Source organism: Ranitomeya variabilis, chromosome 1, assembly GCF_051348905.1.
Source record: "Ranitomeya variabilis isolate aRanVar5 chromosome 1, aRanVar5.hap1, whole genome shotgun sequence".
NCBI lineage: Eukaryota > Metazoa > Chordata > Amphibia > Anura > Dendrobatidae > Ranitomeya > Ranitomeya variabilis.
The window spans coordinates 575,966,041-576,038,129 of record NC_135232.1 but is presented as its reverse complement, the minus strand read 5'-3'; the positions used below and the strand labels follow the sequence as shown (position 1 = coordinate 576,038,129).

Sequence of the window (72,089 nt, the reverse complement as noted above, 5' to 3'; positions counted from 1 at the left end):
CAAGATTGTGTCGCTGTGAGCATTTTCTGTCACATCTGTAAATGTTTTACAAGAAATGCAGCTAAGTGATTGTCTGAATGCATTCGGTATACAGTATTTTAATCTGGATTCCAAATCGCCATTTGTATATTAGCCATTTGTACATTTTAGGCAGCCAAAGTTATGGCTCTCAAGGAGAGAAACTAATACAGTGGACAAAAAAATATTTGTAATGAACTGCTGAGCCAAACTAACAGCTTTGCTTTATCAAATTTATATGAAGTGTATTGTGTCCAATGTGAGCAACCAGACAACACAAAAAGGAGCTTTTCAAGCAAGCTCTTTAAGGTACACAAATGTTATGAAGTCGTTGCCAACAAGGATGTGATTTCACCAATGGGGGGTACTTTTTAAAAAAATATATTATTGCCATCCCAGCCCCTCTTGCCCAAAGTTGTGTGGCCTTTAAAAGTACAGAAAACATTCACTCAGGTCATGTCGTCAGAGATAAGGAAGATACATTGCAGGAAACAGAGTTAAGAAGTAGGCCCAATGTAGGGGTGTGGGTCTCTGAGACTTGTAATGAAGGGAATGAGCTGACAAATAATTCCCCAATATGGGGTCTTTTTTTTTACTAAATAATTTAGTGCCATCACAGCCCCCTTGCCCAAAATTCACCACATAGAGCACATTCACCCTGATGATCTAGTGGCAGTTAAAGGACACATTGCAGGAGACAGAGTTAAGAAGTAGGCCCAATGTAATTTAATGCCCAATTCCCAAATGTGGTGTCCTTTGTTTACTAAATAAAATAGTGACATCACAGCCCCCTTGCCCAAAATTCACCAGAGCACGTTCAGCCTGATCATCTAGTGACAGTTCAAGGACACATTGCAGGAGACAGAGTTAAGAACTTGCAGGCCCAATGTAATGTAATGTAATGCCCAATTCCCCAATATGGGGTCCTTTTTCATTAAATAAAATAGTGCCATCACAGCCTCCTTGCCCAAAATTCACCAAACAGAGCACATTCACCCTGGTGATCTAGTGACAGTTAAAGGACAAATTGAAGGAGACAGAGTTAAGAAGTAGGCCCAATGTAATGTAATGCCCAATTGCCCAATGTTGGGTCCTTTTTTTACTAAATAAAATAGGGCTATCACAGCCTCATTGCCCAAAATTCACTGGCTTATATCAGTACAGAGCACGTTCACCCTGCGCATTTAGTGGCAGGTAAAGAAGAGACATTGCATGAGACAGAGTTAAGTAGTAGGCCCAATGTAGGGGGTGTGTGTTGTGAACTATACTTCTTGGCTCCCTCTTGTGGTCACTAGTGGTTTGGCACTTGGATTGTCTTTTCCCAGGTTGGTACTCACCTGGTTCGTTAGGCCTGGGGTGTTGCTATTTAAACTTCCTGGATTCTCAGTCCAGTGCCTGGCATCGTTGTAATCAGTTCATTTCTGTTTGCTCCTGTCTTCAGGTCCTGGTTCTTTCCAAGATAAGCTAAGTCCTGCTTTCTTATTTTTGTTTATTTGCATTGTTCATATTTTTGTCCAGCTTGTACAAAATGTGATTCCTGATTTCGCTGGAAGCTCTAGGGGGCTGATATTCTCCCCCCTCACCGTTAGTCGGTTCGGGGGTTCTTGGATATTCAGCGTGGATATTTTGCAGGGTTTTTTGCTGACCATATAAGTCATCTTACTATCTTCTGCTATTAGTCAGTGGGCCTCTCTTTGCTAAAATCTAGTTCATTCTTACGTTTGTCTTTTCTTCTTACCTCACCGTTATTATTTGTTGGGGGCTTGTATTATAACTTTGGGGTCTTTTCTCTGGAGGCAAGAGAGGTCTTATTTTCCCTGACAGGGTTAGTTAGTTCTCCGGCTGGCGCGAGACGTCTAGAATCAACGTAGGCACGTTCCCCGGCTACTGTTAGTTGTTTGTGCTAGGATCAGGTATATGGTCAGCCTAGTTACCACTTCCCTATGAGCTGGTATTTATGTTTGCAGACTTTGCTGTAATCTCTGAGATCCTCTGCCATTGGGATCATAACAGTATGCCAGGCCAAGTGAATAGTTAATGCATTGCAGAAGCGGGATTAAAAGAAAAGAAGTTCTGAGTTTTTTTTTTGGTTTTTTTTTCTTCTCTTTCTTCCTTCCCCTTTTTCTCTGAGTGGCTTGAAGCTGTGCTGCAGACATGAATGTTCAGACCTTGATTACTAGTGTGGATCAGCTTGCTGCATGGGTGCAGGGCATTCAGGATTTTGTTGTTAGCAGTCCTATGTCAGAGCCTAAGATACCTATTCCTGAGCGGTTCTCTGGAGATCGATTTAAATTTAGGAATGTTAGGAATAATTGTAAATTGTTTCTATCTTTGAAACCTCGTTCATCTGGAGATTCAGCTCAGCAAGTTAAAATTGTTATCTCCTTCTTGCGTGGTGACCCTCAGGATTGGGCTTTCTCGTTGGCGCCAGGAGATCCGGCATTGGCGGATGTTGATGCGTTTTTTCTGGCGCTCGGATTGCTTTATGAGGAGCCTAATCTTGAAATTCAGGCAGAAAAAGCCCTACTGGCTATCTCTCAGGGCCAGGATGAAGCTGAAGTGTATTGCCAAGAATTTCGGAAATGGTCCGTGCTTACTCAATGGAATGAATGTGCTCTGGCCGCAAATTTCAGAAATGGCCTTTCTGAAGCCATTAAGAATGTGATGGTGGGTTTCACAATTCCAACAAGTCTGAATGATTCTATGGCGCTGGCTATTCAGATTGATCGGTGTTTGCGGGAGCGCAAATCCGCTAATCCTCTGGCGGTGTTGTCTGAACGGACACCTGTCTCAATGCAATGTGATAGAATCCTGACTAGAACCGAACGACAAAATCATAGACGTCAGAATGGGCTGTGTTTTTACTGTGGTGATTCTACACATGTTATATCAGCATGCTCTAAACGCCTAACCAAGGTTGTCAGTCCTGTCACCATTGGTAATTTGCAGCCTAAATTTATTTTGTCTGTGACTTTAATTTGCTCATTGTCTTCCTACCCTGTTATGGCGTTTGTGGATTCAGGTGCTGCCCTGAGTCTTATGGACTTGTCGTTTGCCAAGCGCTGTGGTTTTGTCCTGGAGCCTTTAAAAGTTCCTATTCCTCTCAGAGGAATTGATGCTACGCCACTGGCGGAAAATAAACCGCAGTATTGGACACAAGTGACCATGTGCATGACTCCTGAACATCGGGAGGTGATTCGTTTTCTTGTTCTGCATAAAATGAATGATTTGGTCATTTTAGGTCTGCCATGGTTACAGACCCATAATCCAGTTTTGGATTGGAAGGCTATGTCTGTGTCGAGTTGGGGTTGTCAGGGAATTCATTGCGATTCTCCGCCGGTGTCTATTGCTTCTTCTACTCCTTCAGAAGTTCCTGAGTATTTGTGTGACTATCAGGATGTATTCAGTGAGTCCAGGTCCAGTGCTCTTCCTCCTCATAGGGACTGTGACTGCGCTATAGATTTGATTCCTGGCAGTAAATTTCCTAAGGGACGATTATTTAATTTGTCTGTACCTGAGCATGCCGCGATGCGTTCTTATGTCAAGGAGTCTTTGGAGAAGGGGCATATTCGTCCATCCTCTTCCCCTCTTGGTGTGGGATTCTTTTTTGTGGCCAAGAAAGACGGGTCTTTGAGACCTTGTATAGACTATAGGATTCTGAATAAAATCACTGTTAAGTTTCAGTATCCTTTGCCACTATTGTCAGACTTGTTTGCTCGGATTAAGGGTGCCAAGTGGTTCACCAAGATAGATCTTCGTGGTGCGTACAACCTTGTGCGCATTAGGCAGGGAGATGAATGGAAAACTGCATTTAATACGCCCGAAGGTCATTTTGAGTACTTGGTGATGCCCTTTGGGCTCTCTAATGCTCCTTCAGTGTTTCAGTCCTTTATGCATGATATCTTCCGGAAGTATCTAGATAAATTTATGATTGTTTATCTGGATGATATTCTGGTTTTTTCTGATGATTGGGATTCTCATGTAAAGCAGGTCAGGATGGTGTTTCAGGTTTTGCGTGATAATGCTTTGTTTGTGAAGGGCTCAAAGTGTCTCTTTGGAGTGCAGAAGGTTTCCTTTTTGGGTTTTATTTTCTCCCCTTCTGCTGTGGAGATGGACCCAGTCAAGGTCCGAGCTATTCATGATTGGACTCAACCCACGTCTGTTAGGCTACGTTCACACTAGCGTTGTGCGCCGCTGCGTCGGCGACGCAACGCACAACGCACGCAAAAACGCGGCAAAACGCACGCAAAAACGCTGCGTTTTGCGACGCATGCGTCGGTTTTTGCCGAAAATCGGACGCAAGAAAAATGCAACTTGTTGCGTTTTCTTGGTCCGACGCTTGCGGCAAAAAAGACGCATGTGTGGCACAACGCAACAAAAAAAACGCATGCGTCCCCCATGTTAAGTATAGGGGGCGCATGACGCATGCGTCGCCGACGCAAACCCGACGCACATTAGCCAAACGCTAATGTGAACGTAGCCTTAAGAGTCTTCAGAAGTTCTTGGGGTTTGCTAATTTCTACCGTCGTTTTATCGCTAACTTTTCTAGCGTTGTTAAACCTTTGACGGATGTGACCAAGAAAGGTTCTGATGTGGCTAATTGGGCTCCTGCAGCCGTGGAGGCCTTCCAGGAGCTGAAGCGCCGGTTTACTTCGGCGCCTGTTTTGTGCCAGCCTGATGTCGCACTTCCCTTTCAGGTTGAAGTGGATGCTTCTGAGATCGGTGCTGGGGCTGTTTTGTCGCAGAGAGGCTCTGGTTGCTCTGTGATGAGACCATGTGCTTTTTTCTCTAGGAAGTTTTCGCCTGCTGAGCGGAACTATGATGTTGGTAATCGGGAGTTGTTGGCCATGAAGTGGGCATTTGAGGAGTGGCGCCATTGGCTCGAGGGTGCTAAGCATCGTGTGGTGGTCTTGACTGATCACAAAAATCTGATGTATCTCGAGTCTGCTAAGCGCCTGAATCCTAGACAGGCTCGTTGGTCATTGTTTTTCTCTCGTTTTGACTTTGTGGTCTCATACCTGCCTGGTTCGAAGAATGTTAAGGCTGATGCTCTTTCTAGGAGCTTTGTGCCTGACTCTCCTGGAGTCTCGGAGCCAGCTGTTATTCTTAAAGAGGGAGTAATCGTGTCGGCCATATCTCCTGATTTGCGACGTGTGTTGCAGAGATTTCAGGCTGGTAGACCTGACTCTTGTCCACCCGACAGACTGTTTGTTCCTGATAAGTGGACCAGCAGAGTTATTTCCGAGGTTCATTCCTCGGTGTTGGCAGGGCATCCGGGAATTTTTGGTACCCGAGATTTGGTGGCTAGGTCCTTTTGGTGGCCTTCCTTGTCACGGGATGTGCGGTCATTTGTGCAGTCCTGTGGGACTTGTGCTCGGGCTAAGCCTTGTTGTTCTCGTGCTAGCGGGTTGCTTTTGCCCTTGCCCGTCCCGAAGAGGCCTTGGACACACATTTCCATGGATTTCATTTCTGATCTTCCGGTGTCTCAAGGAATGTCTGTCATCTGGGTGGTGTGTGATCGTTTTTCCAAGATGGTCCATTTGGTGCCCTTGCCTAAGTTGCCTTCCTCTTCCGATCTGGTTCCTTTGTTTTTTCAGAATGTGGTTTGTTTACACGGCATTCCTGAGAATATCGTGTCCGACAGAGGATCCCAGTTTGTGTCCAGATTCTGGCGATTTTTTTGTGCTAAAATGGGCATTGATTTGTCGTTTTCATCTGCCTTTCATCCTCAGACTAATGGCCAAACGGAGCGAACTAATCAGACACTGGAGGCTTATTTGAGATGTTTTGTTTCCGCGGACCAGGATGATTGGGTGACCTTCTTGCCATTGGCTGAGTTTGCCCATAATAATCGGGCTAGTTCCGCTACTTTGGTTTTGCCATTCTTCTGCAACTCTGGTTTTCATCCTCGTTTCTCCTCGGGTCATGTTGAGTCTTCTGACTGTCCTGGGGTGGATTCCGTGGTGGATAGGTTGCAGCGGATTTGGAATTATGTGGTGGACAACTTGAAGTTGTCACAGGAGAAGGCTCAGCGTTTTGCCAACCGCCGCCGTGGTGTGGGTCCCCAACTTCGTGTTGGGGAATTGGTTTGGTTGTCTTCTCGGTATGTCCCTCTGAAGGTTTCCTCTCCTAAGTTTAAGCCTCGCTTTATTGGTCCTTATAAAATTTTGGAAGTTCTTAACCCGGTTTCTTTTCGTTTGGATCTTCCGGTGTCGTTTGCCATTCACAACGTGTTCCATAGGTCTTTGTTGCGGTGGTACGTTGTGCCTGTGGTTCCTGCTGTTGAGCCTCCTGCTCCGGTGTTGGTTGAGGGCGAGTTGGAGTACGTGGTGGAGAAGATCTTGGATTCTCGTCTCTCTAGACGGAGGCTTCAGTATTTGGTCAAATGGAAGGGCTATGGTCAGGAGGATAATTCCTGGGTGGTCGCCTCTGATGTTCATGCGGCCGATTTGGTTCGTGCCTTCCACGCTGCTCATCCTGATCGCCCTGGTGGTCTTGGTGAGGGTTCGGTGACCCCTCCTTAAAGGGGGGGTACTGTTGTGAACTATACTTCTTGGCTCCCTCTTGTGGTCACTAGTGGTTTGGCACTTGGATTGTCTTTTCCCAGGTTGGTACTCACCTGGTTCGTTAGGCCTGGGGTGTTGCTATTTAAACTTCCTGGATTCTTAGTCCAGTGCCTGGCATTGTTGTAATCAGTTCATTTCTGTTTGCTCCTGTCTTCAGGTCCTGGTTCTTTGCAAGATAAGCTAAGTCCTGCTTTCTTATTTTTGTTTATTTGCATTGTTCATATTTTTGTCCAGCTTGTACAAAATGTGATTCCTGATTTCGCTGGAAGCTCTAGGGGGCTGATATTCTCCCCCCTCACCGTTAGCCGGTTCGGGGGTTCTTGGATATTCAGCGTGGATATTTTGCAGGGTTTTTTGCTGACCATATAAGTCATCTTACTATCTTCTGCTATTAGTCAGTGGGCCTCTCTTTGCTAAAATCTAGTTCATTCTTACGTTTGTCTTTTCTTCTTACCTCACCGTTATTATTTGTTGGGGGCTTGTATTATAACTTTGGGGTCTTTTCTCTGGAGGCAAGAGAGGTCTTATTTTCCCTGACAGGGTTAGTTAGTTCTCCGGCTGGCGCGAGACGTCTAGAATCAACGTAGGCACGTTCCCCGGCTACTGTTAGTTGTTTGTGCTAGGATCAGGTATATGGTCAGCCTAGTTACCACTTCCCTATGAGCTGGTATTTATGTTTGCAGACTTTGCTGTAATCTCTGAGATCCTCTGCCATTGGGATCATAACAGGTGTGGGTCTCTGAGACTTGTAATGGAGTGCCTGGCCTGACAAGCATTTGCTTATGGGGGGTAAAAAATATTTCATGTGGATCATAGACAACCTTTCCAAAAAATGGACTGTCTGTAGCAGCACAGAACACATGAACCCTGGTGATCTAGTGGTGGAGAATGAGGAGATATTGCTGAATGCCCCATTAAAACCTAGGCCCAATGTAAAGGATTGTGTCTCCTACACTTGTAATGCCCATGCAGTAAGTGTATAGGCTGACAAGCATTTCCCCAAGGGGGATACATGTATTAATAACATAGTATGGCCATCCTAGACACCAAAAAATTGACTGTCTGTAGCAGCTCGGAACACATTAACCCTGGTGATCTAGTGGTGGAAAATGGTGAGAGGTGGAGGAAGGCATCATTAAAAAGTAGGCCCAATGTCAATGAGCGGATCTCCTTGACTTGTAATGCCCATACACTAAGTGCATGGGCTGTCAAACATTTCCCATGGGGGGGTTATTTAAAAGAAAAAAAATTACGGGCATCATAAACACCTTGCAAAACTGTAAAGTGGTTTCCTACACAGTTGCTGCTGGGAAGGTGCATTTTTTAGTTTTAAAAAGTGGTGGATGAATAGTTGGATGAAGTGATCAGGAAAAGGGACATGGTGATGACAGGAATGGGAACGTACATGATTAATAACAGCGGTGGCTATGTGAGGTATGAGATCCAGGATACAGCCTACAATGATTATTCATTTATACACGACCAATTACCAGAATGTGCTTCATGCCCATCAGAAGATCGATGTAACAGATGCGCGTGTTTGACTCGGCCTAAAAAATACCACTGCTTCTTCTGATGTTGTACGTGCAAGCCAATCCACTGTCCATGGTGCATTTTAACATGCCTCATGCCCTGCATCTGCAGTTGCACACAAACTGAAATAGCCCCATCAACAAGCATGTCCATGTTCTTGTCCCAGTGCAGCCAGGCTCCAGGAAGAGGATCGGGGCAATTCCCCTAGCTTCCTAAGGGAACAGAAGAATAATCAGACAACAGAAGAAGATTACCGTATTACCCTCTTTATAATTTTTTTTTGCACTTTCTGCAAAGTGATTATGAGTTTAGGAGTACATCAACTACTCTTTCAAAATAGTTTTGTTCAAAATTTTTTGGGGGATTCAATTAGTGATCCTTACAGTTTAAATGTTCCCGCCTTTTAACAGCACGTGTCCAGGAACATCACAGTGTTCTTACCAACGCACTTACTGGGATTGTCCACTTAACGACAGACACATGGACAAGTGCTTGTGGCTAGGCATGCTACATTTCCCTGACATCAAACTAGGTGAACATGGTAGAGGCTGTGGCTGAGTCCCCTCCCTGGCACAGCACATGTGCTACTGACTCTGGCGATTGCAGGCACCACTTCTATAAGGGTTTCCCGACTTCCTACACCAGTTCCAGCACCCCCTCCTTCTCCTCCTCATGCTTTATCTCCAATTTGCTGCATCAAAGCACATCAACCACATCATTTGGAGCTCTGCAGCACTGCCTTAGTAAAGAGCCAACAGGCTCTGCTGAAGCTATTTTGTCTAGGATACATTGCGGCAGAGTTATTGAAAGGAATAACAAACCAGACAGATTTGTGGCTCTTGCCACCGATTTTCCAACCAGGCATGGTCATGTGTGATAATGGCCATAATCTGGTGGAGGCTGTGAAACTTGGCAAGCTCACTACATACCATGCTTGGCCCATGTGCTCAACTTTGTGGTTTATTTTTTTTTTACTTCCTGCTTCCATTGGTCTTCCTCATGCTGTTCTCCTTTCAGTTAGCACTTTTTCTGTCCATTTCAACATTTTCACTGCCCCCGCAGACCTCCTTGTAAGGTCTGCCAGAAAAATGCTTTGATTTCTCATTGACTCCCATTTTATCCATCACTCAAAATGAGCATTAGGAATTGCTAAATTTGAGTAATGAGCACCCGAGCATTTTAGTGCTTGCTCATCTGTACTGTAATGTTTTCATTTTTCTGACAGTGGAGCCAGGGTCGAACTTGGTGAAAGCAACTTATCACCAATCTACAGGATCTACAAGATAAGTGATAACTTATTGATCAGGGTAGGCCGTGCATTGAAAACAGCAACAATTGGAAGAATGGGAAACTCTTATCCCTGTTTTGAAATAGGGAGGCTGCTCAGATGCCTTACCACCACATCATTTATCCTCTTTGTGGCTGCCAGAAAAAGCCAAGTGCAGCTCTTGGCAGCCATTTAGGGAATGAATAGATCAATGGTTGAGTCATCTATGCTGCTCCATTCTAATGGGGATTAAAGCTCCACATTCAGCAGTCGGACGACTACTGATCAATCTTTATATATAATCGGCTAAGAGGCACTTCCGTCTGTCTGTCTGTCTGTCTGTCACGGAAATCCAGCGTCGCTGATTGGCCGCGACCAATCAGCGATTGGCACAGTCAAATTCGAACCTTCCTACTCTCTGTCAGTGCCCCCTCCAGTCAGCGCTCACACAGGGTTAATGGCTGCATTACACCGCGTTATGCCGCGGTGTAATGCAGTCCGATAACGCTGCTATTAACCCTGTGTGACCAACTTTTTACTATTGATGCTGCCTATGCAGCATCAAGAGTAAAAAGATCTAATGTTAAAAATAATAAACAAAATAAAAAATCATTATATTCTCACTTTCCCTCGCCTTTCCCGCTGCTCCTCGCGACATTCCAGTCCATGCATTGTGGTCTCGCAAGATGATGATGTAGCGGTCTCGCGAGTCTGCTACGTCATCATCTCGCTAGACTGCAATGCATTCTTGGGACCGGAGCATTGTGAGGAGCATCGGTAAACGCCTGGGCTGGATCCGAAGGAAGGTGAGTATATGACTGTTTTTTATTTTAATTCTTTTTTTTAACGGGGATATGGTGCACACATTGCTATATACTACGTGGGCTGTGTTAGGCACTGCATGGGCTATGTTATATAATAGGTCTCTGTGCTACATACTACATGGCTGTGGTATATATTACGTGGCTGGGCAATATACTTAATCGCTATGCTCTATACTACGTGGCCTGTGCTATATACTGCATGAGCTGTGTTTATATACTACATAGAATTGGACCACCATCTAGTAAGTTATAAGTGATTCTTTGTTTCCACCAGAGAACCCAGTCAGTGCATCGTGTGTTATTTAATTATTTAATCTTTAAAGGAAATAAAAAAATGTCTCATTATTGATATCAGAAAGAACAATTGACTCCATACATAACATAATCCAATATACCAGGACCAATAATACAACATACAATGGGGAAATACTGCCACACCATGACTGGAATACGTATTACCACTACATGGTGACCTAATAATACCACAAACAAGGAACAAATGCCTCCTCAACATTACCAGATAACATATTTTCCCCACGTAGTGACAAAATAATAATACATACAAGTGACAAATACTGCCAAACCATGAATAGCCCACATATCATCACCACATAATGACATAATAATACCACATACAAGAGATAAACATGAGAGAGTGAATATTTCCATATTTGATTCGGATTACAATTGCCGAATTAGCAATATTTGCCAATTTACTCATCAAATATTAACCGAACGTAGCCGAATGCCATTCAAAGCAATGGGAGGCAAAAACAAACGCATGCACAACACCTTATATCGGTACCAAACGCTGCCAAAACACATCAAATTATGGGGACACACCAGTAAAGTGGCCTCAATTCACCCAGAGCACAAATTGTAGCATGGCACTGCAGTAATCAGCCATGCATCAGGTATCAAGGTCTGGGCCAGCATTTACAGCTTTCAATTAAACATCACAGTAAGACGAGGTGGGTGAGGGAACAATGTAGGCCTTCTGTGCTGGGAGCCCTGAAACCACATGCAACAGCTCAACCTGTTTTCATGCTCAGCCACACTCAGGTGGCACAAATATCATATACATTTCGTAGACTACTATTGTCAGAAAAATCTAAGGATAATAACACGGATAGTTGACACCAAGGATGTGGAGACCTGTCGGAGGCCTACTGCTACAGAGAACCTGCATGAAGGAGACCCAACCAGGAGTCTACATATTTACAAAAATTAGTGGCAGACACCACCAAAATGGCATCAATTTCACCACAGTAGAAATAGTATAATAGGGACCGTCAGGTCTTCCACTACACCCAATCCAACAAATGGACACCCAAACAGGAGTGTTCACAGTTCCAAAAATTATTGGCAGACACCTCCGAAGTGGCATCAATTTCTCCACAGTAAAAATAGCATAATAGGGACTAACAGTTCTTCCACTACACCCAACCTAGCAGATGGACACCCAACCAGGAGTGTTCACAGTTAAACAAATGAGGGCCTGACACCACCGAAGTGGCATTAATTTCACCACAGTAGAAATAGTACAATAGGGACCAACAGATCTTCCACTACGCCCAATCCAGCAGATATACACCCAACCAGGAGTGTTAACATTTCTAAAAAATTATTGGCAGACACCACCAAAGTGGCATCAATTTTATAAAAGTAGAAATAGTATAATAGGGATCAACATGTCTTCCTCTACAGCCAACCCATCACATGGACACCCAACCAGGAGTGTTCACATTTCCTAAAATTAAGGCACTGAAGTGGCATCAATTTCACAAGAGTAGAAATAGTATCATAGGGACTTTGTAACATCTCTGCAAACAGCTGAATTTCAACGGCAGTAAATTAAAAGGATGAAACATGACGTGCTGAATCGCATTAGTCACAGAAAAAAGACTTGTTTGAGTGTGGATGAGGCCTGTATGACAAAGAAGATATGCTGCAAACAATTTGAAAGTGAGATGTTCCCAACTGTACGACGTTAGTAACAGAATAATTTTTTTGTGGCCTCTGGATCAGGCCTCTATAACAGACTAGATACTACAATCAATTTGAAATTGAGATGTCCCCTACTGTATGACATTAGAAACAAAATAATTTTTTGGTGGCCTCTGGATCAGACCTCTATAACACACTGGATGCTACAAGCAATTTGAAAGAAATATGTTCCCTTCTGTATGACATTAGTAACAGAAGAATTTTTCTGTGGCCTGTGGATTAAGCCTCTATAACACATTATGTGCTACAAACAAAAAAAAGTAAAAAAAAAAAAAAAAAAGTAACAGAATATTTTTAAATAGCTGTAAAAATATTTTTTACAAAAATAATAATAACAAAATCAAAAGATAATTGAATCCATTCCATAAAACAAATTGTATGAAAAAAATATAAACAATAAAAAAACAAATATTTGGCATTGAAGCATCCGGGATGATCTGACCTATAAAACTGTCCCACTAACTGCCATACAGCTACATCAGTGAAAAAATAAAAAAAAGTTAAAGAATAAAGTGATGCAGAAATAATTATTTTTTCTATAAAATAGTTTTTATTGTGTAAAAGCACCAAAACATAAAAAAAAATATATAAATGAAATATCACTATAATCGTACTGACCTGAAGAATAAAACTGCTTTTTCAATTTTAAAACATGCGGAATGGCATAAACCCCTTCCCCAAAAATTCCTGAATTGCTGGTTTTTGTTCATTCTGCCTCCCCAAAATAGGAATAGAAAGCAGTCAAAAATGTCATGTATCTGAAAGTGGTACCTATAAAAATGTCAACTCGTCCTGCAAAAAAAAAAAAAAAAAAAAAAGACTTCACATGACTCTGTGGGCCAAAATACAAAAAAATAACAGCTCTCAAACTGTGGTGATGCAAAAACTATTTTTGCAATAAAAATTGTCTTTTATTATGTGACAGCAGCCAAACATAAAGACCCAATATAAATCTGATATCTTTGTAATTGTACCGACCTGAAGAATAAAGTCATCTTATCACTTAAACCGCACGAGGAATGGCTTAAAAGATAAGTAAAATCTGTTCTTCATCTGCTGTTTTGTTCATTCTGCCTCACAAAGATTGTAGTAAGGCTGTTAGGGGTCGAGTTCCCGCCTCTGCACAGGGGGAATCTCGAGCCATTTCCGCTTCGGTCTCCCATTCTTCTCCAGCTGCAGTAGAGCCTGCTCAGTGGAGACATCGGTCCCAGCATCTGGCTCAGCCTAATATGGTGCGGATGATTACTGCTGCCTTTCCAGGTTCAGCCATTGTAACCAGTACTGGTCAGCGGCGAGCAGACGTCTCTGGGACTAAGTCCTGCTTTTCCCCTTCTGAGCATGCCCAGGGTAAGACCTCTCATTGGAGGTTGGGGGTCACATGCTCAGGTACTGCAGCAGCTCCCATTGGTCCTCTAGGAAGGTCCTGAAGTTGATGCAGCTATAAAAGGTTCGCATGGCCGCACGACCATGCGCTAGTATCAACTAACTTATGTGTTCTGCGCCAGTGTTGTCATATGCATGTGGTTTCAGGGTTTTGCTGAAATAAGCCCCTAGAATACCGACACCTCCGGTGAGGAGTTTTGTGTGAGTGGATTCAGGGCTCGGCTGAAATAAGCCCCTAGAATACCGGCACCTCTGGTGAGGAGGTTTGCGTGTGCTATTCTGACTGCATGACCACTGTTCGCTCTATTTGGTAGCTGTGTTCCTCTGTGAAGTTAACAGGGCACAGAGTTCTCTTGTCTTTAGTGGCACTGTGCAGTAACAGAGTTCACTTATACCGCCATATAGTACCGCCTGTTAGTAGCAGCGGGTTTTACTCCTGCACGGTGGACCCCGGATTACGAACGCACCGATTACTCCATAAATATATATTTGGTGCGTTCCACCAAACCCTAACAAAGGCTCAGCGCACATTTATTATGAGTTCTGTATTGAGCTCTTGCACCGGACTTTCTGAGTAAATCTCTGAAATACGTTATTCAGATGGAACATCTGTCAGAAGATTCCCTATAATGAGGCAGATGGAGGCACTGTGGACGCTGTCTGACCTGTGCTCCGATGGTTTCCATCTTTTTAGGATTGCATGAAAGTGCTATCAGCCACAGTATTGTGCACTTCTGAAAAGAAGCACACCACGGAACAGAGGCCAGATGGAGTCCAGAGTAACTCTGCTGCCTCATTATAGTGAATGGACCCATCGGGGGTTTCATCTGAATCACGTCACTTATGAAGCGATGAGAGCCTGCCTAACTTACGGGGTGCATGTCTCCAGAAGCACTGGCTGTGCATAATGTACTGGTGAATATGACATACTGGTCACTACAACAGCAGTTTGTAATTTTCCCTCAACAACATTCATTGCTGCTTGTTTCTGGAAAATACCCATGGAGTCAAAATTGTCATTACACCTGTAGATAAATTCCAAAACAAAAGGGGTATAATTTCCAAAATGGGGTCACTTGAGGGGGAATTCTGCTCTTCTAGCGATTAGGGGCTCTGTATATCGAATCCACAAACTGTTTTAGGAAAATCTGAGGTGCAGGAGGCACACAGCGCTCCGTTCCTCCCGTCTCTCCGTATGGCCTAATAGTACTGTACAGCCACATACAGTATGGGGTATTGACACATTCAGTAGAAATTGTGGGGCACATTTTGGTGCCAATTTTACCCACTTATTTATGAAAATATAAAATCTGGGGTCAAAACAAAATTGTGGTGGTAAAAAATGTAGTTATTTTGTCTTCACTGCCCAATGTTATAAGATTTTGTGACATACCTGTGGTACCAATATGATCACTGCACCCCTAGATGAATTTTAGAGGTGAAGTTCATAAAATGGGATCACTTACGGGGGGACTGCTGTTCTGGCATCTCTTCCAGTGGGTCATGGCACCTGCAATCAATGAAAGTAAAATTTGGCGCTCCTTGCCTTCTGAGCTTTGCACTGTGCCTGAAAAATATTTCCCAATTACATGTAGGGTATTGGCACACTCAGGAAAAAATGGGCCTCAGTTTGTTGTAAAACAATTTCCTATTCGCCCTTAGAAAAATTAAAAACTTGGGAAAAAAACAACATTTTAATGGTAAAAATGTAATTTATTCTTTCTTCATCGCTCAATGGTATAAAATTATGTGATGCACATGTGGTGTCAATATAATCACTGCACCACTAGATGAATTCATTTGGGAGTTAAGTCTGTAAAATGAGTTCACATACAGTCATGGCCAAAAGTACTCACACCCCTGCAATTCTGTCAGATAATAGTCAGTATCTTCCTGAAAATGATTGCAAAGACAAATTCTTTGGTATTATTATCTTCATTTAATTTGTCTGAAATGAAAAAAACACAAAAAGAATTGTTCTAAAGCCAAATTGGATATAATTCCACACCAAACATAAAAAAAGGGGTGGACAAAAGTATTGGCACTGTTCGAAAAATCATGTGATGCTTCTCTAATTTGTGTAATTAACAGCACCTGTAACTCACCTGTGGCACCTAACAGGTGTTGGCAATAACTAAATTACACTTGCAGCCAGTTAACATGGATTAAAGTTGACTCTGTCCTGTGTCCTTGTGTGTACCACATTGAGCATGGAGAAAAGAAAGAAGACCAAAGAACTGTCTGATGACTTGAGAAACCAAATTGTGAGGAAGCATGAGCAATCTCAAGGCTACAAGTCCATCTCCAAAGACCTGAATGTTCCTGTGTCTACCGTGCGCAGTGTCATCAAGAAGTTTAAAGTCCATGGCACTGTGGCTAACCTCCCTAGATGTGGACGGAAAAGAAAAATTGACAAGAGATTTCAACGCAAGATTGTGCGGATGTTGGATAAAGAACCTTGACTAACATCCAAACAAGTTCAAGCTGCCCTGCAGTCCGAGGGTACAGCAGTGTCAACCTGTACTATCCGTTGGCATCTGAATGAAAATGGACTGTATGGTAGGAGACCCAGGAAGACCCCACTTCTTACCCCGAGACATAAAAAAGCCAGGCTGGAGTTTGCCAAAACTTACCTGAAAAAGCCTAAAACGTTTTGGAAGAATGTTCTCTGGTCAGATGAGACAAAAGTAGAGCTTTTTGGGCAAAGGCATCAACATAGAGTTTACAGGAGAAAAAAAGAGGCATTCAAAGAAAAGAACACGGTCCCTACAGTCAAACATGGCGGAGGTTCCTTGATGTTATGGGGTTGCTTTGCTGCCTCTGACACTGGACTGCTTGACCGTGTGCATGGCATTATGAAGTCTGAAGACTACCAACAAATTTTGCAGCATAATGTAGGGCCCAGTGTGAGAAAGCTGGGTCTCCCTCAGAGGTCATGGGTCTTCCAGCAGGACAATGACCCAAAACACACTTCAAAAAGCACTAGAAAATGGTTTGAGAGAAAGCACTGGAGACTTCTAAGGTAGCCAGCAATGAATCCAGGCCTGAATCCCATAGAACACCTGTGGAGAGATCTAAAAATGGCAGTTTGCAGAAGGCACCCTTCAAATATCAGGGACCTGGAGCAGTTTGCCAAAGAAGAATGGTCTAAAATTCCAGCAGAGCATTGTAAGAAACTCATTGATGGTTACCGGAAGTGGTTGGTCGCAGTTATTTTGGCTAAAGGTTGTGCAACCAAGTATTAGGCTGAGGGTGCCAATACTTTTGTCTGGCCCATTTTCGAGTTTTGTGTGAAATGATCAATGTTTTGCTTTTTGCTTCATTCTCTTTTGTGGTTTTTCATTTAAGACAAATTAAATGAAGATAATAATACCAAAGAATTTGTGTTTGCAATCATTTTCAGGAAGAAACTGAGTATTATCTGACAGAATTGCAGGGGTGTGAATACTTTTGGCCATGACTGTATAGGAGGTTTCAGTTTTCTGACACCACGAAAGCTCCTCCAATGTGACATAGCACCCTCAAACCATTCCAGCAAAATCTAAACTTCAATATGGTGACTCTTCCCTTCTAAGCTTTGCACTGTACCTCAAAAGTAGTTTTCCCCCACATATCGGGTATCAGCGTACTCACTGACAAGGGCCAACAGCCCAAAACACCGTGTCTGCGAACTGAGATTCTGATTTGCCTTTTACCCTAAGTCATATTGCAAGACTCATTAAAGGGTTGATTGTGACTTGTAGGATCGCTACTTCCAACAGGTGGAGCTGCGGAGCTCAAGTCCTCTTTTTCTGTGAAGATGCAATTTGCATATTAAATTTCCCATAGGAGCATTGCATGGCGATTAATCCTCCTTACCTTGACAAGCCAGAGCCGGTATGTCACTCTGCACAAGAAGAAACCTTACCTTTTAGACCTCAGTCCAGAGCCTCTCACCTAGCCAAATCAGTTCTCTTGCTTCGCACTGACGAGGGCCAACAGCCCGAAACACCGTGTCTGCGAATTGACATACCGATTTGGCTCTTATCTTTAGGCCGGCGTCACACATGCGAGTTTTACGGACGTAAGAGCGCAGAAACTACATCCGTAAAACTCGCATAACATACGGCACAATTATTCTCAATGGGGCTGCTCCTATTAGCCGTATATTACGGTTCAGTATTATACGGCTTTCTACGGCCGTACAAAATCGCAGCATGCTGCGTTTGTCAGCGTATTGCGCAAAAAAATCGCCAATGAAAGTCTATGGGTGCGAGAAAAATACGGATTCCACACGGACCAGCAGTGTGACTTGCGAGAAATACGCAGCGGTGTTAGTGAAAAGTCGGTAATTCAATTGCCGGCTTTTCATTTCTCCTGCACAAACCCGACAGGATATGAGACATGGTTTACATACAGTAAACCATCTCATATCCCCCTTTTTTTTTGCATATTCCACACTACTAATGTTAGTAGTGTGTATGTGCAAAATTTCAGCACTGTAGCTGCTGAAATAAAGGGTTAAATGGCGGAAAAAATTGGCGTGGGCTCCCGCGCAATTTTCTCCGCCAGAATGGTAAAGCCAGTGACTGAGGGCAGATATTAATAGCCAGGAGAGGGTCCATGGTTATTGATACATACATACATATACATACCTTCTGATGTCAGATCACTTCCCACGATGTAATCCATCTGAAGGGGTTAATTATTTTACAGGCACGAGCCCTGCTAATGCACTCGCTCGTGCCTGTAATTCCCCGGCGAATGAATGAAATGTAGGTCATTGACCTACATTTCCTTCAGTCGCGGTGATGCGCCCCCTGGTGGATGTACTCATATGACCTGGAGCGTGGGAAAAAGTTCCCAGGCTGCAGTTCATGAGAACATCCACCAGAGGGCGCCTCACCGCGACTCAATGTAAGTACAGATCCTGCTTTCCTTTCAGCACCCGGGGATTACAGGTACGAGCGAGTGGTTTATCGCAGCTCATGCCTGTAATATTAGTTAATCCCTTCAGATGGATTACCTCGTGGGATGTGACGTTTCAGCTGAGGGTATGTATCTTGTGCGTTTATTATTTTGCCAAGCGAGGGCCTGGAAATGGATTGAGAGAGCAATAAATTATTACAACAAACGCTGTGTTTATTTCATTAAAATACTTTTAAATCATGTGTGTGTGTGTTTTAACCCTTTCAAACAATTGGATTAATAATGGATAGGTGTCATAATTGACGCCTCTCCATTATTAATCTGGCTTAATGTCACCTTACAATAGCAAGGTGGAATTAACCCTTCATTACCCCATATCCCACCGCTACAGGGAGTGGGAAGAGAGTGGCCAAGTGCCAGAATAGGCGCATCTTCCAGATGTGCCTTTTTTGGGGTGGCTGGGGGCAGATGTTTTTAGCCACGGGGGGGCCAATAACCATGGACCCTCTCCTGGCTATTAATATCTGCCCTCAGTCACTGGCTTTACCATTCTGGCGGAGAAAATTGCGCGGGAGCCCACGCCAATTTTTTCCGCCATTTATCCCTTTATTTTAGCAGCTACAGCGCTGAAATTTTGCACATACACACTACTAACATTAGTAGTGTGGAATATGCAAAAAAAAAATGGGATATGAGATGGTTTACTATATGTAAACCATGTCTCATATCCTGTCGGGTTTGTGCAGGAGAAATGAAAAGCCGGCAATTGAATTACCGGCTGTTCACAGATATCGCGCTGTAGTAAATATAAATACAGAATATATATATATGTGTCTCAATGACATATATATATATATACATACTGTATATATGTTTTCCCGAACATTTGAGCACATAAATCCATTAGATGTCGGTTTTGCAAGCCTGCGCGAAAATCTCGCAGTACGGATGCCATACGGATTACATACGGAGGATGCCATGCGCAAAATACGCTGAAACACCCTGACTACGGATCAATATTTTGGGAACATTTCTCCGTATTACGGCCGTAGTACGAACGTATAATAAGTGGCGTATTGTCTTACACCAAATGTGACTCCAGCCTAATTCATATTGCAAGACTCGTTAAAGGGTTGATTGTGACTTGTAGCTCCTCCCAATAGGTGGCGCTGTGGAGTTCAAGTCCTCTTTTTCTCTGAAGAGGCAATTTGCTCATTTTTTTTCCACATTCCAAAAATTCCTGTGAAGAACCTGAAGGGTTAATAAACTTTTTGAATGTGGTTTTGAGCACCTTGAGGGGTGTAGTTTTTAGTATGGTGTAACTTTTTGGTATTTTCTATCATATCACCTTTCTATCCCTCAAAGTGACTTCAAATGCCATGTAGTCCCTAAAAAAGATGGTTTTGCTAATTTTTGGGGAAAAATTGCTGGTCAACTTTGAACACTCATAACCTCCTAACTAGGGTTGAGCGAAACGGGTCAGCAATTTTCAGAAGTCGCCGACTTTTGGCAAAGTCGGGTTTCATGAAACCCGACCCGACCCCTGTGTGGGGTCGGCCATGAAGTCGGCGATCTTCTGAATCTGGAATCGGAATTCCGATACCGATTCCCGATATGTTTAAGATATCGGGAATTGGTATCGGAATTCAGATTTAAGTGTAAAATAAAGAATTAAAATAAAAAATATCGCTATACTTACCCTCTGATGTGCCCTGGTACTAAGCGGGAACCTTCCGTCCTTAGAATCAGCCTTCCAGGACCTTGCGGTGACGTTGCGGTGACGTTGCGGCTTGTGATTGGTCGTGCGGCCGCCCATGTGACCGCTCGCGCGACCAATCACAAGCCGCGACGTCACCATGACGTCACCGAAGGTCCTGGAAGGGCTGATTCTTAGGAAGGAAGGCTGCCGGAAAGAAGCAGGGCATGTCCGAGGGTGAGTATATACCTAATAGGAATATACTCACCCTCGGCTTCTTTCCGGCAGCCTTCCTTCCTAAGAATCAGCCCTTCCAGGACCTTCGGTGACGTCACGGTGACGTCGCGGCTTGTGATTGGTCGCGCGAGCGGTCACATGGGCGGCCGCGCGACCAATCACAAGCCGCGACGTCACCGCGACGTCACCGCAAGGTCCTGGAAGGCTGATTCTAAGGAAGGAAGGTTCCCGCTTAGTACCAGGGCGCATCAGAGCGTAAGTATAGCGATATTTTTTATTTTAATTCTTTATTTTACACTTAAATATGGATCCCAGGGCCTGAAGGAGAGTTTCCGCTCCTTCAGACCCTGGGAACCATTGGAAACCCAGTGCACTGCATTGGGTTTCGAGTTTCGGCCGACTCCGACCCCGACTTTTTTTATAGGATCGGCCGATTTCACTCGACCCGACTTTTGAAAAAGTCGGGTTTCGTGAAACCCGACCCGATCCTATAAAAGTAAAGGTCGCTCAACCCTACTCCTAACAAAAAAAACAAAACATTTTGGTTCCAAAATTCTGCTGATGTAAAGTAGACATGTGGGAAATGTTATTTACTATTTTGTGTGACATATCCTTGTGTTTTGAGGACATGAAAATTCAAAGTTTTAAAATTGTGAAATTTTCAAAATTTTTGCCAAATTTCCGTATTTTTCTCAAATAAATGCAAGTCATATCGAAGAAATGTTACCACTAGCATGACGTACAATAAAACACAAAAAAAAATCTCAGAATCACCAGGATCTGTTGAAGAATTCCAGAGTTATTACCTCATAAAGTGACTGTGGTCAAAATTGTAAAAATTGCAAACCACCTTCAAGGGTAAAAGGGTCAAAATATGTCTTTTATTGAGCAAAAATGAAAAACACATACAATAACTTCAGAACTGGATCTTCTTTTCTTGATTAGCACAATGACCATTTCACGTTACCTTTGACTAGAATGTATAAATTGAAATGGATTTGGGTTCTTTTAGAATTTTACAAACATATGCATTCAACAAAATGCACTTCTTTTGTAACTTGTCTTAATGGGCCATCAAAACTTAAAATTGAAAAAAATATCCTTACACTCACCTCTCCGACCGCAAAAGATGTGAGCACCAGACAAGTGCGGTGAGAATCGGAAGGGCCGGAGAGATGTGCAAAGGGTGAGTATACATACTTTACTTTTGCCCATATTGCTTTTATTAGGCTCTGGGGCCTGGAAAGAACCTGGAGCGTAATAATGGACATTACATTTGTTGAGAATAATTTATCTGCGAATCGAATTTCCTGGGAAAATCAGCACTAACAGTTATTTTCAATATTTGCTGGATCCGCCCATCTCTTCCTCTGACGCATCATCTGGTGAACCAGCAATGTGCAAGGAGCCAAAACTTTTACCTTCACCATAAAATCCTGATCTACACCTGTCCATAATCTTACAGTAAACTGAAAAACAGATCCTAATGTAAAATGTTTGAGATATATATGCAAACGATTGATGTTTCATATAATTGCATATTAAACCTTTTTTCAACCAAGGTTTAATGGTTGCTGGGGCTTGTTGGCATCCACAGATACAATATAAGTTGGTTGGTACTTGATACTGAAGATCATGAGATATCATAAAGTTCTACTGGGATCTTTGGCGATTTAGCTGATTTAGCTAATAGTTAATTGTTTTAGTACTTGACCTTCAAAAAACAGTTTCTTAAAAGCTTTTTTCACATCCTTATTTCTCAAAGCGTATATAATAGTGTTTAATGCTGGCGTGATGACAGTGAAGAGTACTGCAGTCAGTCTGTCTTGCTCCAAGGAATCCTTAGTCACTGGTCTCAAATATGTGCAGAAAGCAGTTCCATAATACAAAAGCACCACAGTTAGATGGGAAGTGCAGGTAGACAGGGCTTTACTTCTACCATGCTCTGACCGCATATTCTGGATGTGGGTTGCAATAAAGCTGTAGGAAATGATAATTAGAATGAATGTGCCTACAGCTACAGAACCTGTCACTATGTTGACCAAGCTCTCGTTAATGTGTGTGTCGGTACATGCCAACTTCAAAAGTGGTTTGATATCACAGTAGAAATGGGTTATTTTGTTAAAGTGGCAGAATGGAAGCCTGGAAGTCACAATTGTATGGGTCAAGGAATAGAAAAAACCAACAAGCCAGGATGTGAAGGCGAGTTGTAAACACACAGCCTTTGCCATAAGGACATGATATCTCAGTGGGTTACAAATGGCGACGTAGCGGTCATAAGACATTGACATAAGAAGCATGGCTTCCGTGCTTCCCAGGAAATGAAAGATGTGGAGCTGGACTATGCAAGCTTCGAAAGTTATTTTCTTATCTTCCACAAGTAAACCAGACAACATTTTAGGGACTGTTGTGGCTGCATAGAAGAAATCCAAAAAAGAAAGGTTGCCCAGTAAAAAGTACATTGGAGTGTGAAGACCATGATCAGCAATAATCACTACCACAATGCTTAAATTGCCAATAAAGCTTAGGAGGTAGAACATAAGAAAAGAAACGAAGAGTACAACTTGTAACTGGGGGAGATCAGTGATCCCTAGAAGTATGAATTCTGTTACATGGGTCTCATTCAACGTTTCCATTAAAATCTGTAAGTGAAGTACACAAAGGTTCATTAAAACATTTTTCCTCCTAAAAAACACAATTTCACAATCATTTTTTTTTTCAGATTCCATTATGGGTTAAAGGGGTTGGTTTCTTAGAATGCTTCATGTATTCAGATTTTGCCTGGAAGCATCTACTTTACAGAATCTGAAGGAGTGAATGCGTATGCAAGGATTCCAATTTTGGGGGTGGGTGGACCAGGTCTACTTAAATTTAATCTGTCACCAGGATTTTGCCATGTAATCTGACTGCAGCATGATGGAGGGTCTGAGACCCTGATTCCAACATTTGTTGGTCTGTCCTGTGTAGTTTTGAAACAACAACACACAGCCTAGTAAGTGACACATCACTGGAATCAGGGTCTCTGTCGCTATGGTATGTTGCTCTCATTACATAGCAAAGACAGGCTGGCAGATGCCCTTTAAGAAGATCAGAACTGTATAGAGTTTTATTGACAATGCTGTATGAGATTTAAAGTTACACAAATCAGCTCATACCAGTTGAAATAAAGTATTTTGCAAATGTCACCTATTGTAATTAGCTTCTTATATATCAATGTTGAATGGGTGTTTGGCTTGGATAATATTCTCAGTTAATTCCTTCACCCTCGGCCCATTTTCCATTTTTCATTTTCGTTTTCTATCCCATTGTTTTCAAAGCCATAACTTTTAACTTTTCTGTAAATATGGCCATGTGAGGGCTTGTTTTTTGCAGGATGAGTTGTACTTTTGAAAGACACCATTGATTTTACCATATAATGTACTGGAAAATGGTGAACTTGCAAAAAATGTGCAATTCCACAATTGTTTTTTCTTTTACCATATTCACTAAATGCTAAAACTGACCTGTCATTATGATTCTCCAGGTCATCACAAGTTTGCTCATACCAAATATATATAGGTTTATTTTAATTTAAGTGGTGAAAGGAAATCCAAAGCTTGTTGAAAAAAAAGGTGCCATTTTCTGCGACCCATAGAGTTTTTTGCACTGGATATGGGGCTGGTTGAGGGCTTATTTTTTGTGTGCTTAGGTGATGTTTTTATCGATACTAAATTGGGATAGATATGATGTTTTGATGACCTTTTATTGCAATGTTGCGGCAACCAAAAAAACCCAATTGTGGCAATTATAATTTTACTGGCGCGATCATAGTAAATGCCACTGTCTGAGATTGATTCCATCCACAGATGTTATGTGTTGGAAAAGAAGCAGCCTCATTGCCGGAGTCTGCATTAAAGTGGAAGATACGACATATGACGTATATATGAGTCATATGTCGTGAAGGGGTCAAGGCTCCTTGAAAGATCAGATATTGACTTACTTCCAGTTAGTGACATTTGCAAAGTAGTTTCTTTCTTCTCGTGAGATCAGTTTTGCAAAAAGGAATGTTAAGAGTCTTAAGAGAAGTAATAATTAGGTTGCAATCTTCAACCCCATTAATGTTAAAGGCTGTATATTAGAGCAGCTTGCACTTTAAGGGAATCTGTCTCTGAAAGTGACATATAGTAATGATAAGTTTGCTGATCTCAACAAGTAACCACAGCTGGCTCTATTTAAAAATTAATTAAAAGGGAATCTGCCATGTTCTCAAACCAGTTTGCCTGAAGAGGGCAGCTACCTGGAGAAAAGAACTTTGCTCCCCCTGGAAGCTGCTGGCTTTCAGCCATATATGTTTGCCTGGAGTGGCTACAGTCATTGCTTACCTGTATGGAAGTAAGGCGGGTTTTTTTTTTTGTACTGCTGGTGAAATCCCACAAATGGACTAGGGAGATAGAGATGAAAAAAAAAACGGTTTTTTTAGGTTATTTCAAAGTTATTTAACTTCTTCCTCAGGATACAGCCACAGTCAAGGAAGACTTGGTTTAATCCTTGGTATATGCCTAGAAATTGCGACACCATCAGATGATCAAGAACCCCTCTTACATATTAATAATATCATTGGATAAAACCCTATTTGCACTTCTTAACTCCCCAGACTCCTGTCATTGCTCAGTATACAGTGAGCAGCAGCTGTAATCACCACTCCACACTTTGACAGCTTATTCTGCACAGATATCAACCAAAGTGCTGGGGTGGCCTTACTGCTACCCTGCAAATTAACCTTACACCTGCTGATTAATAGTGTTTGGGGTCTGACTCATGACTAGTGTTGAGCGATACCGTCCGATACTTGAAAGTATCGGTATCGGAAAGTATCGGCCGATACCGGCAAAGTATCGGATCCAATCCGATACCGATACCCGATACCAATACAAGTCAATGGGACTCATGTATCGGACGGTATTCCTGATGGTTCCCAGGGTCTGAAGGAGAGGAAACTCTCCTTCAGGCCCTGGAATCCATATAAATGTGTAAAATAAAGAATTAAAATAAAAAATATTGCTATACTCACCTCTCCGACGCAGCCTGCACCTTACCGAGGGAAGCGGCAGCGTTTTTTGTTTAAAATTCGCGCTTTTCTTTCCTTTACTGAAGTCCCGGCTTGTGATTGGTCGCGTCTCCCATGTGACTGCGACGCAACCAATCACAACGCCGGAACGTAATTTTAAAATCCTGAAGGACCTGAAATTACGTCACGGCTTGCTGTGATTGGTTGCGTCCCGGCCACATGGTCGGCACGCGACCAATCACAAGCCGGGACTTCAGTAAAGGAAAGAAAAGCGCGAATTTTAAACAAAGAACGCTGCCGCTTCCCTCGGTAAGGTGCAGGCTGCGTCGGAGAGGTGAGTATAGCAATATTTTTTATTTTAATTCTTTCTTTTACACATTTTTACATTAATGTTGTTTCGATACCGATACCCGATACCACAAAAATATCGGATCTCGGTATCGGAATTCCGATACAGCAAGTATCGGCCGATACCCGATACTTGCAGTATCGGAATGCTCAACACTACTCATGACCGTAAATTTTTATTTTTTTTTAAGTAGTCAACTGTGGTCAAAGAAGCAAAGCAAAAACATAAAATAGCAAAAGAAAAAAAAACATAACTAGGAAACAAATTACACTCCTTTCAGGCAGTTCATTCTTTCTTTAACCCCTTTCCGGCGGTGAGCCCACCTTAAAGCCGCGACATGTCAGCTGTTTTGTACAGCTGACATGTGCGCGCAATGAGCGCGAGTGGAATCGCGATCCGCCCGCGCCCATTAACTAGTTAAATGCCGCCGTCAAGCGCTGACAGCGGCATTTAACTGGCGCTCCCGGTCGCGCGGCCGGAAGTGCTCGCACCGCTGACCCCCTTCACATGATCGGGGGTCAGCGGTGCATTGCCATAACAACCAGAGGTCTCCTTGAGACCTCTATGGTTGTTGATGGCCAAATGCTTTGAGCGCCACCCTGTGGTCGGCGTTCAAAGTACACCTGCATTTCTGCTACATAGAGGTGATCTGTACTTCACCTCTATGTAGCAGAGGCGATCGTGTTGTGCATGCTTCTAGCCTCCTATAGAGGCTATTGAAGCATGCCAAAATTAAAAAGCAGTGTTTAAAAATATAAAAAAAATAAAAAATATATAAAAGTTTAAATCACCCCCCTTTTGCCCCAATCAAAATAAAAGAATTAAAAAAAATCAAACTATACACATATTTGGTATCGCCGCGTTCAGAATCGCCCGATCTATCAATAAAAACAAAGGATTAACCTGACCGCTAAATGGTGTAGTGATAAAAAAATCAAAACGCCAAAATTACGTTTTTTTGGTCGCTGCGACATTGCATTAAAATGCAATAACGGGCGATAAAAACAACGTATCTACACCAAAATGGTATCATTAAAAACGTCAGCTCGGCACGCAAAAAATAAGCCCTCACCTGACTCCAGATCATGAAATATGGAGACGCTACGGGTATCGGAAAATCGTGCAATTTTTTTTTTGCAAACTTTGGAATTTTTTTCCACCACTTAGATAAAAAATAACCTAGACATGTTAGATGTCTATGAACTCGTAATAACCTGGAGGATCATAATGGCAGGTTAGTTTTAGCATTTGGTGAACCTAGCAAAAAAGCCAAACAAAAAACAAGTGTGAGATTGCACTTTTTTTGCAATTTCATCACACTTGGAATTTTTTTCCCGTTTTCTGTTACACGGCATGGTAAATCCAATGGTATCGTTCAAAATTACATCTCGTCCCACAAAAAAATAAGCCCTCACATGGCCATATTGACGGAAAAATAAAAAAGTTATGGTTCTGGGAAGGAGGGGAGCGAAAAACGAAAACGAAAAAACTGAGAAAGCTCTGGGGGTGAAGGGGTTAAGCATTCTGTAAAATAATAGATACACTGTGCACAATGTTGGAGGTGAGATATCCTAAACTCACTATGCAAATTAATAAAAACAAAATAAAAAATCACTGATAGGGACTTGTATAATTGCAGGTTTTATTGTAATGGCAGAAATCCAGTTAAAGTTGGGCCAAATCTGAAGTTCATCAAAATAGTTAAAAGGTTAAAAAACACAAGTAATTACATAACTACTGTCCTATTGTAAAAAATTAAACCAGTTCAAATAGTGCAGAGTCCCACGTACTATAGTACTTTTAACAAAATCAAATGGATTTAATAAATGTGTACTCCCATGTAAGTGACCAATTGGGTATTTATGTGTTAGCGGAAAGGAAGCAAATTCAACGTAGATATTGCTGGAGTGTAGTTTCTTTTTAAGCCCATTAGTCCCTATGTAAATTGAAAAAAATTACAAACTTTAACCTGTCCTACATAAAAAGGACACCCAGAATTTTTATTTTTTGTTATAATATTCCTATCACTAAAATAATAACAACTCTGCGTTCATTGCGGCATGCTAAGTACTTGTCAAGTTGTGTGGTATTACTTCTAATACCTACTCTTTTCCAACTGTATAATGACAAAACAAACAAGGAAAACCCAATCTATCCCACAAAATAATATAAAAATATAAAAAATGTTAAAATAAACATTCCTATTCCCCAGCCTCTCCCCTATGCCAAGCCCTTCACTGGCTTCCTATTGCCCAGAGACTCCAGTTCAAAACCCTCACAATGACCTACAAAGCCATCCACAACCTATCTCCTCCATACATCTGTGACATGATCAACCGGTACCTACCAACACGCAACCTCCGATCCTCTCGAGATCTCCTTCTCTACTCCCCTCTCATCTCTTCTTCCCACAACCGCATCCAAGACTTCTCCCATGCTTCCCCCATACTCTGGAACTCTCTACCCCAGCACATCAGACTCTCGCCTACCATAGAAACTTTCAAAAAGAACCTGAAGACTCACCTCTTCCGACAAGCCTACAGCCTGCAGTGATCCTGAACCTACTGAACCGCCGCACAACCAGCTCTACCCTCTCCTAGTGTATCATCACCCGTCCCCTGCAGACTGTGAGCCCTCGCGGGCAGGGTCCTCCCTCCTTATGTACCCGTGTGCCTTGTTTTTTGCTCATGTTTAATGTATTTGTCTATATTTGCCCCGTATTTCACATGTAAAGCGCCATGGAATAAATGGCGCTATAAAAATGAATAATAATAATAATAATAATAATAAAATAAAAAGGAAGAACACTGTACAATACAATACAATAACAATAATCAAGCTAAACACTTGTGACTGACCAACAATTAAGCTTAATATTAAGCATTAGCTAATGATCAGTACACCGTGAAGAAATCTAAGCTGTAGTGTCTGTCAAAGAAACTAAAGGACAAGAAAAAGATGAAAAAAAAATTAAAATACCTGCACTTACCCCCAAAAAATCAAAAGTGAGATAAAACAAAATTTTTCTACAGATCTCGGGAAAAACTGTATTTTGGCCTTCACATTAGCACAAAAGTCTAGCCCTCTTTGCATTCGCCAATTTATGCTACTTTCATAAACCCTAAAGGACCAACATGTCCCGCTGCAATTAACAATTTGTGGATTCTCTAGAGAATTTGTATACATGTTTTTCTAAAATTAAAATTATTGATAACTTCTACAATAACTATTGCATAGCTATTGAATTTTATGCAAGCAGCATTAGAAATAAAACTAATTAGAGGTAGATGCCAGTAAAGTTTGTAGTGGAACATTTTAAAATTCGATATGTAAATGCAAAATTCTTGTTTTTTTTAAAGGGATTATCCAACATATTTAAACAAGTTTGCTGAAGTGCTGCAAATAGTATAAAATAAAAATTAGCCATTGCTCACCCATTTATTGTCACACTGTTTTTGCTTCACTGCTCTGGGGGGCTGCACTGATATCAGCCATGAATCATAATGTCGCAGATGTCCTATACATGATCAAATGATTGTTGAGGCCTGTGATTGTCTACAGCATACATATAACTTATTTTTGTGACTTTATTTCTACTGTACTGGTGACATAGTTCCATTTATTTTCTTCTTAAACTACACGCCCTACATGTTTTTCTTTTTTACTCTGTATTTTTTTATACACATCGTACTTACTTCCATGTAGTTCAATCATCTATTTTCTTCTCATCTTCCATCCATCTATCCACCTATGTGCTGCTATCAATCCCATGATATAACACAACAGCATCACATGAACCTGTATCTACTCTGTCTGCTGAGATAACACTATGACTAATTTTTGTTCTATATTATCGAAAATATGTTAAAATATTAAATGTCAAGGAGGTTTAACTGTGGTTTTCCTCATTATAACTTTGTAATAAGAGCTGTGCAGTCATCATCATTATAGTTGATATGAGCTTCAGTCCCCCTTCGACAGCCTTCTCTATTAAGTACATAACCTCCTCATATAATAGAAAAACGGTTGTACACTACAGTGTACACAAGGTCTAAGAAGGAGATTCCATTCAATTTCATCATATTTCAAGTTCTGATCAATGAGATGGTGAGGTCCTTCATCAAACAGAATGCTATGTAATTCCCAAGGGATACATAATATAAGGCTGGATGCACCCTTCTGTCTGAAACCTGCATGAGTTGCACCTGTGCACTGCTGACTGCATACTGCGATCTTGGGCACCATGGGGATATACCGCCATTTCCAGGGAGGCTGTAAGTGGAGTGTGGCGCTGGAGTCAACGTCTGCGCATAACGCGATCTCCGGCCCCATTTTATTGAAGCCAACTTTGCACACAGTGTCTTAAAAAAGTTATTCAAATATTTAACATTGACAATGCATTGCAGGGGAAATGGGCAGTGGTGAGTAGGAGTGTTTTTTTATATGTATGGAACAACAGCAGCTCAGGAATGATGCAAGCATATAATAGGATGGGGGACCAGAATGGGGAAGTATATACCAGGATAGTGGAGCATATATCAGGAAGTGGGAGAAAATACCAGAATGGGGGAGCACATACCAGAATGTGGGACCAGGATTTGGGAGCATATACCAGAATGGGGGACCAAGATGGGGTAGCATATAATAGGATGGGGACCAGGATGGGAGAGCATATAATAGGATGGGGGATGAGGATGGGGGAACACATAATAGGATGGGGGACCAGGAAGCAGGAGCATATAGCACACTGGGGGAGAGTATACCAGGATAGGGGAGCATATACCAGGCTGCTACAATTTTGTGCTTTGTTAAAGGGAACCTGTCATCAGAAATAACGCTGTTAAGCTGCAGATATGTGGTTCATCTGCAGGTTAACTGTTATTTTTGCTGCCCAGTGCCTGATAGCAGCCAAATGCCGGGGGGAGAACATGAACTTTATTCTTCCTTGCAGCATCCAGTTTCAGTCATGGGATCAGAGTCGGCATCTGTTCAGTCACTTCTCTGAGAATAAAGAGCATACTCTGTCACCACAACTCTGACCCTGACTGACAGACAGCCTTAATGTAGAGCCAGTGTCAGTCAGTACCGGGGGCTTAGTTACAGCCGCCGCTCTGTATACTCAGGGTGGTGACTGAACTTAAAAAAAATGTATATGTGGTCAGTTTTTACATTTTAAAAATTACAAAGAGGAAAAATGCCAATGTAAAATTTTGGGTACCTTAGGACGTTTGTGAGTTCATTTAACTTTGACCAAGGTTTCAGACCTTAATTAGTATGTTACCTTTATGGCTCATTCACTCTTCTTGTTAGGAAATGCCAGGTGATGCAAATTTCCCAGCTTTATAAAAACACAGCCTCCTTTAACCTTGTGCCAATAAAACAACAGCCAAGGATTCTTCTAAGCAGCTGCCTAGCACTCTGAAAATGAAATTGGTGGAGGACCACAAAGCAGGAGAAAGCTATAAAAAGACAGCAAAGTGTTTTCAAATTGCCCTTTCCTCAATTCGAAATATAATAAAGAAATGGCAGTTAACAGAAACAGGAGAGGTAAACATAAGGTCTTGAAGATTAAGCACAATTTCAGTGAGAGCTGCTCATATAATTGCTATAGAGGCAAATCAGAATCTCCGCTTGATTACAAAAGACCTTTGGAAGTATTTATCAGACTCTGAAGTTGTGGTGCATTGCTCTACTGCTCAGAAACACCAGCTCTAATATGTTCTTCGTTAAATAGTCATCAGAAGAAAACCTCTCCTGCATCCTCACCATAAAATTCAGCTTCAGAAGTATGCAAAAGGACATCAAAACAAGCCTGATACATTTTGTAAAAACAAGTCCTGAGGACTGCTGAGGTTACATTAGAACTCTTTGGCCACAATGATTAATGGTATATGTGGAGAAAAAAGGCACAGAATTTCAGGAAAACAACATCTCGCCAACCATTAAGCATGGGGGTGGATAAATCATGCTTTGGAGTTGTGCTGCAGCCAATACCACAGGGAACATTTGATGACAAGAGGGAAGAATGGATTAAATGAAATTTCAACAAATTGTTGATGCAAACAAAACACCATCTGTAAAAAAACTGAAGTTGAAAAGAGGATAGCTTCAACAAATGGATAATGATCCTAAACACACATCAATCCACAATAGACAACCTCAATAGAAGCAAGCTGAAAATTTTACAATGACCCCCACAGTCTCCTGGTCTGATCATCATTGAAAATCTGTGGCTAGACCTTAAAATATCAGTGCATGCAAGATGTCTCAGGAATCTCACAGAACTGGAAGAATTCTCCAAGGGAGAATGGATGAAAAAAAATCCCTCGAACAAGAATTGAAAGACTTTCATCTGGCTACAAAAAAGTGTTTACAAGCTATGATACTTGCGAAAGGGGGTACTAATAGGTACTAAAATGCATTGTGGCCAAACTTTTGCATCAGCCCATTTTCTTTTTTATAATTTTAAAAATGTTAAAAATGACAAATATATTATTTTTTTGCTTAAAATACAAAGGAAATGAGTCATCTTTGTCTTTAGCCTTTTTTATAGATCATTTCATCTGAAACTTGCTTTGCTTAACTGTTCACAATAACAATAATTTTGACCACAAATGGGCAAACATTTACATGACACTGTAAGTAAAGTGTGTGACCTCCTGAAACATGAGTAGTTGCCAAAAAGAAATATAAGTGATTAGCGGGTGAGGTTCTAGTGAGTAAAGAGCCATATAATTACTGAGCCAGGTTAGTACATTGGATCTTCTGAGTGTAAGGTACTAGGTCTGAGACACAGGCTGTACATCCTTTCAGATGCCAAGCTGAAATGAGGGGCAAAGAGTGAGAGACCTCCCTCAAGGTTTCACTGAAAAGAGAGAGTGTGATAGAAGGAGACATTCGCAAATGTATGAGAGAGGGTTAACGGGCAGGAAAGCGAAAAGTGTTGTTGAGAAGTGCCTACCTCCATGAGCGAGAGACAAGAGAACACTTGGTGTGAGTGGAAATCATCTGCACATGTCAATCTTTTTCCTCTAACATGAACTGTAACTAAATCCTGGTCATCTAAAAGTGGTGTTTCACACCCTTGTTTAGCTTTTTCACAATTGTGCCATGCAAACATTCCATCTTTGAGAATATTTTTAGTGCAAGGGATTCAGCATCACAAAATACACAACTCCCAAAAGTTCAAAAATATTCTTTTACCAAACTCACATCCAAAATATTCACTAGAAAATATCCTCCCTAGAACCAGAAAATTGGATCTTTGGTGTTAGTATATTTATAGAGGATAAGTGACTGAAGACATAGAAAAAAAGAAGACCATCTGGCTACGCTATGAGGACTGTTATGATCCTAGTGGCAAGGATCGCAAGTTTGACTAGCTAAGTAACTAAACCGACGACCAGCTCTGGGGAAATGGTATCTGGATTGACCGCAACCTGATCCTATCCGCAAACAACTATAGGCAGCCGTGGAACGTTACCTGAAAATCCTAGACGTCTCTTCACGGCCTGAGAAACTACCTATTCCTAGAGGGAAAGTAAAGTCCTTACTTGCCTCAGAGAAATGCCCCCAAAGATATAGAAAAGCCCCCCACAAATATTAACGGTGAGTTAAGGGGAAAGCACAAACGCAGAGATGAAATAGATTTAGCAAATGAGGCCCGCTAACACTAGATAGCAGAAAATAGGAAGGGAGCTGTGCGGTCAATAGAAAACCCTAAGAAAAATATCCACGCAGAGATTGCTCGAGCCCCCGCACCAACTAACGGTGCAGGGGAAGCAACTCCGTACCCCAGAGCTTACCAGCAGCAAGAACTACATATTAGCAAGCTGGACTAAACTCATCATACACTGAAATCATATTGCAGACTGATGAGCAAAAAATAATCAAACAGAAACTTAGCTTCTCCAGAAGAGACCGAAAACGAAGATAATCAGGGAAGATCAGAATAGCACTGAATACATCGACAGCTGGCAACAAGTGGAGGTGAAGCAGAGCTAAATAGGAAACTCCCTAGAGCATAACGAGGCAGCTGATTAGCCACAGATCCGCAGGATAACAAACAAAGCCACCAGGGGGAGCCCAAAAACAAAACTCACACAATACCACGTGTGACCACAAGAGGGAGCCCAAAAACAGAGTTCACAACAGTACCCCCCCCCCCTTGAGGAGGGGTCACCGAACCCTCATCAAAAACCCCCAGGGCGATCAGGGTGAGCCACATGGAAGGCACGAACCAAATCAGCCGCATGAACATCAGAGGCGACAACCCAGGAATTATCCTCCTGACCATAGCCCTTCCACTTAACCAAATACTGAAGCCTCCGTCTAGAAATACGAGAATCCAAGATCTTCTCCACCACGTATTCCAATTCTCCCTCAACCAGCACAGGGGCAGGAGGCTCACCCGAAGGAACCACAGGCACCACATACCTCCGCAACAACGACCGATGGAACACATTATGAATAGCAAACGATGCTGGGAGGTCTGTCATGATTCCCAATGGCAGGGACTTAGGCAAAAAACGGACTAGCTCTAGGAAGATGGTAACTCAGATGACCGCAATGCTGAACCTAACACACAAATAACAGTAGCCGGGGGCGTGCCTACGTTTTTTATCCCTAGACGTCTCGCGCCAGCCGGAGATCTAGCTACCCCTAGTAGAGGAATACACAGACCTGACTTGCCTCCAGGGAAACCCCAAAAGTGATAGTAGCCCCCCACATATAATAACGGTTAGGTAAGAGGAAAACACGTACGCAGTATGAATATAGGTTCAGCAAAGAGAGGCCCTCTGACTAGATAGCAGAAAATACAAAAGAGGACTTCGCGGTCACCTCAAAACCCTAATCAGCCATCCTGAAATTACTTTAACTCCGATATCAACTCATGACACCGGAGTAGTAATTCCAGATCACTAGAGCTTCCAGCAGCAAGAGTGTATAAATGCGTGCTGGACAAAACAAACACAAAAATACAAAAGATCCAACTTAGCTGAATTGCAGACTTGGAGCAGGTAGCAAGCGACAGAGGTGCTCTGATAACATTGATTGCCGGCACTAGAATGACTGAGAAGCCAAACTAAATAGGAAACTCCCAAACCCTGATGGGAACAGGTGCACTGGAAATAAAAGACAAAAGTAAGCCAGTACCACCAGTAGCCACCAGAGGGAGCCAAAAACAGAATTCACAACAGTACCCCCTCCTTTAGGAGGGGGCACCGAACCCTCATGAGAACCACCAGGGCGATCTGGATGCTCCCTATGAAAGGCGCGGACCAAATCAGAGGCATGAACATCAGAGGCAGTCACCCAAGAATTATCTTCCTGCCCGTATCCCTTCCATTTAACTAAATATTGAAGTCTCCGTCTGGAAACGCGAGAGTCCAAAATCTTTTCCACAACATACTCCAATTCACCCTCCACCAGCACAGGAGCAGGAGGTTCAACAGAAGGAACAACCGGTACCTCGTACCTCCGCAACAACGACCGATGGAAGACATTATGAATGGCGAAAGATGCTGGTAGGTCCAAACGAAAAGATACAGGATTAAGAATCTCCAAAATCTTATAAGGACCTATGAACCGAGGTTTAAACTTAGGAGAAGAGACCTTCATAGGGACAAAACGAGAAGATAACCACACCAAGTCCCCAACACGAAGACGATGACCCACACGACGATGACGATTAGCAAACTGCTGAGTCTTCTCCTGAGACAACTCCAAATTGTCCACCACATGACTCCAAATCCGGTGCAGTCTATCCACCACAGTGTCCACTCCAGGGCAATCCGAAGATTCCACCTGACCAGATGAAAAATGAGGGTGAAACCCTGAATTGCAAAAGAAAGGAGAAACCAGAGTGGCAGAACTGGCCCGATTATTAAGGGCAAACTCTGCCAACGGCAAAAAGGCGACCCAATCATCCTGATCAGCAGACACAAAACACCTCAAATAAGTCTCCAAGGTCTGATTAGTTCGCTCCGTCTGGCCATTAGTCTGAGGATGGAAAGCAGACGAGAAAGATAAATCAATGCCCATCCTGGCACAGAACGCTCGCCAGAACCTAGACACAAATTGAGATCCCCTGTCAGAAACGATGTTTTCCGGGATACCATGTAAACGAACCACATTCTGAAAAAACAAAGGAACCAACTCCGATGAAGAAGGCAATTTGGGCAAGGGTACCAAATGAACCATCTTAGAAAAACGGTCACACACCACCCAAATGACGGACATTTTCTGAGAAACCGGGAGGTCCGAGATAAAGTCCATAGAGATGTGCGTCCACGGCCTCTTCGGAATAGGCAAGGACAACAACAATCCACTAGCCCGAGAACAGCAAGGCTTGGCCCGAGCACAAACATCACAAGACTGTACAAAAGTACGCACATCTCGAGACAGGGAAGGCCACCAGAAGTACCTGGCCACCAAATCTCTGGTACCAAAGATTCCAGGGTGGCCTGCCAACACAGAAGAATGAACCTCCGAGATGACTCTACTGGTCCACTCATCTGGAACAAACAGTCTCCCAGGCGGACAACGATCAGGCCTATCAGTCTGAAACTCCTGCAAAGCACGTCGCAAGTCTGGGGAGACAGCAGACAAAATCACCCCATCCTTAAGGATACCCGTAGGCTCAGAATCACCAGAGGAGTCAGGCTCAAAACTCCTAGAAAGGGCATCTGCCTTAACATTTTTCGAACCCGGCAAGTATGAAACCACAAAATTAAACCGGGAGAAAAACAGCGACCAGCGCGCCTGTCTAGGATTCAGACGCCTGGCAGACTCAAGGTAAATCAGATTCTTGTGATCAGTCAAGACCACCACCTGATGTCTAGCCCCCTCAAGCCAATGACGCCACTCCTCAAATGCCCACTTCATAGCCAAGAGCTCACGATTACCGACATCATAATTTCGCTCGGCGGGCGAAAACTTTCGAGAGAAGAATGCACATGGTCTCATCACTGAGCAATCGGGACTTCTCTGCGACAAAACCGCCCCCGCTCCAATCTCGGAAGCATCAACCTCGACCTGAAAAGGGAGCGAAACATCAGGCTGGTGCAACACAGGGGCAGAAGAAAAGCGGCGCTTAAGCTCCCGAAAGGCCTCCACAGCCGCAGAGGACCAATTGGCAACATCAGCACCCTTCTTAGTCAAATCAGTCAGAGGTTTAGCAACACTTGAAAACCCAGTTATAAATCGACGATAGAAATTAGCAAAGCCCAAGAATTTCTGAAGACTCTTCAGGGAAGTAGGCTGCGTCCAATCACAAATGGCCCGAACCTTGACAGGATCCATCTCAATAGAAGAAGGGGAAAAAATGTACCCCAAAAAAGAGATCTTCTGAACCCCAAAAATACACTTTGAACCCTTTACAAACAAAGAATTGGCCCGCAAAACCTGAAAAACCTTCCTAACCTGTTGAACATGCGACTCCCAGTCATCCGAAAAAATCAAAATATCATCCAAATACACAATCATAAATTTATCCAGATATTTACGGAAAATATCGTGCATAAAGGACTGAAAGACTGAAGGGGCATTAGAAAGACCAAAAGGCATTACCAAATACTCAAAATGGCCCTCGGGCATATTAAATGCAGTTTTCCACTCATCTCCCTGTTTAATCCGCACCAAATTATACGCACCCCGAAGATCAATCTTAGAGAACCACTTTGCCCCTTTAATACGAGCAAATAAGTCAGTCAATAGTGGCAAAGGATACTGGTATTTGACTGTAATCTTATTCAACTGGCGATAATCAATGCAGGGCCTCAGGGAGCCATCCTTTTTACCCACGAAAAAAAAAACCTGCTCCTAAAGGGGATGAGGATGGACGGATATGTCCCTTTTCCAAGGACTCCTTAATATACTCTCGCATAGCAGCATGCTCAGGCACAGACAGATTGAACAAACGACCCTTAGGAAACTTGCTGCCAGGAATTAAGTCTATAGCACAATCGCAATCCCTGTGAGGGGGGAGAGAACTAAGTTTAGGCTCCTCAAAAACATCACAATAGTCAGACAAAAATGCCGGAACTTCAGAGGGAGTAGATGAAGCAATGGAAACCAAAGGTACTTCCCCATGAGCCCCCTGACATCCCCAGCTTAACACAGACATTGTTTTCCAGTCAAGGGCTGGATTATGAGTTTGCAACCATGGCAATCCAAGCACTAAGACATCATGCAAGTTATGCAACACAAGGAAGCGAATCACCTCCCGATGGTCAGGAGTCATACACATAGTCACTTGTGTCCAGTATTGTGGTTTATTCCTAGCCAATGGTGTGGAGTCGATACCCTTCAAAGGGATAAGAACTTCCAAAGGCTCTAGGCCAAACCCACAGCGCCTGGCAAAGGACCAATCCATTAGACTCAAGGAAGCGCCAGAATCCACATAGGCATCCACGGTAATAGATGACAATGAACAAATCAAAGTTACAGACAAAATAAACTTAGACTGTAAAGTGCCAATTGCAAAAGACTTATCAACCTTTTTTGTGCGTTTAGAGAATGCTGATATAACATGAGCAGAATCACCACAGTAGAAGCACAACCCATTTTTACGTCTATAATTCTGCCGTTCACTTCTGGACAGAATTCTATCACATTGCATATTCTCCGGTGCCTGCTCAGAAGACACCGCCAAATGGTGCACAGGTTTGCGCTCCCGTAAACGCCGATCAATCTGAATAGCCATAGCCATGGATTCATTCAGACCTGTGGGCGTAGGAAACCCCACCATGACATCTTTAACGGCGTCAGAGAGACCTTCTCTGAAATTCGCCGCCAGGGCGCACTCATTCCACTGAGTAAGCACAGACCATTTTCGAAATTTTTGACAATATATTTCAGCTTCATCATGCCCATGAGAGAGAGGGCTATCAAGGCTTTTTCAGCCTGAATCTCCAAATTAGGTTCCTCATAGAGCAACCCCAGTGCCAGAAAAAACGCATCCACATTGAGCAGCGCAGGATCCCCTGGTGCCAATGCAAATGCCCAATTCTGGGGGTCACCCCGCAACAAGGAAATAACAATTTTAACCTGCTGAGCGGGGTTTCCAGCGGAGCGAGATCTCAGAGAAAGATACAATTTACAATTGTGCTTAAAATTCAAAAAATGAGATCTATCTCCAGAAAAAAACTCAGGTATAGGAATCTTGGGTTCAGACATAGGAGCATGTATAACAAAGTCTTGGATATTTTTAACTTTAGAAGCAAGAGTATTCAGGTTTGAAGCTAAACTCTGGATATCCATTTCTCAACAGCTGAGATCTGAGCCATTCAGGGGTTAAGAGGAGAGAAAAAAAACAAAACAGCAGATTGAAATTATGGCTAGACAGAACTTCTGAGTAAAAAAAAAAAGGGTCAGAAACTTCTTTTTTCTCTCTTTCTTCAGCCAATACCTTTAATACATTTTGGGCCGGCAATACTGTCATGATTCCCAATGGCAGGGACTTAGGCAAAAAACAGACTAGCTCTAGGAAGATGGTAACTCAGATGACCGCGATGCTGAACTTAACACACAAATAACAGTAGCCGGGGGGCGTGCCTACGTTTTTTTATCCCTAGACGTCTCGCGCCAGCCGGAGATCTAGCTACCCCTAGTAGAGGAATACACAGACCTGACTGACAAATAAAGTATTGGCACGCAGGACCTGAAACACCATCCTGACCTGCTTAACATGGGACTCCCAATCATCAGAAAAAACCAGAATATCATCCAGATACACAATCATAAATTTATCCAGATACTCGCGGAAGATGTCGTGCATGAAGGACTGAAAGACAGAAGGAGCGTGAGAAAGTCCAAAAGGCATCACCAAGTACTCGAAATGGCCTTCGGGCGTATTAAGTGCAGTTTTCCATTCATCACCCTGCTTAATACGCACAAGGTTATACGCACCACGAAGATCTATCTTGGTGAACCAACTAGACCCCCTAATGCGAGCAAACAGATCAGATAACAATGGCAAAGGATACTGAAATTTGACCGTGATTTTATTTAGAAGGCGATAATCAATACAAGGCCTCAGGGAACCATCCTTCTTAGCCACAAAAAAGAATCCCGCACCCAGAGGGGAGGAGGAGGGGCGAATAAGTCCTTTCTCCAAAGACTCCTTTATATAACTCCGCATAGCAGCATGCTCCAGCACTGACAAATTGAAAAGTCGTCCCTTAGGAAACTTACTACCAGGAATCAAATTTATAGCACAATCACAATCCCTATGAGGAGGTAGAGAACTGAGTTTGGGCTCATCAAATACATCCTGGTAGTCCGACAAAAACGCAGGGACTTCAGAAGGAGTGGATGAAGCAATTGACACCACAGGAGTGTCACCATGAATTCCCTGGCAACCCCAACTTAACACAGACATTGCTTTCCAATCCAGGACTGGATTATGAGTCTGCAGCCATGGCAGACCCAACACGACAACATCATGCAAATTATGCAGAACAAGAAAGCGAATCACCTCCTGATGAACAGGATTCATGCACATGGTCACCTGCGTCCAGTACTGAGGTTTATTCATAGCCAAAGGTGTAGCATCAATACCCCTTAGTGGAATAGGGAATTTTAAAGGCTCCAAAACAAAACCACAGCGCCGGGCAAATGACAAATCCATCAGGCTCAGGGCAGCACCTGAATCCACAAAAGCCATAACCGGGTAAGATGACAGGGAACAAATCAGACAAAATGAACTTAGGCTGTAAAGTACCGATGGTGACAGATTTATCAATCTTTTTTGTGCGCTTAGAGCATGCTGAGATAACATGAGCTGAGTCACCACAATAAAAGCACAACCCATTTTGCCGTCTATAATTTTGCCGTTCACTTCTGGTCTGAATTCTATCACATTGCATAGACTCAGGTGTCTGTCCAGAAGACACCGCCAAATGGTGCGCAGGTTTGCGCTCCCGCAAACGCTTATCAATCTGAATGGCCAGAGTCATTGACTCATTCAGACCTGCAGGCGTAGGGAACCCCACCATGACATTCTTAATGGCTTCAGAAAGACCCTTTCTGAAATTTGCAGCCAGGGCACACTCATTCCAGTAAGCACCGACCATTTCCGAAATTTCTGGCAATACACCTCTGCTTCATCTTGCCCCTGAGAGAGGGCCAACAAAGCTTTTTCAGCCTGGTTCTCAAGATTAGGTTCCTCATAGAGCAATCCAAGGGCCAGAAAAAATGCATCCACACTGAGCAATGCAGGATCCCCTGGCGCCAATGCGAAGGCCCAATCTTGAGGGTCACCGCGCAAGAAAGAAATAATAATCTTAACTTGCTGAACGGAATCACCAGAGGAACGAGGTTTCAAAGAAAGAAACAATTTACAATTGTTCTTAAAATTCAGGAACCTAGATCTATCTCCAGAAAACAACTCCGGAATAGGTATTCTAGGCTCTGACATAGGACTGTGAGCAACAAAATCCTGAATACTTTGTACCCTAGCAGCAAGATGATCTACACTGGAGGCCAAACTCTGGATATCCATGTCAGCAGCTGAACTCAGAGCCACACCAAGATTAAGAGGAGGAGAGAAGCTAGACACACAGCAGCAAAAAAAAAAAAAATCCTCAAGGCTTCTCTTCTCCTGCTTCTGCCATGCAATTAACACTTTATGGGCCGGCTGTACTGTTGTGATCCTAGTGGCAAGGATCGCAAGTTTGACTAGCTAAGTAACTAAACTGACGAACAGCTCTGGGGAAATGGTATCTGGATTGACCGCAACCTGATCCTATCCGCAAACAACTATAGGCAGCCGTGGAACGTTACCTGAAAATCCTAGACGTCTCTTCACGGCCTGAGAAACTACCTATTCCTAGAGGGAAAGTAAAGTCCTTACTTGTCTCAGAGAAATGCCCCCAAAGATATAGAAAAGCCCCCCACAAATATTAACGCTGAGTTAAGGGGAAAGCACAAACGCAGAGATGAAATAGATTTAGCAAATGAGGCCCGCTAACACTAGATAGCAGAAAATAGGAAGGGAGCTGTGCGGTCAATAGAAAACCCTAAGAAAAATATCCACGCAGAGATTGCTCGAGCCCCCGCACCAACTAACGGTGCGGGGGAAGCAACTCCGTACACCAGAGCTTACCAGCAGCAAGAACTACATATTAGCAAGCTGGACTAAACTCATCATACACTGAAATCATATTGCAGACTGATGAGCAAAAAATAATCAAACAGAAACTTAGCTTCTCCAGAAGAGACCGAAAACGAAGATAATCAGGGAAGATCCGAATAGCACTGAATACATCGACAGCCGGCAACAAGTGGAGGTGAAGCAGAGCTAAATAGGAAACTCCCTAGAGCATAACGAGGCAGCTGATTAGCCACAGATTCGCAGGATAACAAACAAAGCCACCAGGGGGAGCCCAAAAACAAAACTCACACAATACCACGTGTGACCACAAGAGGGAGCCCGAAGACAGAGTTCACAACAGAGGACATTGCGATATATTATTAGAGAAAGCTTCAGAGCCTGGTCAGTTTAAAGGGCAATTCAACTTTCACATTTCTTGAAAAGTATTTAACTTTACAAATTACGTTATTAAGCAAAAAAATTGCATCCAAATGGCCTTCAGACTACTGCTTAATCAGTGGTTTTCTGTACTCTGCTTTTTTGCATTGGAAGTATAAAAACTGGCAGTGTAGGGAAAGCACGATTGTAGCCAGAGCCAGTGAGGTTAGTTAATGCTGCCTTGATGGCACAAAGTAGTAGTGCCTATTGTAGGAGACTAAGTGTGATTCTATTGAGCCATGAGTGTGATTCTATTTAGTAATGGTAAACTGACTGAACAGAGAACTAGTCTGAACTGGTACATAACCAAAAAACAACTTGCATAGCAAATAGATAAATGGCTGCACTCAATTGTACTAAAGCAAATGAATGTGTGATACATGAAATGTGAATAGCATAATGGTTTGTGAAATCTATGAAAAAACACATGAGATGCTTAGCACAAAATTTGGCCAAAAAATGTGAGCCCATCCACCAACGTCAAGGTAATCTCAAGAATCAGATGGGTCCCTGACCTAACTGCCTAGTGTGAACAATTACCTCTGGCTAATGTAATGGTAAAGCCTGCATTTATAGGAATGTTGGAACCTAATGTGTTTGGATGTAATAAAAATCACAGCATGGTGAAGGGCGGGGTGTTCAACTCAGAAAAAATAGTAGGAGGAGGATACCTGCATTAAATATGCACTCATAATTTGCCTCCCCCTCAACTGCTAGAGTTTCTACTTCCAGTGTAAAGTAATGGAGTACAGAGAAGCAAGACAAATAATCAAAAGAGTAAACTATTGTAACACCGGTAGGTGTGGATCCGCTGCACCACTGGCTAGGCTTATCCCATAGGGGTGTAGCACGGTGAGATACTTGATTCCAGCCCACCCAGTTGCTCTATGCTCATCCACCTGGGGCTCAGAACCGGCCTCGCCCTGGCCTCACATCAAGGAAAATAGAAAAAATTGGAATCTGGCTCAACAGGACTGGATTTACCTTTTCTTTTTCAAAAGAAATTATAGTGCATACAAAAGAAAAAGGTACATGGTCAACCTGACCCAGTCATGATTGGGTCATGTATACCATGTACATTTTTCTTTTGTATGCACTATAATTTCTTTTGCAAATAAAAAGAAAAGGAAAATCCAGTCCTGTTGAGCCGGACTCCATTTTTTTCTATTTTCCTTGGTGTAACAAGGTGGCATTTGGTGGAAGCCATGGGCGAGTCCACTAGGTCACAGTCAGTGAGCACCCCTTCCCCTTGCACATGAAAAGACAGTTCAAGTTCCAGCCCTGTAGCACAGTCAAATTACCTTCAGCACTCGGTTGCTCTCCACACAGGAATGGTGTTCTCCATATGCATCACACGGTATGCTCCGGCTCCAACAGTAGAAAACTTGTTTATTAAAGATGAAATAAAGGAGATATGACTTCCTGTGCTTTCCCTAGCAAAGTCTATCACAGCAGCAGCAGCTCCCATTCGGCTCCTGGGAGCTATCAGTCCCATGGTGGGCAATCCTGCGCAGCACTTTCTCACCTCCGGTGGTGTATTCTGCTCCCAGCAGGGGAGCACGTCTTGCCACAGCTAAGCCTTGCCAGGCTCTGGTAGAGAAGCTCTGTAAGCCGGCTAGTCCAGCCCCTTGATTACCTCTCCCTGCCCCTAAGCTTGTGCATGACAAACAGCACATCACAACATACACAGCATAAGAACAGGCATAACAAACAAAGCACATAGTAATACATGACATTATAGTCTAAGCATAGATGAACCATCCAAGTGGCTCATGGGACACACATGCCCGACATATATAGGAAGAAGAAGGCAGTTGAGGGTCCCCACCTCCTTTTTACACTCCTCCCTCTTAAAATATGGTTGTCCCCGACCATGTCGGCACCTGTGGGCATAAAACACCTCGCAAAACATCAATAACACCAATACAGTCTTTATTTGACAACAATGTTGGGTCAACAGTGACCTCAGCTCCACTCAGCTGGAGCCCTGCAACAAATAATTCACGTTTCTTTAATATGGGTCCATCTGACCCGGGTCCCTTGGCTCTTGGGACCCATTATAAACAACAACAGTTTAGATCTATGGGCCAGTTCTTTTCTTGCTCCGGGTAGCCAAACACAGGAAGTTACTTGAAACACATGGCCCTGTGGTCCATTAAGCAACAGTTCTCTTAGTCCTGATCGGGCTCGTTCCTTGGGTCCTCCTGCACAAGTTTTCTCCCTCCTCCCTCCTTTGACCAGATTACGGACTTACTAACAAATTTGTGTGCTGTGCTTAACAGCTAGTCCAAGGTTGAAATGGGGCAAAGTTCAAGGCAAAAAGAAGTCAGTTCCTGCAGCAGCTACATGCACAGTTCCTGGCAATCAACCCTCATAGTGTTTTCAGGCCCGTGATCCAGCAGGGGATGCCCAAATGTGGGCAAATGAACAGGGAGGAAGGGCAAAAACAACACTTTTCCTCTGTGACCATGTTGGCCACCACTGGCACCTAGTCCGTGTTCTATAAAGAGCTAACTGCCCTCTTAGAGACACAAAACAGTTTCTGTTTGTTATCCAGCAGGTGCAACCAGCACAGCATTTTTAAAGGGGTCATCTCATTTAATGCAAGGCAGCTGGGTGACATAGTGGGCCGCATTCGGATCCTGAATGACAACAAACGTATAGCCCAAAATACCCGCTTGAGGACAACTCAGCACTACTCTGGCAAACGGCCGACTCAGCAAACTTGGAGCCTCCTGCTCCCGTGACCTGCCAATGGTCACCGTTTCCTTTATGGAAACTGCAGGAGCTGCTGTCATTGCAAGCGATCGTCAGACACACGGCGCCTCCTGCGCCTGTTTCTCCTCGATGTCGAAGACCACTGTGACCGCCACAGCATACGTTCCTCAGGGCAAAAACAGGTGCGGGGACTGGGGTAAGGGTAAGCATCGCAATCACTGTGACTGCATCTGGCTGCGACGATCCTCCACTGCGGCTGCACGAACCCAGGATCACGGCCACGGCAGTCCTTCTTTCCACCACTTCCGCGTTCTCGAGTCTCGACTGCTTCTTCTGGCTCAGGGTCCTTTGCATCTGCGGCACTCCTGCTTCCTTAACGGCTGCTGCATATGGACAGGTAACTTACTAGGCAATGGCATCTCATTTCCTGTCATGCCATCTTGCTGTTCTGGGCTCCACCCATTCATGGGCAGAGTCGCTACCGACTGCTCCACCCGTTTCTTCTGGCCAGACTAGGAAGGTGACAGCTTCTTCTTCGCCCACACCCATTTTGGGCAGGCACTCTTCACAGGGGGATGCAACCTTCTTTCCTTTGTGCCAAATCTCTCACATGATGCCAACAAAAGGCAACACCCTCCTTCATTTTCGCGCCACTGACTTCTGTTTCCTGGTCAGTGTTTGGAGCCATCTTAAAGTCACTGTCAGCTACCATCTTTGACTCTTTCACAGCGGTCAACATCTCAAAATCACTGTCAGCCACCATCTTCAATTCCTTCACATTGGTAAACACTTCACAAAGCTTGAGAGTCTTCTCAAAGTCACTGTCAGCCTCTTGTCTGGTTCCAATGGTGAAAGGTGCCGGGAATGCCATCTCAGCTGCTCCCGCCCCAGTTATAGACCCTAGATCCTTCTCTGACAGTCTTAGGCTGCCGTCACACTATAGAAAACAGAGTACACGTCCAAACCTTTGTTGTAAAAAGGATATAAAAATACTTTTTATTGAACACAATTCATATATATGTAACAACAGAGTAACAAAAAAATAAATAACGATTCAATAAGGGAAAATTGAAAGCACTGAAAAGGCAGTGATAGCCCAGAGGTACAGCTGCAATTATTTCATATGTAAAGTGCAAAGTAGTGCATCACAGACCCAAGGTCAGAGAGGAACAGCGGGTGCCTATCATAAACCCTATAGTAGGGCCAACGTCAAGATAGCAAGCATGTATCTTGCACTAGATACCACCACCCACATCCTCCGATCTTACCCATCGTGCAGAGTACCAGGGATCACTGTCCACGCCCCAACGCGCGTTTCGCGTTAGGCTTCGTCAGGGGGCAGTGCTGTATAGTGTGTCAGACCAGTTTATATAGGGTCAGAAATCCTCCTTCATGTGCCACAAATTGCGGCGCATGTCCGACGTCGGTCGCACCGGGAACCGCATCACCCACTGCGTCCATCATGGCGCCGCTTTCCATACTAACGTCGCACCGACGTCAGTGGAACGCAGACGTCACTAGCGCGCGCCGCAGCGATGCCCCAGGATACAGACCGCGGCCGACATGCGCACTGTGGATACTAATAGGACACCTCCCATAATAGCGTAATTACGTCGCATGTCCGACGTCGGACGCACCCAGATAAACACCGCCAAAGGCGTCCATCACGGCGCCACGCCCCATACAACGCCGGACCGACGTCAGTGGAACGCAGACGTCACTAACGGGCGCCGAGGCGATGCTCCAGGATGAAGGCCGCGACCGGCATGCGCACTGTGGAGGCCAATAGAGTACCTCCCATAAAGACGTGACCAAGAGGTAAGTAACGCCCGGCAAACAAGACCAGCCTATTGCGAGAGTAAATGACCAAGGGGAAAAAAGGAAGAAGAAAGTACATAACTGTGAACAACACAATATCCGATTACCATGTTTAAGTCATAATGAAAAAACATAAGTCCCATAAAAATAATATATATATAAATATATACATATGCATATATACATGTACGAATAAATATATGTGCACACAAAACAAAATATATGATAATGCCATAAAAAGAGACATTACCAAAACTGGTCTAGATAAAGCAGCACGAGACAGAAGTGAGAAAGTGCATCACATAGTGCAAATTAGGGCTTTTATCAGTCCCCTAAATCATTAAATAAAACACAAGTGACATTAAATAATCCATAAATACAGATAATAAATATAAAGTGCAATATGTGATAGAACAATGAAAAAATATAAAATAATCCCCGTGAATCATCACAACAGGCAACGATGGAGGGCCTCCCTGGGATCCAATGCTAGAACTTTACACATTTTTTTTCTTTATCCAGAGGATTCATGATATTCACACATACTCAATACAAGGCAAGAAGCTGATAAAAAATACAAAATTAATAAAAGAAAAACAATTAGTATGACACAACTAACAAACACGAAAAATAAAAACAAATCTGGAACTGGTACACTATAAGAAGGAACTAAAACTCAATTGTTCATTTAGCCTATATGGGGCCATAGTATTCAGCAGACTGATCCACCTGCATTCGCATTGAGCCAATTTCTTTTTCAGATCACCCCCCCTGATGCCAGCACGCACTTTATCAATGCCCCAGACCCTCAAATACTTCGGGTTACATTGATGATGAAGGCGAAAATGTTTCGGTATTGGCTTTAAATTGTCCACATCCTTGACGTCCTTCGCACCTATAATGTCTCTTATATGCTCACGTACACGAACCCGCAATTCTCTTGATGTTAAGCCCACATATATCAACTTGCAAGTACATACCGCGTAGTAAACCACGAAGGTTGTACTGCAAGTGATATGTTCTCTAATCTGAAACGTTTTTTGGCCATCAGAGGACGCAAAGGATGTGGATCTAACCAGATTTTTACAAGCCAAACACCCGCCACACGGGAAGAATCCTTTTCTCTGTGGTCCAGCCTCAAAGGGGTCTGGGGTTTTCGCCACATAATGGCTATGTACCAAAATATCTGATATGTTGTTACTACGGCGTGCTGTCATCAGGGGCTGGTCAGACAAATGCTTCCGCAGCATCGGATCAGTTTGTAAGACCGACCAGTGTTTTTTTATGATGTTTCTCATCATATCCCACCTGTGATTGTAGGTGGATACAAAACGTGGTTGACTCTCCCACATACTGTTACTTTTATCCTTCTTATTACCGGCCAAGAGATCATTTCTCTTAGTCCTCTTCGCTCTGAAATAACCTCTTCTGATCGACCGGCCACTATATCCACGTTGTCTAAACCGCTCCCCAAGGTCCATGGCCTGCTCTTCAAATAGTTTACTACGCGGTATGTACTTGCAAGTTGATATATGTGGGCTTAACATCAAGAGAATTGCGGGTTCGTGTACGTGAGCATATAAGAGACATTATAGGTGCGAAGGACGTCGAGGATGTGGACAATTTAAAGCCAATACCGAAACATTTTCGCCTTCATCATCAATGCAACCCGAAGTATTTGAGGGTCTGGGGCATTGATAAAGTGCGTGCTGGCATCAGGGGGGGTGATCTGAAAAAGAAATTGGCTCAATGCGAATGCAGGTGGATCAGTCTGCTGAATACTATGGCCCCATATGGGCTAAATGAACAATTGAGTTTTAGTTCCTTCTTATAGTGTACCAGTTCCAGATTTGTTTTTATTTTTCGTGTTTGTTAGTTGTGTCATACTAATTGTTTTTCTTTTATTAATTTTGTATTTTTTATCAGCTTCTTGCCTTGTATTGAGTATGTGTGAATATCATGAATCCTCTGGATAAAGAAAAAAACGTGTGAAGTTCTAGCATTGGATCCCAGGGAGGCCCTCCATCGTTGCCTGTTGTGATGATTCACGGGGATTATTTTATATTTTTTCATTGTTCTATCACATATTGCACTTTATATTTATTATCTGTATTTATGGATTATTTAATGTCACTTGTGTTTTATTTAATGATTTAGGGGACTGATAAAAGCCCTAATTTGCACTATGTGATGCACTTTCTCACTTCTGTCTCGTGCTGCTTTATCTAGACCAGTTTTGGTAATATCTCTTTTTATGGCATTATCATATATTTTGTTTTGTGTGCACATATATTTATTCGTACATGTATATATGCATATGTATATATTTATATATATTATTTTTATGGGACTTATGTTTTTTCATTATGGCTTAAACATGTTAATCGGATATTGTGTTGTTCACAGTTACGGTATGTACTTTCTTCTTCCTTTTTTCCCCTTGGTCATTTACTCTCGCAATAGGCTGGTCTTGTTTGCTGGACGTTACTTACCTATTGGTCACGTCTTTATGGGAGGTACTCTATTGGCCTCCACAGTGCGCATGCCGGTCGCGGCCTTCATCCTGGAGCATCGCCTCGGCGCCCGTTAGTGACGTCTGCGTTCCACTGACGTCGGTCCGGCGTTGTATGGGGCGTGGCGCCGTGATGGACGCCTTTGGTGGTGTTTATCTGGGTGCGTCCGACGTCGGACATGCGACGTAATTACGCTATTATGGGAGGTGTCCTATTAGTATCCACAGTGCGCATGTCGGCCGCGGTCTGTATCCTGGGGCATCGCTGCGGCCCCGCTAGTGATGTCTGCGTTCCACTGACGTCGGTGCGACGTTAGTATGGAACGCGGCGCCATGATGGACGCAGTGGGTGATGCGGTTCCCGGTGCGACCGACGTCGGACATGCGCCGCAATTTGTGGCACATGAAGGAGGATTTCTGACCCTATATAAACTGGTCTGACACACTATACAGCACTGCCCCCTGACGAAGCCTAACGCGAAACGCGCGTTGGGGCGTGGACAGTGATCCCTGGTACTCTGCACGATGGGTAAGATCGGAGGATGTGGGTGGTGGTATCTAGTGCACGATACATGCTTGCTATCTTGACGTTGGCCCTACTATAGGGTTTATGATAGGCACCCGCTGTTCCTCTCTGACCTTGGGTCTGTGATGCACTACTTTGCACTTTACATATGAAATAATTGCAGCTGTACCTCTGGGCTATCACTGCCTTTTCAGTGCTTTCAATTTTCCCTTATTGAATCGTTATTTATTTTTTTGTTACTCTGTTGTTACATATATATGAATTGTGTTCAATAAAAAGTATTTTTATATCCTTTTTACAACAAAGGTTTGGACGTGTACTCTGTTTTCTATGGTATTTATCTATGTTTGCAGGAGTGTCCTTGTTATAGGTTGGTGATACGATCTCTATTGTCTTTGATACGCTTTACACATTGCTATGAGTGTGTGGAGGAGATCGTATCCTCTTTTGTCCATACTGGGCTGTATATATTATGCCATCACACTAGCAGTATTTGGTCAGTATTTTACATCAGTATTTATAAGCCAAAGCCAGGAGTGGAGCAAATAGAGGAAAAGTATAATAGAAAAATATGCACCACTTCTGCATTTATCACCCAATCCTGGTTTTGGCATACAAATACTGATGTAAAATACTGACCAAATACTGCTAGTGTGTCGGCAGCCTTAGGGTTTCAGTGCTGCTAGGTTAGACCCTGTCTAGTATGCCAAATGTAACAAGGAGGCACAAGGTGGTAGTCATGGGTGATTCCACTAGTTCACAGTCATTGAGCACCCCGGCACCTTGCACATGAAAAGACAGTTCAAGTCCCAGCCCTGTAGTACAGTCAAATTACCTTCAGCACTCGGTTGCTCTCTACACAGGAATGGTGTTCTCCATATGCCTCACATGGCACACTCAGGTTCCAACAGTAAAAAACGTGTTTATTAAAGATCAAATGAAGGAGATATGACTTCCTGTGCTTTCCCTAGCAAAGTCTATCACATCAGCAGCAGCTGCAGCTCCCATTCGGCTCCTGGGAGCTATCTGTCCCTTGCTGGGCAATCCTGGGCATCACTTTCTCACTTCTGGGTGTGTATTCTGCTCCCAGCAGGGGAGCACATCTTGCCACAGCTAAGCCTTGCCGGGGTCTGCTCGGGAAGCAGAAAATCACCTCCCTATAAGCCGACCCCTTCATTAACTTAACTCTCTCTGTCCCTAAGCTTGTGTGCAGCGCCCCAGAGTCTTGGTCGTTGCAGTAACGTCGCTCTGCCGCTAAGGGGAGTGATGTTACGTCTGATTGCACTAAAGGAGTTCACCTGATCAGGTAACACTCACATTACACTTCACACTCCGGCCACCAGGGGGAGTGGTTCTATCTAGTAGGCCACTCCTCACACTCTGGTAAAACTGGGGGTTGGACAGGTAGACACGGAGAAGTAATTGGGAAGAGCTAGAGAGAGGACCTGTCAGGGATGGGATCCTGACAGATGCCTAAGAAAGGACAAGAAGCGAAGTTTATTGTGCCGAGTGAGAAAAGCAGGAATACAGCAAAGAGGCAATAGAATACCAGAAGGAGTCATGCTGTAAGATAGAGGCAACATCTTTCTGAGGCGCAAACAGTCGGTGGCCGGAACGCCGAGAAAGTAAGAGACTTTAAGCATTACTTCAAACCACGGCAGGACAGCCAATTATAGGTTGGCTGCCTCACACATATCACCTAAGCAGACAACGGAGGCAGCTGCGGGAGAGGGGCGACTCTAGAGTCTCAGAATAACTCCAGGCCTACCCCGTCATACGGGTGCGTCCTGCCATATCATCTGGGGGACGGAGAGGACGAGCATCAGAGACAGACAGAAGCAGTTCTGAGGACTATCCTGGGGTGCTCAGCAGGGAAGGACTACAACACACAGGCGCTAGAAGGTAGACGCTGATTCCCACCTGTGAAGGGGACTCCTGATGTGCCTTCGGACCGGCCGGTCTCAGACAGCCCGGTCAACAGTGCCCTGGATTGGACTCAGAAGACTTCAGTAAAGAGGTAAAGAGACTGCAACCTGGTGTCGTCGTTATTTACTGCACCGCACCTCCACCACCATCCACATCTATTATTGTACGCCCCTCAGCAGGGTCACGGACCGGGTCTAGCCACCGTGACAACCCCAGAGCAGAGACTCAGAGGCCCGGTACCGGGTACCCCTCGGCCCTGCAGCAGTGGGGGCGCTACATGTGCATGTCAAACACAGCACATCACAACATACACAGCATAAGAACAGGCATAACAAACACAGCACATAGTAATACATGACATTACAGTCTAAGCATAGATGAACCATCCGGGTGCCGCATGGGACACACAAGCCCGACATATATAGGAGGAAGAAGGCAGTTGAGGGTCCCTACCACCTCCTTACAGGGGCATAATTGAATGACTACCAGGTATTCATTGGAGCACTTGATGGTGAGGATAGGATTTGCTGCCAGAAGTCACCAAGTACCATACCATCAGTAGCACCTGACCAGAGCATCAGAGTCACGGGTACAAGTTACAGGATGGTGGCACAAAGGCATAGTCAGACAGTCCAAAGTAAGGGTAGGCAGCAAAGGATCAGTAAACATAGCTGATGTCAGGAGAAGAGAGGTCAGACAGGATGGGTAAGCAAACCGGGTCAAAAATGAGAGTCAAAGTACACACAAACATAAATGGAATGTTAACAGACAAACTGACTAGGAATCAACATTTGGGCGAAAAATACAGAGTGAAATAGTCTGATACATCACCTGCTAACAAGTGAACAAGGCTGGGGGAGCAAATCTCTGCAAGAGAAGATGGTTACAAAATCCTGCAGAGTTTGCCTGCTCCCTTCTATGACTCACAACAAGCACAAGAAAACACAGAGCAGTGGTCAAGTACTGGATGAAGCAGAGCAAAACACATGCTGAATAGGGCAGCACTTAGAAGGCATGCAAGAGGCCGGCATAACAACTACAGAGTATTATGTGGTATGGAGGTTACTTAGAAGTTGTTTACTGGGCCGAAGTTAAATTACTTAAAATAGTGGCTTCGTAGGTGGTGAAACGCGTATCGAGGCATAGCGTGTCTCACAGACACGGCGGCACACAGAGAGTACCATGTCGCAAGGTAAAGTACCTTATTTCCATCATGACTACTGGCATTGTAGACATACCTAAATGCTAGCCTTTTATAGAAACTGCATTTTTTTCACTGGATACCGGTATTGATTTTCTGAGCTCACTAACTGCCACTAATCATTCAGATTTTTACTTTGTTTTAAAGCGGCCACGCACTTTAATCGAGCACTTAGTGAACTATGCAGCCTCGGAGTATAGCTAATAGTCTGAACTATCATTAGGCATGGCAATTAACTATAGAGAGCCAGGGAATACTTATCGCCACTAATTGTATATGACTACCTATTATAGTAAGTCATAAGTTGGATATTTTTATCATTTTTGCAGTCTGCTTCTCTATATCTTGTGTGCGGCTGTGCACTTTGAGACACGTCCATTTTCTCTAAAATTTGGCACCAATCTGTGTAACCTCTATGGTGCCAATAGGTTTTTAGCTGCATTTTTCCCATGTATGCCGCTTTTGTAATTTTGTCCTATTTTTGCGTATTATTATATGTCTAATAAAATGTAACTTTTGCATTATATTAATCCCCTCTAGTTGTTTTGCGATCTTTGGGACACACATTTACAATATGGGCTTCAAGCGTGTCGCCCATTACTATTTTGACTACAGAGATTTAAGATTGCGTCGCTCTTTTTGAGCAATTTTTGGGTATATACAGTGTGTCACTATTAGTTTTGGCAAAGTCTAAACTGGAATGTAGAGAATATGCATTCTACATGTCGAGCGCCTCTAAATCCCTGGTCAAGTTTAAATATTAGCATACCTTCCAAGGTTTGAGCCCAATACTGGTACACGTCAGCCCTGCATCTGGGATTACACTGAAACTTCACAACAACGCCCCAAATCACCAACAAAATATTTTATGAAATATATTTCTTAATTTAAATTTTTTATACTAGGAGCTTCTTATTTTCATTTCCAACACTACATTATATTAAAATTTCCTGCAATCACAATATACATTAATGGTTTTCTCGTAGTTATTGTGTAAGTACAGTATTAACAGAAGTTGAGCACTTTCAGCAAACTTTTTTTCTAGGTTCTGTGCCAGGAAATGTCACTGTCCCTGGAGTTTCACATCTAACTTCAATTAATAAACATAAAACAGAAAAAATATATATAACCTCTCATACATCATATTTGTCTATTATTCACAAGCTATGGACTGAAAAAAATCATAATATATCGAAGATATCCCAAGAAGCCGGTACGTTCTCTTATATATTTTATCTTTCATTTATCATCAAATATGTGGTAATGAAATATAATATTACCACTCATAGACTTGACCTTTTATGTATTGGAAAAGAATACGTTTTATGGAGATTTTCAGTTTTTGCAGTCAAATTTTGTTTTTACATGTACACTTAGTTATAAGTATTACTTTGTAAAAATTGTATAACTTATATCTACCATCCATTCATGGTCTTAATTAGAAATGTGCAGATCGATTTATTAGCTCAGGTCTATTGGCCAGGTCAGTAATCTCTGGCCCCTGAATGGAGGCTTGTGAATTTCTTACCTTCTGAGATGCCTGACTTTTGATTGGCCGGGTTGATGCAACATCATCATTTTGCCATGATGCCCAGACGACATTGAGTCAGCCCAGCTAATTAAAAGCCAAGTTAAGGATCCCAGAAGGTAAAATGTTTGCCAATCTTTTTCCAGTGGTTAAATAGAACTGAACTGATTGATGGACAAGAGTCATGTGAATTGATCCGTCCAACTCAAGCCTTAATGTAATCTGTATAAGTGTTTATATTAATCCATGCCCTTTGAAAATGTTTTACAAAGTCAGAAAATGTCTTAAATGCAGTGTCCATAGAATTCAAAAATTAAATAAATCCCCCAGAAGAAAATCTTTCTTTACATTAGTTCTTAGACATGTGTCCTGAGCAGAAGACTCAGGTTTATTTCATTTACCATGTTTAATTCATCAATTCATCAAAAATTGGCCGGTGGTTCCAATTATATTTAATCTGAAATGAATGGTAGACCTTGGAGATTTGGCATATTTAGGTTTTAATGTAGAATGACGAAAATCCTGATGTTTGCTGTTTTTCATCATATTGAAAAGTCTAAGCAGTTCATAACTGTTTCTTGTCAGATTTCATTTTACTGCAGATGGAAGAGTTTAGCAATACATCAGTGAAAGAATTTATTCTCCTGTCATTTTCCAACTTCAATGAATTCCAGGTCCTGTTTTTTATTACTATATTGATCATGTATCTTGTTTGCATCTTTGGGAATCTTCTGACGGTAATCTTAGTTGAAATTTCATCTTCTTTGCATTTGCCAATGTATTTCTTCATTAGTGTGTTTTCAGTCTCAGAAATGTTGTTTGTGTCTATTACTGTCCCAAAATTGTTAGTCAATCTTATTGTAGCTGAGAAGTATATTTCCTTCACTGGCTGCTTTCTACAATTATTTATATATAGTTCACTTGGAGCAACTGAATGTTGTCTACTTGCTGTGATGGCCTTTGATCGAGATCTGGCCATCAACATTCCTCTCCGCTATGGAAGCATCATGACTCATAATCTTTGTGTCAAGTTGGTCATAATTCCATGGTTCTTTGGATTTGGCATGGGTTCAATCCCAACTTTGTTCATGGTAAATTTGAACTATTGTGGCCCCAATGTCATAAACCATTTTTTCTGTGACTTGGCTCCATTGCAAAGTTTATCTTGTTCCAATCCATTCAGAAGTCAACTAACCACCACTATTAGTGCAGCATTTGGTTGTGTTGTGCCTTTTATTTTTATTATGGCTTTTTATTTCCATATTGTTTATGCAATCTCAAAAATCCGGTCCGTAGAGGGGAAAGCCAAAGCTTTTTCGACATGTTCTTCACATCTGATCGTTACCAGTCTTTTTTATGGAACTATCATAATTGTATATATTAGACCTCAAACCAGTCAATATGATAAATATCTAGCTCTTATATACACAGTAGTGGTTCCATTTTTGAACCCATTTATTTACACTTTGAGGAACAAAGAAATTAAGATAGCGCTGGTAAGTATAATACATAATCACCAATTTCATCAATGGTCACCATGATCCACAAAATCCACAAATATCTTTAACATTTTCCCACATTGAGGCAATTGGTGGTTTCTGTGATTTGAAGTGATGAAATATGTTTAGTGGTTATACCCAAGAAGGATATACACAGTGTCTTGGAAAAGTAGTGATTCGCTGAGAACCTGTTCACATTTATTCATGCTACACCCACAAACTTAAATGTATTTTATTGGGATGTTATGTGATACAAAAACAAAGTAATATGAATTTGTGAAGTGTAAATGAAATGATTCCTAGTTTTCTAAATGTTTAAAAAGTATACACTACCAATCAAAAGTTTAGGGTCACTTAGAAATGTCCTTATTTTTGAAAGAAAAGCACATTTTCTTCCATTGAAGCTAACATTAAATGTTTCAGAAATACACTCTATACATTGTTAATGTGGTAAATGACTATTCTAGCTGCAATGTATGGTTTGTAATGCAATATTTTCAAAGGTGTATAGAGGCCCATTTCCAACAACCATCACTCCAGTGTTCTTATGGTACTTTGTGTTTGCTAACTGTGTAAGAAGGCTAATGGATGGTTAGAATACCCTTGAAAACCCTTGTGCAAGTATGTTAGCACAGCTGAAAACAGTTTGGCTGATTAGAGAACCTTTAAACCTGACCTTCCTTTGAGCTAGTTGAGAATCCGGAGTATTACATTTGTTGGTTCCATTAAACTCTCAAAATGGCCAGAAAAAGAGAACTTTCATGTGAAACTTGACAGTCTATTCTTGTTCTTAGAAATGAAGGCTATTCCATGCAAGAAATTGCCAAGAAACTGAAGATTTCCTACAACGGTGTGTACTAGTCCCTTCAGAGGAGAGCATAAACAGGCTCTAACCAGAGTAGAAAGAGAAGTGGGAGGCTCCGCTGCACAACTGAGCAACAAGGCAAGTACATTAGAGTCTGTAGTTTGAGAAATTGACGCCTCACAGGTCCTCAACTGGCAGCCCCATTAAATAGTACACGCAAAACACCAGTGTCAACATCTACAGTGAGGCGACTCTGGAATGCTGGCCTTCAGGGCAGAGTGGCAAAGAAAAAGCCATATCTGAGACTAATAAAAGGAAAAGATGAATTTGGGCAAAAGAACACAGACATTGGACAGAGGAAGATTGGGGAAAATGTTATGGGCAGAAGAATCCAAGTTTGAGGTGTTTGGATCACACAGAAGAACATTTGTGAGACACAAAACAGCTAAAAAGATGCTGGAAGAGTGCCTGACACCATCTGTCAAGCATGGTGGAGATAATGTGATGGTCTGGGGTTGCTTTGGTGCTGGTAAAGTGGGAGATTTGTACAAGCTAAAAGTGATATTGAATATGGAAGGCTATCACTCCATTTTGCAACTCCATGCCATACCCTGTGGAAAGCACTTGATTGGAGCCAATTTCATCCTACGACAGGACAATGACCCAAAGCACACCTCCAAATAATGCAAAAAATATTTAGGGAAGAAGCAGGCCGCTGGTATTCTATCTGTAATGGAGTGGCCAGTGCAGTCACCAGATCTCAACCCCATTGAGCTGTTGTGGGAGCAGCTTGACCGTATGGTACGCAAAAAGTGCCCATCAAGCCAAACCAACTTGTGGAAGGGGCTTCTGGAAGCTTGAGAGGAAATTTCTCCAGATTACCTCAGCAAATTAACTGCTAGAATGCCAAAGGTTTGCAATGCTGGAATTGCTGCAAAGGGAGCATTTTTTGAAGAAAGCAAAGTTTGAAGGACTAAATTATTATTTCAAATAAAAATCTTTTTTTTCTAACCTTGTCAATGTCTGAATTAGCTTTTCAAATCATTTGGCAACTCATTTGATTAATAAAAATATGAGTTTTCATGGAAAACACAAAATTGTCTGGGTGACCCTAAACTTTTATACGGTAGTGTATATCTGAAAATTGAGATGTGCATTTGTATTCAGCCCCCTGAGTCAATACTTTATAGGACCACCTCCCTTAGCAAATACTGCTGTAGGTCTTTTATTTAAAGACAGAGGTCGCTCGGTCGCTCTGTCTTCCCAATTTAAACTTGGCTCAGATCTCTGTACTCTCTCTCAGCAGGTCTCTCTACTTGCCTCACTATGCACACACTATTTCACTTGGAATATCTCAACCCTCCCCTAACATTTTGTGGCACTGTGTCTCACTTGCATAACTGCGGCAGAAGACAAAAAAATCCAGCATCTGCGGCATGTTGGTGAGTATATTAAAACATGACTCTTAATGTCACCACATTAAAACAAAAATGGATTTTAATCCATAGTCCTGTTGTCAGGACTAAGAGCGTGTGAGCGCGAAATGCGTAGACCTGTGTTTCATGGGTTCTCCACATCCATATGTTTTTTTTCCATTTTAAATTATTATTTTTTTAATATAACAATAAAAGTCATCTTTGAATACACTCACATGCCGCGGATGCTGGATATTTTTGTCTTCTATTGCAATTACTACCCAGAAGCTGGTGTGGAGTCTCCATCCACCGCCCTTCCATTGAGGCATTATTCTACATTTGGTGAGTTGATATTTTCCCCTTTCCTTTTCTATTTTTTTCACTTCCACAATGCTTACTCTCATGACAGAAAATGGTTCACAGTACAACTTTTTAACATATTTAACATTGTTTTGGGGACTTGAATCTACAATCATTTGATCACTTGTACTCTATACAGCAATGCCACCGTATATAGTAAATAATTATCTCCTATGAAGCTCAGCCATGGTCTTATGTGGACCTAAGTCATAGGGTTGTTCAGCACACACCTGGCTGCCATGGTAAACCATCGGTTCTCCGCAATTACAAAACAAGGGGCCTATGGGAACCAGTGTGAACTCACAACTGCAACAGCTCTGTTTAAATGCTGCAGTCAGAGATGACAGATGGTAAACAGCGGTGGTAAAAAGCTCAGCTCCAGTCTCGGTTGTTCGACATAGATGCCGGCTATGTATTATAGCTTGCATCTCCTGCATGTGGAAGGAGCTTAGCTCCTGAGCTCTTTCCACACCTACAGACCGCTACCCTGGATGTTTAATCATGTCCTAATGCAGAATAGAAATAAACATGCTAAAAAACTTGTTTACTTGTAGCCTTACATATTGAGGTTACATTGATATTACTAAGGCTGTGCATGTGCTGAAGAGCTTGAGACGAGTTGGATACAGTCCTAGGGGACACCTGAGTGTCACACACTTTTTAAGGACAATTGGAGGTTTTGTAATATTCTCAATTCACACCAAATTAATTGGGAAGCAAATATAATTTCTTGAACAAATTCACAAAAGTTGACAAACTGTAGATTTACACAATTAAATATTAAATATCGTAACATTACTTACATCAAAACACAGCTTCTTATAAAGACACATACTCATCTGTAATGGTGGTATTACTTATTGTAATGGTGGTATTACTCCATACAAATGCTTCATCAAAGGCCTTACCCCTCAAAAATGTTAAATGCATGTTTAAATTTAAAGAAGTCACAACTTTTTGACTTCCCGAATATTTATAACATTACTAAATATAAGGATGTAGTTTTTGTTCTCTTACTATAAGTAGATATAATGTAGAATATTATGCAAGAATTAAAAATAAGACCTGAAGATGAGCATTTTAATCTCTGTTTTGGCCTTGGCAATGTTTTCTCTAAACATCATACCATGTGGTTATTTATGGCACTGCAAGTCAACCTGATATGATTCATAGATAAATTTATTTATTTTCATACCAACATACTTTTATGTCATGCACACATTTATTGAAGGTAATCAAGTTCCTTTCCATTGCAATATGGCACATGCCTATGTACAAAGACAATATCGCTGCATCCAGATAAACAGTAAACCAATGGGATGACTGGAGATGCAAAGCTGTTTTGGCAAAGACTAAATATGATATAAGTTTAGCACAACAGAATTATATAATATTTTACCTTACACTGCTAATTCATAATAAAAACGCTTTAAAAAATACATTTGACAGAATGTTTTCTTTTCTTAGCTGTTGTCATAACCTTAAGAGGGGCAAGTTCTTCTTTTATTTGATACTATTTTGAGGGCGCACAGTTATTTAACACTGACAGTATGTGTTGAGTTCCCACCTCTGCACAGGGGGAATCTGAAACCATTTTCACAGCAGTCTCCCATTTTTCTCCAGCCGCAGTGGAGCCTGTTCAGCAAAGACATCGGTCCCAGCATCTAGTTCAGGCTAATACTGGATGACTGGTTATTGTTGCTCTTCCAGGCTCTGTCTTTGTAGCCAGCAGTGATTAGCTGCGAGCAGATCTCTCTGGGACTAAGTCCTGCTTTTCTCATACTGAGCATGCCCACGGGACGACCTCCCATTGGAGGTCGGGGGTCACATGCTCAGGTCCTGTTGCGGCTCCTATTAGTCCATCTGAAAGGTCTTGTAGCACTGCCCCTATAAAAGGTTTGCATGGCCGCTCGGCCATGAGCTAGTGTACATTTAAAAACGTGTGTGTGTTGATGAGTGCAAGTCGTTCTTTAATCATCCCCTCCCTTATGTATGACTGCTCGCGTAAGGTGGATGTCTGCTATCTAGCACCCGGCTGAGCTATCAGCACAATAACACATGAAACAGCGTCTAATTGCTGTGACCGCCAATGTGGTTCTGTGCGCTATTAGAGCGCTTTCCTGACCCAAGTCTGGGTGGTTAGTGGCATCTGCCAGAGTGGCACTGCTCGCACTCTTGTGCATTTAAGTTACTTTCTCAGTTACTTTGATACCCCAATTGTGGTGTCGAGCGCAAGAGGTCTACACGAACTCTAATCCTGAGTCCTGGGATAGAGTTCTGTGACTCTCTGCTTGCGCTCTTTGTGCGGTACCGCAGCCCTGTGACGCAACAGAGTTCGCTTCCTTCATACAGGGTGAAGCTAACCCACATCCACATTGTACCGCCATATAGTCCGTCATTACTCAGCAGCAGGTTCCATCTCTGCATGGTGGACCCTGGGCTGTGAACGCACCTGATACCTTCTCTCTAATTATTTGGTGCATTCCGCTAGCCCTAACAGTATGTCCCCTTTTTTGAATGTGGAATTACAAAATATGTTTTTCCATAATTTTTTTAAAAGCAGGATACTTTTGCTTTACAATATGGGTTGTTATGGTTGTTAACCGTTATCGGCATTTTTAATGGATATCTATAATATAACGTGTAAAGTACCCTGCGCAGTGTGGCTGAAGTCAGAGGGGCGCATGCAGAGGTAATATAATATATACTAGATGTTTCCAGCGAGCTAACGCTCGGCACGCTCATTGCTATCTAATTAACTCTGCTGGTGATAAAACTAAAGTAAATACTGACAACATTCAATAGCGCTTACGCAGGTGGTAAATTAACTTAAAATGAAGTTAATAACAATAGTGTGGTGATGTGTTGGGGCGGGATTATGTGTGGTAACGGGGTGGGGGCGGGATTATGTGTGGTAATGGGGTGGGGGGTGGGATTATGTGTGGTAATGGGGTGGGGTTATGTGTGGTGATGGGTGGGGGGGTGGGATTATGTGTGGTAATGGGGTGGGGGGGCTTTATTATGTGTGGTGGTTTGTTGGGGGGGCGAGATTACATGTGGTGATGTGTTGGGGGCGTGGGATTATGTGTAGTGATGTGGTGGGGGGCGGGATTATGTGTGGTAATGTGGTGGGGGGCCTGGATTATGTGTGGTAACGTGGTGGGGGGGCGGGATTATGTGTGGTAACGTAGTGGGGGGCGGGATTACTTGTGGTAATGTGGTGGGGGGCGGGATTATGTGTAGTAACGTGGTGGGGTGGCAGGATTATGTGTGGTGATGTGGTGGGGGGCAGGATTATGTGTGGTGATGTGGTGGGGGGCCTGGATTATGTGTGGTGATGTGGTGGGGGGCGGGATTATCTGTGGTAATGTGGTGGGGGGCGGGATTATGTGTGGTAATGTGGTGGGTGGGATTATGTGTAGTGGTGTGGGAGTGGTATTATGTGTGGTGATGTGGTGGGGGCGGGATTATGTGTGGTGATGGGGTAGGGGGTGGGATTGTGTGGTGATGTGGTGGGGGGCGGGATTATGTGTGGTGATGTGGTGGGGGGTGGGATTATGTGTGGTGATGTGGTGGGGGGCGGGATTATGTGTGGTGATGGGGTAGGGGGTGGGATTGTGTGGTGATGTGGTGGGGGGCGGGATTATGTGTGGTGATGTGGTGGGGGGTGGTATTATGTGTGGTGATGGGGTGGGTGGGTGGGATTATGTGTGGTGATGGGGTGGGATGGTGGGATTATGTGTGGTGATGGGGTGGGGGGCGGGATTATGTGTGGTGATGGGGAGGGGGGCGGGATTATGTGTGGTGATGGGGAGGGGGGCGGGATTATGTGTGGTGATATTTTTGTGTGGTGATGGGGTGGGGGCGGGATTATGTGTGGTGATGGGGTGGGGGTCGGGATTATGTGTGGTAATGGGGTGGGGGGGATTATGTGTGGTGATGTGTTGGGGCGCAGGATTCTGTGTGGTGATGTGGTGGGGGGGCGGGATTATGTGTGGTAATGGGGTGGGGGGGCGGGATTATGTGTGGTAATGGGGTGGGGTTATGTGTGGTGATGGGTGGGGGGGTGGGATTATGTGTGGTAATGGGGTGGGGGGGCTTTATTATGTGTGGTGGTTTGTTGGGGGGGCGAGATTACGTGTGGTGATGTGTTGGGGGCGTGGGATTATGTGTAGTGATGTGGTGGGGGGCGGGATTATGTGTGGTAATGTGGTGGGGGGCCTGGATTATGTGTGGTAACGTGGTGGGGGGGCGGGATTATGTGTGGTAATGTGGTGGGGGGCCTGGATTATGTGTGGTGATGTGGTGGGGGGCGGGATTATGTGTGGTGATGGGGTGGGGGGGTGGTATTATGTGTGGTGATGGGGTGGGGGGGTGGGATTATGTGTGGTGATGGGGTGGGATGGTGGGATTATGTGTGGTGATGGGGTGGGGGGCGGGATTATGTGTGGTGATGGGGAGGGGGGCGGGATTATGTGTGGTGATATTTTTATGTGTGGTGATGGGGTGGGGGGGCTGGATTATGTGTGATGATGTGATGGGGGTGGAGCTACTGTGCAGGGGGCGGGATTAGCGAGTAATCACAATGCCTCTTATATATATAGATGGCAGTCCAGTGCTTTGAGGTGAGAGGAAGGGGGACGAGGCAGGAAGAGGAGTCAGCGTCTGCGCATACTACAATTTCCAGTGCCATTTTAGGCTGGTTTCACATTTGCATTTTTTGCCGCTGCGTTTTAGCGCAAAAAATGCATGCATTTTTTTTCCTATATTTAACATTAAAAACGCATGCGTTTTTTTTGTATGCGTTTTGCCGCGTTTGACGACGCATGCGTCTTTTCTATGCTTGCGTTTTGTTGCAGAAATGCAACATGTAGTAATTTCTAGAGGCGTTTTTTTGCCGCAAAAAAATGTAATGCTGTCTATGTAAACGCATGCGTTTTTAAGCACATGCGTTTGGTTGCGTTTTAAACGCATGCGTTTCAATAGAAAAAAACAAGAATACACACTGATAAGCCACCCCCCACCATCAAGGTGATAAAGGGATACAAACCCTAACCCAACCCTAGGGATCCTAATCCTAACCCTAACTCTAACCCTAACCCTAGCTATTTCTATTTATAGTGGGTTTTCTAGATGATTTTGATGATTGGCAGCTGTCACACACTTCTCAGCATGCGTTTCAAAAACGCAAACGCAGGAAAAAACGCATGTAAACGCGTCAAAACGCCGCGTTTTTATTACCGCATGAGAAAACGCATGCGTCTAAAAAACGCAGCGTTTGCACGCGTTTACATGCATTTTTTTCACCACCTGCGTTTGCGTTTTAAACGCTGCGTTTTTAAACACAAATTTGAAACTAGCCTTATTTAAGAAAAATTCACACACACCGTGTCTTCAACAAAATGGGACTGAATAGTATGGTATACACACTCGCCAACTCCGATGGCATTTTATTTAAATTTTTAACACAGTTGACGCACCGCAGGAGAGCAAGGGAAAGGTGAATAGGAGTGTTTATTGTTTTTGTACGCCAAATGCAGTGGGGAGAAAATTAACTTTATTCTCCCCACTATCATTTCACTTTAGTCATAGGTTCGGGGTGATTCAGGTTCAGTCATTGCTCTGAGAATAGAGAACTGCAGCTGTTATCGCACACTTGGCCCTAACTGACAGCTGGCCTCAATGTAGAGGGAGTGTCAGTCAGGAACTGGGGCACGGTTATAGCGGCCGCATACTATACTCAGAGCAATGACTGAAACAGAATGATAAAGTTCAAATTCTCCCCAGTGCATTCAGCTGTGTGCAGGCACCAGACAACATAATAACACTATTAACCTGAAGATTAACCCCATATCTGCTGGTTTTTAGTGTTATTTCTGGTGACAGGTTACCTTTGATTTTATAGTACAATACTTCAATAAAATGGCGTCGGGTCAGCAAGTGCGCATACCACATTCGGAGCCATTTTAATTAAGACATTGTGTATGTGAATTTGCGCCTTAAAAAGGATTATGCTGGAAATGTACCAATAAAAATGCTCACCACTCGGGCATTGAACAGGTTCAAAAGCTAGTATATATATATATATATATATATATATATATATATATATATATATATATATATATATATATATATATATATAATAATATATTGTGTATATATTTTATATATATATATATATATATATATATATTGTGTATATATATATATATATATATATATATATATATATATAAAAATATATATATATATATACTAGACTGTGGCCCGATTCTAACGCATCGGGTATTCTAGAATATGCATGTCCCCGTAGTATATGGACAATGATGATTCCAGAATTCGCGGCAGACTGTGCCCGTCGCTGATTGGTCGAGGCAACCTTTATGACATCATCATCGCCATGGCAACCATTATGACATCTACGTCGATACTGTGCCCGTCGCTGATTGGTCGAGGCAAATTCGTGGCAGACTGTGCCCGTCGCTGATTGGTCGAGGCAACCTTTATGACATCATTGTCACCATGCTGTGCCCGTCGCTGATTGGTCGAGGCAAATTCGCGGCAGACTGTGCCCGTCGCTGATTGGTCGAGGCAACCTTTATGACATCATTGTCACCATGCTGTGCCCGTCGCTGATTGGTCGAGGCAAATTCGCGGCAGACTGTGCCCGTCGCTGATTGGTCGAGGCAACCTTTATGACATCATTGTCACCATGCTGTGCCCGTCGCTGATTGGTCGAGGCCTGGCGGCCTCGACCAATCAGAGACGCGGGATTTCCAGGACAGACAGACAGACAGACGGAAAAACCCTTAGACAATTATATATATAGATATGTATATATGTATATATATATATATACTGTATATGTTTGTATGTATATATATACATATATATGTATATATGAATATATATATATATATATATATATATATATATTTTTTTTTTTTTTTTTCGTATGTATGTATGTATATGCCTAGCGGCTTTAGATCAACGTATGATTTTGGGATGTGCGGTTCATGGTCTTTTTTTTTTCTTTTTGCACATAGCATGTACTTGTCTCTTTTTTTGGACCAGCACTCCTCCCATTTGGCTCAGGTGATTTTAATTAGCAGGAGACTGCAAAGTAAGGGGTCTAGCCCATTTTGGCTCTCACTGAAGAGCTGGAGGAAGGTGAGTTGAAATGCTCCCTTCATTTTGGTGCTGGTGCTGTGTGGCGGCCATTGTTGCTGTGGCTTTGTGCTGGTGGGGCAGCGCGGTCTGGAGTCTTGGGGACTCAGTCTCGCAGCATGGGTGCTGTGGGGCAACAGGCCATCCGCCCTGCTGGTGCATGGCCGCTGCGGCGGTGGTCGCCGCACGGCTCCACTCCGTTAGGGCGTTAGGACCCACTACGAGGTTTGCCGTGAAGGGGCAGTGGGCTTCATACAGTCTGATCAGAATGTTAAACTGAAAACCTCATGTTCAGTATTTAAATTTTTGCCTAGCGGCTTTAGATCAACGTATGATTTTGGGATGTGCGGTTCATGGTCTTTTTTTTTTTCTTTTTGCACATAGCATGTACTTGTCTCTTTTTTTGGACCAGCACTCCTCCCATTTGGCTCAGGTGATTTTAATTAGCAGGAGACTGCAAAGTAAGGGGTCTAGCCCATTTTGGCTCTCACTGAAGAGCTGGAGGAAGGTGAGTTGAAATGCTCCCTTCATTTTGGTGCTGGTGCTGTGTGGCGGCCATTGTTGCTGTGGCTTTGTGCTGGTGGGGCGGCGTGGTCTGGAGTCTTGGGGACTCAGTCTCGCAGCATGGGTGCTGTGGGGCAACAGGCCGTCCGCCCTGCTGGTGCATGGCCGCTGTGGCGGTGGTCGCCGCACGGCTCCGCTCCGTTAGGGCGTTAGGACCCACTACGAGGTTTGCCGTGAAGGGGCAGTGGGCTTCATACAGTCTGATCAGAATGTTAAACTGAAAACCTCATGTTCAGTATTTAAATTTTTGCCTAGCGGCTTTAGATCAACGTATGATTTTGGGATGTGCGGTTCATGGTCTTTTTTTTCTTTTTGCACATAGCATGTACTTGTCTCTTTTTTTGGACCAGCACTCCTCCCATTTGGCTCAGGTGATTTTAATTAGCAGGAGAGTGCAAAGTAAGGGGTCTAGCCCATTTTGGCTCTCACTGAAGAGCTGGAGGAAGGTGAGTTGAAATGCTCCCTTCATTTTGGTGCTGGTGCTGTGTGGCGGCCATTGTTGCTGTGGCTTTGTGCTGGTGGGGCGGCGCGGTCTGGAGTCTTGGGGACTCAGTCTCGCAGCATGGGTGCTGTGGGGCAACAGGCCGTCCGCCCTGCTGGTGCATGGCCGCTGCGGCAGTGGTCGCCGCACGGCTCCGCTCCGTTAGGGCGTTAGGACCCACTACGAGGTTTGCCGTGAAGGGGCAGTAGGCTTCATACAGTCTGATCAGAATGTTAAACTGAAAACCTCATGTTCAGTTTTTAAATTTTTGCCTAGCGGCTTTAGATCAACGTATGATTTTGGGATGTGTGGTTCATGGTCTTTTTTTTTCTTTTTGCCCATATATATGTATATATGAATATATATATATATATATATATATATATATATATATAATATTTGTATATATATATATATATGTCCAAAAAAGAAGGCAGCACTCCATTTTCCATATAACTGTGCAGAGATTAATCAGACCACATGTCTGTGCAGCGACGTTTCGGCTCTGAATGAGCCTTTCTCAGGCAGTGGTTACATCAGCTGTGTGCATATTTATACCTTTTTAACATGATCCTTAATAGGTGCCATTTGTGTTCAATAAACTGCAATACAATTCTAAAATCCTTCACATGTTCAATTTGCCCTCTAGTGATATCTTTGTAAAGTGCATATGTGTTTTTGTGTAAAATAGGTTATATATTAGTAAACTAATCCATCCAAACATTGTACTGTATATATTATGTTCATATTCCACTTGTTCTTACCCCCAGTGTGACCCGCTACTAATGGAGGACAGCATTTTTCTCGGCGTTCCTACGATTCAACTGCGCATGTCCAGCGCGTCATATAACTATGTCGGGCTGCCGGCCAATCCAAGTATCAGAATTCTGATCCTTCTCATTTAAAGAGTGTGCTGTGTTTTCATGACTATGAAAATTGTACATTCACACTGAAGGCATCAAAACTATGAATTAACACATGTGGAATTATATACTTAACCAAAAAAAAGTGTGAAACAACTGAAAATATGTCTTATATTCTAGGTTCTTCAAAGTAGCCACCTTTTGCTTTGATGACTGCTTTGCACACTCTTGACATTCTCTTGATGAGCTTCAAGAGGTAGTCACCGGTAACGGTTTTCACTTCACAGGTGTGCCCTGTCAGGTTTAATAAGTGAGATTTCTTGTCTTATAAATGGTGTTGGGACCATCAGTTGTGTTGTGCAGAGGTCTGGTGGATACACAGCTGATAGTCCTACTGAATGTGTTCAATCGAATTCAGGTCTGGGGAACGGGCAGGCCAGTCCATAGCTTCAATGCCTTCATCTTGCAGGAACTGCTGACACACTCCAGCCACATGAGGTCTGGCATTGTCCTGCATTAGGAGGAACCCAGGGCCAACGGCACCAGCATATGGTCTCACAAGGGGCTGGAGGATCTAATCTCGGTACCTAATGGCAGTCAGGCTACCTCTGGAGAGCACATGGAAGGCTGTGCGGCCCTCCAAAGAAATGTCACCCCACACCATTACTGACTCACTGCCAAACCGGTCATGCTGAAGGATGTTTCAAGCAGCAGATCGCTCTCCACAGCGTCTCCAGACTGTCATGTCTGTCACATGTGCTCAGTGTGAACCTGCTTTCATCTGTGAAGAGCTCATGGAGCCAGTGACGAATTTGCCAGTCCTGGTGTTCTGTGGCAAATGCCAATCATACTGCACGGTGTTGGGCTGTGAGCACAACCCCCATCTGTAGACGTCGGGCACTTAGACCATCCTCATGTAGTCGGTTTCTAACCATTTGTGCAGACACATGCATATTTGTGGCCTGCTGGAGGTCATTTTGCAGGGCTCTGGCAGTGCTCCTCCTGTTCCTCGCACAAAGGCTTAGGTCGCGGTCCTGCTGCTGTGTTGTTGCCCTCCTACTGCCCCCTCCCTGTCTCCTGGTGTACTGGCTTGTTTACTGGTAGCATCTCCAGCCTCTGTACACTACGCTGACAGACACAGCAAAGCTTCTTGCCAAAGCTCGCAATGATGTTCCATCCAGGATGAGCTGCACTACCTGAGCCACTTGTGTGGGTTGTAAAGTCCATTTCATGCTACCACGAGTACTGTATATTTTTACTATCATCTATCATTTCAACAAATTTGTATTGGCAGTGCCATTGAAGGATTTAACTGCACAGACTACATAGTGGTGGAGCAGGGAGAGGGAGAGGTAAGTTTTGCAAGTGGTAGAGCACTGTTCGAGCTGGGGGGAACACTCTCTCGTGGGCAGCGGTACTGGCACAGGGCCTCTCATATTACGAGGGTGTGTCTGACGTTGGTTGTGCACCACTACCATCAGAGACACTTCATTGTACTATGAGGGACCCTGTGCCAGTGCAGTTGCCCAAGAGTAAGCACACCCACCTGTACAGGCAAACGGCACTCGCACGGGTGCTTGCGCCAAGTGGTGACCATGGCCCTGTGGCGGGAGTCAGCCCATTTAGGGAGGTATAACAATGGCCTATGGTGGACATTCAGCAGCTGCAAATGGAGGAATTGGAGCAGTCAGTAAAAGGAGGCCAAATGCAAGACAATTTTCAGGCAAGCTACGTGTCAGCAGGGGAAGGTGGGGCCAAATAATTTGAAATCCATGATTGGTTCATTTTAATGAAAGTTAGATCATCAACATTTCGGGTAGCCAGACGTGTCCTTTTTTCGGTCAGTATTGAACCATCAGCAGTGCTGATTCAGCACTGAAAACAATTTCTGATAGCACAATAGCTGCTGGGCAAGCGAGCTCCTGTAATGCATATTCTGCCAATTCAGGCCAGGTGTCTATTTTAGATGCCCAATAATCAAAGGGAAATGACCTGTGAGGGAGAACATTGATAAAGGAGGAAAAATAGTTCGTAACCATACTGGACAAATGCTGTCTCCTGTCACTTTGAATCGATGCAGCAGTACCTGTCGTGTCTGCGGTCATTGCGAAATCACTCCACAACCTGGTCATAAAACCCCTCTGTCCAACGCCACTTCTGATTTGTACACCTTTAACACCTCTGCCATGTTGCCCCCTACAGCTCGTGTGAGAACCATCACCGCCGCTGTGTGCTGGGAATGCCTGAACCAAACGGTCTACAAGAGTTGCTTGTTTGGTAGCCAATATTTGCTCAAGGTTCTCATGTGGCATGATATTTTGTAATTTTCCTTTATATCGCGGATCCAGGAGGCATGCCAACTAGTAATCGTCATCGGTCATCATTTTGATAATGCGGGGGTCCCTTTTTAGGATACGCAAGGCATACTCAGTCATGTGGGCCAGCGTTCCAGGTGTCAATTCACTGCTTGTGCTGGGATGAGGAGCACTTTCTTGCAAATCAACATCACTTGTCTCCCGCAAAAACCCTGTACCTGACCTTGCAACGCCACCAGTTTCTATTGCCCCCTGAGAAGCATCCTCCTCTCATAAATATTCTCCCCCATCATCCTCCTCCTCTTCGTCCGCCACCTCATCCAGGAGAGTTCCCTGAGCAGACAATGGCTGACTGTCATCAAGGCTTCCCTCCTCTTGGGTGCAGACGCCTGCTCCTTAATGTGCATCAAACTTTGCATCAGCAGACGCATTAGTGGGATGCTCATGCTTATGATGGCGTCGTCTGCACTTACCAGCCATGTGCATTCCTCAAAACACTGAAGGACTTGACAGAGGTCTTGTAGCTTCGACCACTGCACACCAGACAACTCCATGTCTGCCACCCAACTGCCTGCTCGTGTATGTGTATCCTCCCACAAATAAATTACAGCACGCCTCTGTTCGCACAGCCTCTGAAGCATGTGCAGTGTGGAGTTCCACCTTGTTGCAACGTCATTTATTAGGCGGTGCTGGGGAAGATTCAGCGATCGCTGATGGTTCAGCATACGGCTGGAGTGTACGGGCGACCGGTGGATGTGCGAGCAAAGTCTTCGCACCTTCAGGAGCAGGGCTGGTAACCCAGGATAATTTTTCAGGAAGCACTGTACCACCAGGTTCAAGGTGTGAGCCAGGCAAGGTATGTGTTTCAGTTCTGAAAGGGCTATGGCAGCCATAAAATTCCTTCCGTTATCACTGACTACCTTGCCTGCCTCAAGATGTACACTGCCCAGCCATGACTGAGTTTCTTGCTGCAAGTACTCAGCCAGTACTTCTGCATTGTGTCTGTTGTTGCCCAAACACTTCATTTCCAACACAGCCTGCTGACGCTTACCACTAGCTGTTCCATATTGTGACACCTTGTGTGCAACACTGGCAGCTGCGGATGGAGTGGTCGTGCGACTGCGCTCTGTGGACGAGCGTTCGCTTCTGGAGGAGGAAGAGGAGGAGGAGGAGTAGGGGTGGAGAATGCCTACAGCCAACTGTTTTCTAGACCATGGGCTAGGCAGAAATGTCCCACTATGGCTGTCCCCTGTGGATCCTGCATCCACCACATAAACCCAGTGCACCGTGATGGACACTGTTATGATCCGGTGACCTTGGAGCCACATGAAACTTTCTCTGGAGTAGGTGGAAACTATACTGACACAATCTAAGCTGGACAAGAAAACACAAAAGAATAGCACTGAATTATGAAGCACACAGCATGTGTGCCACAGAAAAAAAAACAGACACTTATCTTTGCTGATTTGGCAGAAAGGCAGGAGGAACCAGGCAGAGGTCCAACACCTCCCAACAACAATTGACAACTGGCAAGGACTAATGGATCCTGCACACCTAAATACCCCAGTCAGAACTGCAATCAGCAGAAACACCTGACCAGGACAGCAACTCAGGGACAACTGCATTACCACCTACCACCACCGGAGGGAACCCAAAAGCAGAATTCACAACAGTACCCCCCCTTGAGGAGGGGTCACCGAACCCTCACCAGCGCCCCCAGGCCGATCAGGACGAGCCAGGTGAAGGCACGGACCAAATCAGCAGCATGGACATCAGAAGCAAAAACCCAAGAATTATCCTCCTGGCCATAACCCTTCCATTTGACGAGGTACTGAAGCTTCCACCTCGAAAAACGAGAATCCAAAATCTTCTCAACCACATACTCCAACTCCCGATCAACCAACACAGGGGACGGAGGATCAACAGAGGGAACAACGGGCACCACATATTTCCGCAATAAAGATCTATGGAAGACATTATGGATAGCAAAAGAGGCCGGAAGCACCAATCGAAAAGACA

The 72,089-nt window shown here is 43.4% G+C and overlaps 2 protein-coding genes across 2 annotated transcripts; one reads left to right on the top strand and one right to left on the bottom strand.

Annotated features, from left to right (window-relative positions):
• Positions 1 to 22,121: 22,121 nt before the first annotated feature.
• On the bottom strand, positions 22,122 to 23,075 carry LOC143797518 (olfactory receptor 12D1-like). Its single transcript, XM_077281075.1, has one exon. It carries the CDS (start codon positions 23,073 to 23,075, stop codon positions 22,122 to 22,124), a length of 954 nt encoding a protein of 317 aa, XP_077137190.1.
• Positions 23,076 to 53,051: 29,976 nt separating this feature from the next.
• On the top strand, positions 53,052 to 67,797 carry LOC143797502 (olfactory receptor 10C1-like). The gene is made up of 3 exons (XM_077281074.1): positions 53,052 to 53,061; positions 55,184 to 56,094; positions 67,663 to 67,797. Exons 1-3 carry the CDS (start codon positions 53,052 to 53,054, stop codon positions 67,795 to 67,797), a joined length of 1,056 nt encoding a protein of 351 aa, XP_077137189.1.
• The last annotated feature ends 4,292 nt before the right edge of the window (positions 67,798 to 72,089 follow it).

Bases quoted from the DNA above. Each gene is read 5' to 3' on its own strand.
- LOC143797518 (XM_077281075.1), bottom strand. From the start codon at position 23,075: ATGGAAACGTTGAATGAGACCCATGTAACAGAATTCATACTTCTAGGG.
- LOC143797502 (XM_077281074.1), top strand. The intron at 56,095-67,662 runs GTAAGTATAATA...TCTTACCCCCAG, and splicing joins AAGAAATTAAGATAGCGCTG to TGTGACCCGCTACTAATGGA.